Raw genomic sequence first — 72,089 nt, forward strand, 5'->3', positions numbered from 1 at the left:
AAAATGTGGTGGTTGGAAAAAGAGAGGGCTAGCCCCCTCTGCATGTGATGAACACCGTAACCGGAGACCAGTGCTTATTTCTAATCGCGCACTTAATGTGCTAAGTGGAGTTTAACATTAATTAAACCATGATTATTAATTAATTAAGAGTGATTTAGTTGGCAGAAGTTTTGGCAGGTCTGACAAATCCAACATTGCTCCATTTTTGGTGGAGTTAGCTGGAGTTTCTCTAGATTCAGTGGATTTTTCGTAGGGAAAACTGAAGAGACCGTAACTTGTTCAAAATTCGACCAATTTTGGCTCATAAAGATTCATCCCTAGATGATTGGATGCTCTGAACACAATGGGACATGTTGCATAGATAGAAAGACACTTCCATATGTGTTTTTTCTACCTTGAAGTTTAAGGAAGCCTAGGGCCACCAGGAGAGGAGGTCAAGCCTAGATGAGCTAAAGTCCAATTGCAGAGCCTAGATAGTCATTTTTTGGGTTTTTGGCTCTTATGAGTTTAATGGAGTAGGTTTCAAAAGCCATTGGAGCATTGCATGTGCATATAATCAAAGAATTGACTAGTAATCCAAAGAGGGCCTAGCCATTGAAGCACATCCAAGGAGATGTAGCCCAGGAGGAGTGAACTCCTTTATCACCTTTGTGTTATGAGATGTTGTGTTTTACTTCTCTGGAATTTACTTGCTGTATATGTGTTTTATACAACTAATTAACCTCATAAATTTCTCATAAAAGACACTTAACATTTGACAGATAACTCCTCACATTTTAGTTAATTTGAGACAATGCTAAACACATTTTTTTAATACTAATGAGGGAGATTTCATAGCATTAACAAGTTTGCTCAAAATTCAGATCATCAACACAGGGTATTTAGGGAGTTTAAGGTTGTGGAGCATGTGTACTCGCGCATCAAACCCAAGAGGAGATCCTTGAGGATTGGACCATGTGACAGGTTGGCGCCTTAATATTGTGGGCCTTTTGATATCCTTGAGAGGATTGGATCAGTGACCAACCGACTTCCACTGCTTCCAATGGTGAAATTCCATGATGTTTTCCATGTTTCTTTGCTTAAAAGATACGTGAAGGATGGTGATCATTTGATTGACTAGTCTGTATTGCAAATAGAACTAGAAGGAGAATCCCAGCTGGAAAATCAATGCATTTTGCAGCGAAAGATGCTCATGCTCCATAATCGAGAAATCAAGCAGGTTAAAGTGCAGTGGAAGCACTTTGGACCTAATGAAGCTACATGGGAGATGGTTGATCAGATGAGGGCTATGTATCCTTCTCTATTTATTGGTTGAGCGGATGTATTCTGATATATGTGTTTGATGTTGTGTTTTGGTCATGTATATATATATATATATATATATATATATATATATCACTATATATATATATATATATATATATATATATATATCTATGGTGTTCATGGTATGCTCTGTTACAAATCTCCAATAAGCGATATGGTGTTCATGGTATGATGGCCATGGTCTCAGCGGTTTGATATGATTTAAATGTTGCATTGAGGTGTGTTATAAAGCTCCATGGGAAACATGTGTTTTTCTGGTTTATAAGTTTCATTGAACACCGAGGATGATGTTCCCCGAAGGGGAAGGTGTTTGTAACAACCCCTAGTTGATTTCCTATGTAAATAAAAATAAGACCAAGGTCATAGGACACTTATTCCAAGGTCAATGTTGGGAGAAACATAATGATGGGTATCACTGGTGATTAATTAATGGCTATGGAAATTCATTTAATAGGGTAAGGTATGGAGGGAAAAACCTCCATCAAGAGGAATAGTTGACCTCATTTAGCTAGCATATGTCCAACTTATTTGAGATCATTTTTTACCTTTTCTACCTTAGAATCTTCTTGGTTTTCGTTTGTGGCTTTGTGTATTCTCTAGAGTTGTGGGTTTGGATAGCTTGACTTGTAGAGCCTCATATTTTGAGAGGTTAGTCAATTTTTAACCCATAGTTTTAGATAAGTTTGGCAGAACATTTGAAACTTCTATTATGGGACCATTTTCACGACCTTACTTTATATTTCCTTTACTAGATTTGCAAGAGTGACCTCAACCATATCCATATGTTCTGTATCTTTTTTAGCTCCCTTTTGAGAAGATTGTTCCTCTTTTATAGTGTTGTTATGTGGCTTCTCATAGCTTGGTATTGGGGCCTTTCTTTTTGTTGGGTTGTGATCTACAGTTGGGTCCACCAAGAAGGTTTTTGAAATAGAGACATCTTCCATTCCTAAATCATCACAAAGAAACAAACTTGTTAGAGGATTTAGGAGCGTCTTTGGGCTGATGAGTTTCCTAGTGCCGTGTGTTCCTTATGCAAGTGGTGACTTCCTCAAAACCTTTTCCATCATTTTTATTTACCTAAGTTGGAGGAGATTCATGCTAGATCAAGGGGAATTTGGAAATAGGTGGTCGTACTCGTGAGATCTGCAACAATGAAATGGGACCATGTTGATAGTATAGGGTTTGTTAATGCAACTTTTCATGATAATAGAGATTTGTGGAGGTCGACAAGTGCTCTAGGATGTTCATATATATGAAAATGAAAGCATATGAGGTGCATCGACACCTCTTGGTTTCTTATGATATTTTTAAAAGAATTACAATTGTGTTCCCTATACCCTCTAAGGCCTCTTCGTTCCAAAATTCCCTGCGGAGAGAGAAGTTTCAAATCCATACTGGAGCATCTAGAAATTCATCATTCTCCAAATTGTAGCACTCCTTCCATAATCATATGAGGAGGCATGCCTTATTGACGAAATAGGGTCCACTTTCAAAAACCCAATTATTTTATTCCATATTTTTGAATATAACCATGGAAAACTTTTTGGCCTTGAGTTTTAGATATTTTTCTCCCTTGGGTTTCCATTTGTTTTGAATCTAGCTTAACCGAGCTCTCTCCATTAGTCATAGTCCTATGAACTTGCAAATCAAGGAGGAATCCTTATATATTGTGTTCAATCCTCTAATATTCAATATCTAACTTTGAGTATAGGGTTTTTCGACAATTCTTTGGGTAGGCATCTACCCTAGTTGTGGTTATAGCAGTAGGCCCCCATGGGAGTTTTGTCTACACCTCCATAACCAATTATTCAACATGTGCTTCTGAGTCTGATGGTGATTGACGAGGTGTGGTTGATGCATTATCATTGGTGGCACTATCTCTTTAGACAACATTTCGATAGAAGGGAGTTGTGACCCATCCAAAAAACTGTCATTTTGACACTCGAGAAAAGGGTGACATGGAAGATTGTGTGAAAGCCCTAAGAGGAACATGAAAATGAAGAGGGAAGGCGTTGAAAAAGAATACCAACATGCATACACACCAATATGCTTTCATTACATGATATATATTCTTTTCATTAGTTTTTCAACAAATATTAATATAAAATTAAATATGTGCAAGTATGTTCATGTGAAATAATGAAGGGTGGGATCTTAAGTATTATTGCAAATTTTGGTAGGAGACTTATTTGCTTATATGTTTTGATAAAATAAAAGTCATGTCATTGAGGTTTTTATTGAAATTTTTGTTTGAATGTTTAAATTAGTGTAATTCTTCAAGAAGAAAAATTTAAAATGTTTTTCAGTTTAGATGTGTTGGTGTTTATTGTATTATTTAATTAGATAAGGATAATGAAACTCATACATAACAAAGAAATTTAGTTTACGAGATTCATACCAAATTTTTTATACAAAATTCAAAATGTTTAATTATTCAACTTAACTTTCACCAAAAAATTGTTATTATTATCATTATTATTATTATTATTACTATTATATATATATATATATATATATATATATATATATATAGTTTAAATGGAAGTTTTATATTCCTTATTTTTATTTAAAATAATACTTTTCATATGAAACATTGTATTTTTATTGATATTAATTTAATCCTTTTGTTATTGGTGACATGTATAATATTTTTTATTCTATTTTCAAAAGCACAAATTTAAATGAGGTTGAGATTTTCTTTTTTCCTTTTTTTAAAATAGAATGAAGTTTGTAACACTTATCAATTCTAAGTAAAAAAAATAAAAAAATCATTTCCATAAAATAAAATAACCCTTATTATGAACCATATAATTTTAGAACCTTTCAATGAACTCATTTTTGCCCTCGAGTTCAATGAAATATCAACATGAGAATTTAATAACACACACTTTGATTTAATTGTGTACTCAATGGAATATGTGTCATAAACTTACGCACTTAACTGGATTCTAATCACATCATTTTGTAAGTCAGCTTATGATTGTAGTACTATTGTGCTAAAAGCAATATTATGTGCACTTAATATCCTTTATGAGTGTTGGGTGGGAACTAACTATCCCGTAGTATAGCCATCATGAGGAGCTTCTCAAGGGTTCTATAGATCAGACAGCTGGAACAATTTTTGTCGTTAATCATGTAGGGTTACAATACTATGGTCACAATTTCTCAGAAGGTGTTAAGGGAAAATTACCAGGATTTCCCTCAAATTATGTTTCTCATTTGAAAGGAGAATCAACCATGAGCACTTTCTAATGAACTCTTCAGGTAAATCATTCTCTGTTTCATTACATGACTCATTCTGGTTTCTTTCGTGAGGTTGGTCACTTCAATATTAAGCGAGGGAAAGTTGGTTGAGTTTTGGTCTAGAACCTACAGGGTTTAGAATTGCGAAAAGCCATTCTATTCAATTCCGCTCATATTTGTGAGAGATTTCGTGTAAGATAAGTTAAAATTTACATTTTGAAGTTGGATTTTTATCTCTCATTTATCTTTGCCTATTACGAGGGTTTCTTATGCTAAGGGTTGCAAATTTAAGGCTGTAGAGGTCTGGTGAGGGTTCAACATCAGACAACTCCCCGGTGATACAAAATTCCCAAGGCATACTCAATTTGTTTCTTTTATTATGATTTTCATATCCAGATGAATTAATTATTGTACCCCATTTATTTACATGTTAACGCACAGGTAATCGATTTTCTTAAAAACTAAATCGATTTTCTTCAGACATTTTTTGTTTGCATGCGTTTTGACGTCGTGATGCCTTGACTTAAGGTAATACAAGTACTTATGCATCTGAGCTTCTCTTTGATGGAGTAGGAAATTTCATATGTATATTTATGTAATTTTCTCTTTTAAAGACGTTGGCTTCCTTTAGCAGAGTTGTTTCGGTGACTCGGCCATGCATTTGTATTTTTGTTCTTGGTTATTGCCCAACACATTTCGGGCATCCCTAGTTATCATTATATCTAATTTGTTCTTAATTTTCAGGGAAGGGTTTGATATGTTCTTCCGCTTAATGTATTTGAGAACAGTTGGAATTAATTTAGATTTCAGTCTTTCTATGTGTTGCATTCAAGTTTTATTTTCATGGGTGTATCGAAATATTTTCTCTGTGTATCTGGTTAGTCATAGATTCTAGATATTTTAGTTAATTTTATGTGTGGCTCCAGAAAGGTATTCACAATTCTATATTTAAGAATTTTTCTTTTTTCTTGACCAAAAATTTAAAATACCAAAGTTGGTTTAGTTGACGGGATTAACTCAGGATTGTACTCAGGTGGCCAGTTGTTTCTGGCCTAGCCAGGGAACTAACCTAAAGCAAAATTCCATAGTTTTGTCTTCTTCAGTCTTAGTAGAATACACACAACTATTTACAACCACCCATTTTCCCAAGAAAAATAGGGTCTGACCCTTATAGAATGTTTAACTTATTAGAAGGGAACAAACCCACCCATTAAATCCTAACCCTATGAATAAATTCTTGTGCTGAGTTTAGTTTATTCACAAATGTCCCAAATATCACATTCTGTAGTTACTCAATTGTGAAATACATTCATATTCACTTATATTATTTTATTAAGGTTACTATTTAGTATACATGCTAGAGCCCAACTCTCTTAATTCAACTGCATACACAGGATTTAATAATGAACACACATAGAACTAAAACATCCTTACAGATACAGTGTGTTAAATACTTATCTGAAGTATTGGGTTATCTAAGAAATCATGAGGTAACCTTGCCACCCAATGTGTGAGAAAGGTAATTACATCCTTTTCTCTCCCTCGGGCATCTTTGGAGCAAAACAATTCCATTCCATTAGTACCCCAATAGGGTCAATTCTTAAGCACTAGAAACCCTTAGGCTCGAATTGGACTTGCTTCCACTGGCCCTTGGTCCAATTCAGGAATACCTCGTGGCAATGTCCTGCCTTCACCCCACACCGTCCTATGTAGGCATTCAATCTAATTATTATTTTCCTTTCCTATTGTTGCCTCCGGCTCCATTCTGATTTCCTTCCTAGGCTTCCCCCTTTGAGATAATCGATTTTTTGTCAAATGAAAATAAGGTAACTTATTTTGTAACTGTCTTGTAAAAGTTGTTGTTGTTGTTTTTTTTTTTTTTTTTTTTAATTAATTTATTTATTTTATCTTAAGGTTCCCTCTGTGAATTCCAAGATTACCTTCATTATTATTTTCATATAAGTATATGTTTTAGAAATAAGCATAAGCATAATCTAGTTATCAAAAATTCACATTAGGCTTCCACTTAGCCTTTACATCTTTTGTTTTGAGAAATAAAAAAAATTAAATTCAAGTAACTCAGAGATTCAAACTCTCTAGAGGGATGTTACGTCTTCCCCCCAGAGCATAACATCATCCCCAGTGTTATCTTGTCACTTGAATAAATCAGGATAATCTTCCTACATAATATGCTCATCGTCCCAAGTAGCCTCTTCAAGGCTAAAGTGCCTCCACTACACTTTAACATGGGTGATGGCTCGCCTCCGTAACATTGTTTCACTCTGCTCGAGAATAAGCTGAGGCTCTACCAAACACTCTCCACCCGGCTCAACCTGTCACATAAAAAATCATCATAGTTAGCTCATATTAATCATCTTATCATTACTACTTATACATCACTGATTTTCCTTTCTTTTAAACGTTACATGGATATCTTTCCAATGAATAAGATGTCTAGGATCATATACATATTTCTTCAGTAATGAAAAATGAAATACATTATGAACTATTATGTGACTAGGAAATGCTAAATGATATGCCATTGGTCCAATTCTCTCTATTACTTGAAAAGGGCCACAAAATCTAGGGGCAAGTCTTTCACTTCTACCCCATCTTAAGGTACTTTTCTCTAGCTTAATTCATACATATACATGATCCCTGATGCTAAAATCTAAATAAGTTCTTTTCTTACCAGCATAAGCCTTCTTCCTATCTTGGGAAGATCTTCAATTTTATCTGAATTTTTTCATTGTTTGCTCCATCTCTGTCAACATATCGAGTCCTAGTATTATTCTAACTTCAGGACTATTCTAGTTAATATGCGTTATTCATTTCCTACCATACAACACCTTGAGTGGGCTCATCTTTAAAAATTCATGATAACTATTATTATATGCAAATTCAACAAGATGTAAATATTCTTCCCACTTGTTAGATTGTTCCATAACATACATTCTTACCATATATTCTAGTACTTGGTTCACACGTTCAGTCTTCCCATCCATTTGAGGATGGTGCGTTGTGCTGAACTGAACCTGAGGTCCCAATCCCGTGAAGATCAACTGAATCTGAGGTCCCAATCCTGTGAAGAGAGTCTTCTAGAAAGTTGAGGTGAATTTTACATCTCTGACAGATATAACTATTTTAGGTACCCAATGTAATTGAAACACTTCTTTCATAAAAATATCAACAATTTGTATTGTTTTATAGGAAGACTATACTGGAATAAAATGAGTTGTTTTACTAAGTTTGTCAACAATCACCATGATTGAATCATTGTGCCTCTTGGATATGGGTAGTCTTGTTATAAAATCGAGTGTGATGAGTTCCCATTTCCATTCATGTATAGGTAGTGGATGGAGAAGGCCGACAGGGTGTTGATGCTCAACTTTGACTTTCTAACAATCTAAACACTTCTTTAAATATTCAACAATGTCTCTTCTCATTCCTAAACAAAATTAATTATTTTTAATAGCTGATTTTTTTTTTTTGGTAACGAGGATGGGTGATGTATGGACTTCTATGAAATTCATCTAGAATCAACTGTCTAAATGAAATATGGTTGGGAACATATATCCTTCCCTTAAAAGTTAACAATTGATCTTCATCAATACCATATTTAGACTTATTTTTAGAGTTGTTCGTTTGATGGGCTTGCTGCCATAGGAATTTATATTTCGGGTCCCTTTGGCCTACCTCTTTAATCTGTTCTAAAAATTTAAATTCCATTTGATTATATAATGAAGTTCATATAGAAAATGCAACCACTCGCTTAGTGAATCTGCAACACAATTTTCTCTTCCCTTTAGATACTTGATGTCAAATTCAAATTCTCTAAGGAATGCATCCCACCTCACTTTACAGACATTTAGATTTGGTTGCCTAAAATAACTCGTTAGACTATTATGATCTATCATCAATAAAATATCTTTCCAAATATGTTGCCAAACGTTCAGTGCGTGAATGAAAATAGTTAATTCCAGATCATATGCATAATACCTCTATTCATGCTCATTCAACCTCCGTGACTCATATGCTATCACTTCCCCCTCTTGCATCAACACTGCTCCTATCCCTTCTTGACATCAATCCGTGCAGACTACAAATTCTTTATTCGGGTCAACAATATTTAATACGGGGGTAGTGGTTAGTAAATGCTTTAGGTGCTCAAAACTTTGCTGACATTCATTTCTCCACTTGAAAACTCTCGATTTATTTAGCAAGGAGGTGATAGGGTACGAAATTCAGGAAAATCCCTCAATAAAATAGTGGTAGTACCCCAGTAGACCCATGAAAGATCGGATGTCTGTGACATTTTTGAGCACAGGTGAGTCCATGATGGTTTGATGTTTTTAGGATCAACAATTATACCTTCAACTGAAATGAATTTCCCTAAGTATCGGATTTGATCCTTATAAAAACCACATTTTCTAAATTTAGCATACAATTAATGTTCTAGTAAAATTTGAAGTGCTATTTGTAGATGTTCCTTATGCTCCTCAACATTTCTGGAATAAACTAGAATGTCATCTATGAATATTAGGGCAAGCTTATCCAGAAATAGGTGAAAGATACCATGCGTTGAACTCATAAATGTTGTTGGTGCATTGGTCAGTCCAAAGGGTAAGACAACAAACTCATAATGTCAGTAACAGTTTCTAAACATTGTCTTACAAATGTCCTCCTCTTTTACTCTAATGTTATGGTAACCAAATCATAAATCAATCTTAGAGAAAGTCGTGGCACCTTTGACTTGATAAAAAGGATTTTCCATTCGAGGCAACATGTACTTGATAGTTAATTTATTAAGTTGCCTGTAATCGATATAGAGTCTCAAAGTGCCATATTTTTTTTCTTACAAACAACATCAGAGCTCCCCAAGGTGACACACTTGGACGAATGTACTCTTTTTCGAGCATCTCCTGTAACTAAATTTTGAGCTCAGTTAATTTAGGTACACTCATACAATATGGAGCCTTTGACACATGGGCTACTCTAGGAATCAACTCAATTCTAAAATTACTTTTCCTCCTCGGGGGCAGTCTTAGATAGACTTGGGGAACACATCAATGAAATCTTGAATTACTAGTATCTTCTCTAAGGTAGTTTTTTTTGTCTTTGGAATTAGAATATCCTACTTGAACAACATATATCATATAGCTTTTGCTAACACATTTCTATAATTGAGAGGTGGTAATGGGACGTACTTTTACCAGCTCTTTAACCCCCTGGATTTCTCGTCTGCAGCATCTTCTACGAGATAGCTAATAGGACGTTAAACATATGTTATGATCTCTGCATCCTGAACTATTGCACAAGCCACTGATTTGGTATGACCACTGTAATGTTAATATTATGTGAGTTGCTCTAAAATGCCCAATATTGAGGGGCTATGATAAAACACAACTTCTAAAAGGTCCTAACAATGTTGTTTTAATTTTTCAATGTGTATATGGAGGTTTAGGCCGGATCAACAAAATCATACATAGTCTCTTGGTTCTATGATTGCATCAATTTTTTCTTGATTAATATGATGGACTTTACATTTTTATAATGCAAGTTTGGGGGGCTAACAATTGGAGTGGTTTTCAGAAATAAAGTTTAGTTCATGAGGTAAGTAGTTCAACGACAACATTTTGATGAATTTGAGCATGTATTGAAGATTTCATTACTCATATGGCAACTCCACTAATGAACAAAGCCTATTTCTTATAAATTTAAGTGTTATTTTCCTAGGGGTGAAATAAGAAGATCATCATCCTATGGAAACTTCTCTAAAGTTTAAACCACTTCTTTAAAAGTTGAAACCACTTCTTCTACAAAGAAATTAATATGCACATGAGTTAAAGTGGCAATGACCTTACCTGAATTAAATGATGTATATAACATTCCACTAACAATGAAACAACCACAAACATTGTAAAAAAAGTGACCAACACCCTTCTGTTGAATATTTTCTTGCCAAAGTCAAGATACCTCCTGTTTGTCTATTTCGTGGGCCATGGTCTACTAATCGCATGCATCATGATAGATCCATAAGTCAAACATACAATGTTGAAAATCTAGTTGTAGGAAACCACCTATATTGAAGAAGAAGCTTATCAACAATAAGTTTGCAATCATTAGATGCAAAGGATGACAACAATAAAACACAAAAAATCAAGATCAGATAGACTGCCAGAAATTGCTCTAAAAATGCCAAGCTCAGGCATCCATCATTAACTCCAAACCACTAGATGAAATGAAAACATACACATAAAGAAAACTTTATGGCATTGGTCACTAATGTCTAAACCGTTGAGGCCATACCCCACACAGTAGCACTTTTAATGAAGTGTAAACATGAACACAAATGTGCTTGCTTCAATGATTTAGGGTTTTTACAAATTGTAATGCCTCACCCTATGCCATTAGTTCGATGGAAAATTGGAGATAGATATGAAAAGAATGTGCATAAATGAATTAAAGCAATATTAAAGGCATGGTGGATGACTCCAACACATCAACCATCATGGAGTGTTAGGGAGGCCCTGTTGCATTACATGCAGAGAGATTGCAGGGTCATGCCAGAAGAGAATTTATACGAGACTGCATACCATCCACAGGTGTAAAACATCTAATAAAAGGTAGGCTTTGGGCACTTTTCGACAAACAACATTACACAAAGTCTAAAAAATAGTCATTTCTTGAATGAATTAATAATAGGTCATCGATTGCCAACCAAGAAGAATCTGCTTGTTTGTAAGTGCTTATGAAAGTCTCTTTCAGAAGAAGGATTATTATTTGTGGAAAATGTTTCTTTCAAGATAATATTGTCATATAATTTCATTTCCAATGCCTACCTTAGAGCAACAACTTCAAAGAAGGAATTAAAGAATCATATATCCCTTCTTTATTTAATTAGATGTTGGAAAAGCTATAATAATTATGTTGGAAAAGATAATAGCCCTCCTTATGAAAGGGATTTTGATACCAACTTACCCACCATCATATTTTGCGACGGTAATTGGAAATTGATTATCTAATTCCTTGAAAACTGGGGTTGATCATTGTTTCTTCCCTCCTAAGTGAATTATTGTTGTTTGACTAGAAAGATGAGGGTCAAATTCCATTGATTCTTATTCCTTTTGGGTTGAATCTTTTGTTCTATTAGAAGATGATCTTAAGGATTGAAGCCATGATGAGCTCCATGTAAGTTAGGGAGAGGAAAAAATAGGGTGCTCAACTCCCACTCACAACCACCTTCAAACCTCTTAAAGTAAAAAATTGCAACTCCTCAACGGTAACATTCCACCCACACTGAATGTAGAACCTATAAGATCCAAAGAAATAGGAGGGCCAATGGCAGAATGGACTTCTTTCTATATAGTAGTGAGGATCTTTAGAGTGCCCAAAATACATGCTTGTCTATTGAATCTATATGTGGCTGGTGAGTAAACTTTCCCATCTCTGCCTCATTCAGGTAGCAAACTACTAACATACAATAGGCCATCCGTCCATACAACTATTCATGCATGACGAATAGAAAAGCCGCTCGAGAAAGGAAAAATAGCTTTGGATGTGGAGAAGCTATGGGTTCAGGAAAAATAACAGTGTTGGGCCCTACTTTGGGGGGGAGAGGGGATACATGTGAGTAGAACCACTTCTTTCCTCACGATTCCATTACCCCCGTTGCTATTGCAAGATGAAACTACCCACCTGTATTGAAATGCTCTTGGACCAACCTAGTTATTGATATGGTCCAACCACTAATAGTATACACACAATATACACACAGCATTGTTTCTTTCAAAGAGCACCACAATTGTTTAACCACAATATTCTTTCTTGCAATGAGCAACACGATTATTTTACTGCAGTATTCTTTCTTGCAATGAGAAACACGATTGTTTTACTGCAGTATTCTTTCTTGCAATCACCAACACAATTGTTTTACTGCAATATTCTTTCTCGCAAACCAGGTTATTAAAACCTGAAAAGGATTATTAAAACATGAATAGGTGCAGTGAAAATATGAGTGTGCACTTAGGGTTCTGCCAATGCCAATACTGTCACCAAAATCAAAATAACTGATATTGCCAATACTATCATCAAAATAAAAATAATAACTGATATCTCAGAACTTCCCTCCCTTTTTAACATATTTCTCTCTGCGAACGAGCCTGCTCCCACGTGAGCCTTTCTAATTGTGGGCACGCCACCAACATCTAGTCAAAATTATTGTGGATGGTCAAACTATATTTGAGTCGCATTCGAAATAAGCGTCATTTGTATACGATATTATGCATCGAGAATTCGCTTACTCATGTGTTAATTGGCGATTGGTGACTTACTCATAGAATAGGTCCTTTGAGGGAAAGAAACTCTCGAAGAATATCCTATACAAACGAAATCTATCTTGATCTCTCCATCCTATTGCTACGAAGATGGATATGAAAGGAATGAGCGATACCATAACTCGATTCATCAATGAATGAAACGACAAAACGAAGTGGATGAGCCTCATACATAATGATATGAGCCATATTCCTCTCCTTATCAGTCGATCCCCCTGTCGGGTCCTTGCACTAGGAAGCGCAAGCCCCTCCGGGACCTTCCGTGATGACACGAAAGTGCCCTCACCATATGAATAGTGAGCCCCCTAACGGGTCCTCCGGGTCCTTCTTCCACTCGAGAAAGAAGTGAGCAAAATCTCTCTCATTTGCGTGCAGACTTGGTCGAAATAACCCAAATGACTGCTAAAATGAGGTTGCTTCCTTGATGCTTATTGGGTGCCCCCTCTCAAATAAGTAACCAAAGAGCAACTAAAGTTTCAATTTACTTATTGGGTGGGGGGGCTTATGGTCGAGCCCCTCTGGTCCTCAAATTAGATTGCGTAATGACGTTTTAATATCTAAATAGAATAGTTGCTCCCAAATTGAAATAGTCTATAAAATTTCATTTTAATTTTTTCAATATATATTTACTTATTTTAACAATAATGTATTTTTTCTGATATATACTTATATTTTTCCCAATCTTGAGAAATAAAAAGAAAATAAAATCCTTGAATTCATTGCCATAAAAAGAAAATAAAAGCTTTGAATTCATTGCAATAATAATAATAACAGTGTAGCCATAGGCATCCATACAATAGAAAAGTCAAATCTAGAGAAAGAATTGGTTTCGACTCTAAAACACATGCACCTTTGTAACATATGGAATTGGTCTCCACTCTAAAACATGTGTGCCTTTGTAACATATCCCACACTGATCATGCCAATCACGCTAATTTAATTTTAGGTATAATTTTTATTAATGCACATTGAGAAAAGTTCATTAATTCGAGGACTATGAGTCATGCTTAATGATATAATGCAATAAAGCACTCGTCATTAATTCGATGGTGCATGACCGAACCCATGCAAATGAAATAAACCACTGGTTAATGTTTATTGTTATGGTGCATTACCGAACCCATGCATTGTTATTTGAATTAATATCGCAGGAGGGTTTTACTCTTAACACTCAATTCAATCCTAATATGCTGGTTAATGTTTATTGTTATGGTGCATTATCGAACCCGTGCACTGTTATTTGAATTAATATTGCACGAGGGTTTTACTCTTACCACCGAATTCAATCTTAATATGCTGCTTAATGTTTATCGTTATGGTGCATTACCGAATCCATGCATTGTTATTTGAATTAATATTGCAGGAGGGTTTTACTCTTACCACTGAATTCAATCCTAATATGCTGGTTAGTGTTTATTGTTATGGTGCATTACCAAACCCATGCATTGTTATTTGAATTAATACTGGAGGAGGGTTTTAATCTTACCACCAAATTCAATCCTAATATGATGGTTAATGTTTATTGTTATGATTTATATATATGTTACCTGGGTCACAATAAATGAATATACTCTTACCACTGAATTCAATCCTAATATGATGCTTAATGTTTATCGTTATCGTGAATTACCGAACCCATGCATTGTTATTTGAATTAATATTGCAGGAGGGTTTTACTCTTACCACTGAATTCAATCCTAATATGCTGGTTAATGTTTATTGTTATGGTGCATTACCAAACCCATGCATTGTTATTTGAATTAATACTGGAGGAGGGTTTTAATCTTACCACCAAATTCAATCCTAATATGATGGTTAATGTTTATTGTTATGATTTATATATATGTTACCTGGGTCACAATAAATGAATGCTAACACCAAGGGCGGTTTACATCAACCAAACCCTCCAAACATCCCAGCTATCATTGATTTCGAGCCCTTGAGAAACCCACCTAGATATTGACGGTGTAGAAGGAATTTCCAGTTCATACGGTGAGGAGGCAAGTGGGTAGTTAGCGTAACCAGCGCCTCACTGTTGCGGCCTCCTCCTCTGATCATTTGCAACACACTGCTAGAAACATGGCTCTCCGGACCTACAACACACTGCCAGAACGATGGCTCTCCAGTGCTGCAACACTTGTGCCAGAACCATGGCTCTCCAGAGCTGCAACACACTACCAGAACCACCATGGCTCTCCAGAGCTGCAACACTTGTGCCAGAACCATGGCTCTCCGGACCTGCAACGCACTTCCAGAACCACCATGGCTCTCCAGAGCTGCAACACTTGTGCCAAAACCATGGCTCTCCGGACCCACAACACATTGCCAGAACCATGCTACAAATAATAAGAATCTAGTCTTCCTCTTTACTCCGGGTTTTCGTGTACTTACGAGGAAGGGTGTAAATGCAGGTGCTATTAGGGTCTCCAATCATTGATTAGCATTATGGTTACAGGGGCGCAGTAGGTTGTTTTGCTACAGTATTTTATCCTCTGGCCAGGCAGCACTACAGGTTGCATCACTAATCATTCAATTTGTAGTTACAACTTTGATCTTTTCCATCTGGACAGTACAGTACTTGTGTCGTTCGCATTTGTTTACTGGATAAATCCTTTGCTAGGCCAGGCTACCAGTGCTGCTAGCGGCTTATTAGTGACCATATCCAAGTATACTCCTCAAGCACAGAAAGGAAACTAATATCTCAGTTAATTCATTAGGGTTTTTAAAATTCCTTATGTTTGAAAACAATGGTAATCAATTTCCTTGGCCTAGTTACAGGCAGTTTTCACATAGCTGTTCACTTCACACTATTGCTGCTCGACTTCTCCGGAATTTGGTACTCACAAAGCTGGAGTTCGTATCCTTCATAGACCCAGGTTCCAACTGCATACTTTTCACAGACCCAGGTTCCAACTGCATAGTGTTCTGTTGTTAGCTATGATTTTGGGTTATGGACGTTGGTTAGGGTTTTAAACCCAGCCTGCACATGACAGGGTAGTTGTATTTATTCTTTGGTGGATTCCTTTTTCTAAATTTAGAACTAAATTTAGGCTAGAATATATCATACCCTAGTACCTTGGCTGGAGACTAACCCTAGTTTCCTCGAGGAGTTACTACCCAATTTGCCTTCTATTCCCCATGAAATCTCAATTTTCCCCCTTATTCATCACATGATCGGCCTTTTCTTTAATATTAAGGTTCCTCAAACAACATTTCTATTTAGTTGATTCTATTTCTATTTACCTGATTCTATTTACCTAATTCATTGTTTACCTAATTCTATTTCTATTTCTATTTACCTAAAGGTTCCTCAAACAACATTTATATTTCTATTTACCTGAAGGTTCCTCAAACAACATTTCTATTTAGTTGATTATATTTCTATTTACCTGATTCTATTTCTATTTCTATTTACCTGATTCACTATTTACCTGATTGTATTTCTATTCTATATACCTGATTCAGTACTCTAAACATAACTTGTCTATATAATAAACAGGAAGACCAACATAATTATAATTAGTAGAAGTAGACATAACAAATCATAGTTTTGGGATCTTCAAAAATAAATAAGTAGAAGTAGACATAATCATAGTTTTTGGATGTTGAGAATTATAACAAATTAAAGGAAATATGTAGACAATATGAACAAACACAAAGTAGTTGAGGTATGAGAAGTAATGTAGTTGAGGTATGAGAAGTAAAGAATTGCGTATGCGGCCATGATATATTTCACAGGTGACCTATCAAAGCGTGAAGAGAAGGATGGTCCAAACAAACCAAATATCTAAATTCATTGCAATACTAATAATGTCAAATCTCTGAATTCATTGCAATAATAATAATGTCAAAACTCTGAATTCATTGTAATAATAATAAGCCATAGCTATACAACATTATCTATATATATGTATGATTAGAAAATTCAAATATGCAGAAAGAACTGGTCTCCACTCTAATTAAAACATCATGTGCACCTTCAATTCAGGGTGAGCTTTTTTGGAGCAGTGCATTATTATTTACAGTTTTACTTCATGAGTCTGGAGAACTTCAAATATGAATAAACATAACGATTTACAGTTATATTATTAATGACGGCCACCTCAGACCAAAGAAAGAATTAAGCACTATTAGCGTGCACAATTGAATTTAACCAACCAATTCCAATTCGGCGCGTTTCATTTTGTTTGAAAAGACTATACAGGAACATTTCATCGCTGAAAAAAGCATTCTAAAGAATGGGGCTGGGGCCGCCGATGGAGCCTGTTGATTCTTTTACTATTGGTGTACATGCACTTAGACTAGCTGTGTTGCTGTACATGCACCTAGATTAGCTCCAGTTAACTTATTGCTTGCATGTGGCACATGTACACATTAACATAAGATAAAGCATACTTAGCTTTAGTTAGCTTTAGTGATTGCATGTACAACTAAGCTTAACTTAGTTGCTTTTATGTATTTATTCTAAAACTAATATTGTAGAATCAGTTTCATTCTTTTCTCAATTCTTGCTCGCTTCCTTCCTTCTCTTGCCAGCTTGTTTATTGTTTTGCAGATCTAGATCTGTGTATCTCAAAAATATTACATGGTATCAGAGCACAGGGATTTGTAATCAGTGCACAAGCAATTTTATTTGCAGGTTCAGAAGATTGAAGCAACAACAAAGAATGGAGTCTAAATTGGAGTTTCCACAATCGGCAATTCTCACTACATATAATTATTTCGAATGGAAGCCAAAGATTCAACTTCATCTCAGAAGTAGAGGCTTATTTCGAATAACCATGGGAACGGAAGTTGAACCAACATCGGCAATGGAGAAAACAAGATATTTCAATCGCATGGACGAGGCCTTCGGCATCCTATGTTTATCTATTTCTCCGAAACTGCTATTTCATGTTGAATCATGTTCAACTCCAAATGAAGTATGGAAAATTTTGGAAGAATTGTTTGGAAAACAGGATGAAATGCAAGGTCACATTCTCGAAAATGAGTTAAACTCATTAGATCCGAGAACCTTTGAGAACATTCAATATTTTTTCACAAGGTATAAATCCTTGTTGGTTCAGCTGAAAGGATGCATGATCGACAAATCCAAGCAAGAAAGGCAGTTGATTCTTTCCATTTTATCAAAACTTGGTCCAGAGTATGCAGTGTTCGTCTCTACATTCCACACAGTCAGATCTGCAACTGGTGCAGATTGGAAGATGCCCTCACTCGATTATTTTATTCAGTCCTTGATGCATGAGCAAGATAATCTCATCAAAATGGGCACACTTAAAAATTCCAAAGCGCATGCACTTACTGTACATGAAAAAGGAAAGGTAAATACCAACACCCTTGATGGATCATCTGGCCCAAAGGAAAGGAAAGGAACGAAAGGGCAATCAATGTGCAATTATTTCCACCGTGGTTTTCATCCTGAATCTGCATGCATGAAGAATACTATAGATCTTATGGCGCAGACACTCCAGCAACACAGTCTTGGAGCCCTCATTCCTGAGAATGCTAAGAAGAAGTCTGGAGAAAAAGCACCAGATCCAAGAGGTAACGGGCATGCTTTGATTGCTCTTCATTCTGCACCACAAGAATGGATCATCGATTCAGGAGCTTCACATCATATGGCTTCTTCAAAGGAATCCTTTTCTTCTCTACATGCATGCTCAGGTCCTCCCATTCTCATGGGGGATAATTCTGCAGTTGCAGTAACTCGACAAGGAAGAGTGCAATTCGAAGATGGAAGTTTTGAAAATGTCTTGCATATTCCAAGGCTTTCTGTGAATCTTCTCTCAGTGTATCAGATGACACACACAGGCAGCGGAAGGAAAGTGGAATTTACCCCAGATTCCGTGAGCATTTATAACATGCAAACCAATTTGAAGATTGCATCTGGCAAGGTAAATGATCAATCTCGTCTGTATACATTTTCTGATTTTGTTCCTCAATCAGATTCCTGTGATGGAAATCGAGGTCAACAAGCAGTGAAGGGTTCTCTAGTTGTACCCTTCCCCCCAAATTTTTGTGGGGAAAAATGCCTATGCAGGACGATCCTATCCACCTAAGGTGTGACAGTGCCTTAGCAACAAATAGAGACAGCTATTCTAGTATTCTTCCTTTATGAATTAAGAATGAAGAGAGATAGATGGACTAACCGGTGTCTTCCGTTTGTCCCTCGATCCAGACTCTCTTCTCTTGGAGGATTCCCAGCTACTTGCCTTCTCGCTCGCCCAGCTTCAAGAGGTTTTTGCAAGATCACAAGAAGAGAACACTACACAAGACATGGATTCATATTCATAACTAGTTCAAGATTAGAAATAAACTAAACATACTAATGCAATCATACATCAAGAATACATCAGCATATAGGAGAAACCAAGATAGCTTTATTGATGAATAATAAGGTTCAGGAAGAGATACAACCCAGAGGGCTCCAATCCAGCATCTCCTTCCCAGCAAATGGAATTCCTATCTTCACCCCCTTCAAAGCATTAAGCACCCAATAGTTCCAGTCTCAAACCAACATCAATTCTTTGCAATAACCAAATTCCAGCCTCTAGATCTCATGGAGGAGAGATCCATATATAGATGTTTGGAGAGAGGATGAGTCAGCTTGAGATCTGACTAGTGTCCTCTCCGTCTGTCAGTTCTTGATTCCACTTTGAGGTTCTTGCTTCCACTTGGAGATTTGGAACCTCTTACTCATCACCAGTCGAATTCCCTGAGGCAAGTGTCATTTTGGAAGCTTCCTGGGTTTTGACACCTTGAGAAATGAGCTTGCCACATGTCCATTCTCGTTCAGCGCAGGTAGCCAGTGTTCCATTTGACATTCAACACAGGTAACCAGTGTTGGCTTTGAAATTCAGCGCAAACAGCTAGTGTAGCCACTGAAATGATCCTGAATTGACTTGTTTTTGAGTAGTTTCTGGTGGAGAACTTCTGTGAATTGCTGTGGTTTGTTAGCCTTGTTCCCCTAGGGGTAGGAACAACATGTTTAGGGACTTTGGATCCCTTATATTATGGACATTTCATGCTCAATGCTGTAAGGCACAAAAATGTCTATAACAGTTGCCCCCTAACTTATGAGGCTGTTTATCAGGTGAAATGCTTTATCAGGGGGATCCGAAGTTCATCCAATGTTGGGAGGAGACCTGTAATACAATACAATACAATACATTATTTTTCATACTGCTTTCATGATCTAGCTGAGGCGGGTATTCCCATGCTCAGCTTTATAAATTCATTTTTCTGTACATAGAACAAACAATCGTCTCATGGTAGACCGATAATTTTGATGAAATTATCATCCTTTGAGTAGGATGATTATCTGCTGCAATGATGTACATGTCAATGTCTTTATCTTTCCTGAATATTTATCGCAGCCCGGATGGATGAAACTAGATCTGGGGTCTTCAAACTCGTTCGAACTTCACTCTAAGTACAAGTCGATCCATGTGAGAAATGTTCTGGAGTCGAACATGGAAAGACATCACTTGATTACCGGTCAATGATGTAAACCGTTAACAAGCGCGAGAGGAATCACCGATAATGATAATGACCCTCAAGGTACTCCAATACAATTCACGTGGTGTGAATAGAGGACTTGGCGTCGAACACCACGCAAAATCTTTCAGTCGAAGGCCATTGATGTATACCTGTCGCCGGAAGTGAGAAACTTGCCATTGAGGCATGCAAGCTTCAAAGTACTGAAGGGGTTGTTCCTAGATAAACTTCTTGGATAATGAGCCGATGTCGAGAAGAAGCGATCCGTCAAAGGAGGGCCTTAATGAATCCCACATCAGTGACATGGAACGGAGCTAATGATTTTAATGGAGGTGAAAACGATCTGTGACATATGATTCAGGGTGGCGGTCATGAAAGGATGAAGGATAATGTATGGCAGTGGATGGGACACAGTTGACTTTTCTGAACGACTTCTCTTGAACATATGGCAACACTGATGCGATGGATTGGTAGCATTACCCCAAATATGGATGGTATGGCGAGACCATGGATGTGACCGATGAATGAAACAACCCAACCCAATTGTGGTACGGAGGAAAAGTGTGATGTTCAAGAGCGACTTGCTACCATCAAAGTTTTCTTTAGTTTCTCCCAATTTTTCCCCAGTCATTGCTGACCAGTACCTCTTTATTTTTGTCAAGCTTGAGGAGGATAACATATGCTTGTTCTATAACCTGCCCTTCGGGCAAGCCCATCGCTATGTTTTAACGAGCCTAGCGATAGTGAAACTCGTTCTCGTCTAAAGACAAGTTTGTCGCTATTTAATGATTTTAACGAGTCTAACGACAAGGATAACTCGGTCCTTTTCATTTTTAGAGAGTCTGAAAAGGTACATAAAGTTAACTCCAAAAGTCCTTTTTCGTCACCTAATCCCTTAAGTCCGATTAAGTATAAAACAATACAGAAGGGATGAGTTTTCGATAGTTTTAACGAGCTGAATAAAACAAGCGCTCGATCTTTTTGTGCAATAAACCCTTAGGTCCAAAAAGATTAAAATCTAGAGGAGGGATAGCTCTTCCTGTCCCTTTAATGAGCTGGAAGGCCAAGGACTCGACAATCTTTTCATATTTTACGAGTCAGTTGAAAAGAGCTTAAAGAAAACTCGTCTTTTGAGGAACGAGTGATAAACAGGGTTAGCAGCTAATTCCAGGTACGGGTTGGAATTTTCCAATCACGACAGTGTCACAAGGATGGCTAGGTGAAATCACTCTTCGCAGCTATTCCTCAAAATGGGTAAACAATCATATGGAGGTGAATGATCGGCCAATGGAAAAGTGGAGGTGACGGTGCAAACACGACCAAGGCTTTAATGGCTGATGATATTACATTCACAGTGGTTATTTACCAGGATAGTTTATTTTTTAACGAGCTTAAACCAGGGTGGAAACATTTTCTCAATATTATGTTTATTTTTTAACGAGCATGAACTATGTGCTAAAACTGCTCGGATCTTGCGTTTATTTTTTAATGAGCATGAACTTTGTGCTAAAATTGCTCGATTAACCCAGTCATATGATAAGAGTGTCTCATCAAGATTCTATTTTTTATGGAGCTTCATCTCACTAAGCTTTGCTCCGCATCCTTTCGTTATGCAAGTTCGGAAACGACTAATCCTACGAGTTTAAAGGGTTAGAGGTCCTAAAAATTTAAAAAATAAATAGCTGCCCCTTGCTTGCACTCCAAAAGGTTTGCATGCCCCCAGGCATAAAACAGAGTTTCAAGGTTACCTCTACTTCTCTTCTGTCAAAACATTTGTTTTAATGAGAGAGGCTTACCTCTTTCAGGTTACCCAAAGATTGTCTCGTTAATCTTTCAAACAAAACACTTCCTTGGCAATATCTACCGAAATAGACAAAGGTGAGCGACGATGCCCGCCAACTCACATAACTTTGAAAAAAGAATCTTATTCTATAACAACCCCTCTTCCACTCACGGAAGGGGTACGGACTAGTCATATTCTCCCGCGAAAACCTACCCTATACCCAAAGTTTTCCTGCCGAAGCAGACTAGGACGCATGCCCCCTGGGTTCCAGTCATATCCTCCCAGATTACTCGCGCTCATCAGGAGGACGGACCATGGGTTGAGACACTTCTTGCGTGAATAGACCATTTAGGGATGGTATATGACTATTTGCGATGCGTGATCCGGGAAACGAAAGTTGGTCCACGAGCTTGACCACTCTTCCTTCATGCGGAAAACACATTACTCTAAAGAGTGAGGAGACGATGGCTCCCATGCAATATATATAGTCTCGTCCAAGGAGTAGGTTATAATCCAAGGGTCCTTGAACGACCATCATGTTCATTTGAACAGTCTTCCCTTTCAATGTAATGGGCACATTGGGGAGGATCCCTAAAGGTCGACTGGTTCCTTTATCAAAGCCTGATAGATTTCTCATTTCAGGCAAAAGCGCTGGCGAACCAAGCGCTTTCCAAGCAATAGAGGAAAGGATACTCACAGATGCCCCCTCATCAATGATAGTGCCAGCCAGTACCATTCTGTATATTTGAACGATAATTCTGAATGGTATGCTTGCTGGCAACCGGGGTCTGCCTAGTTGGTTCCAGTCGATCGAGACAACTAGGTTGCTTGGTGGTGGGACCGAATAGACGGCCGGATATGACTCTGACGAAGTTCCTTCCTGCGATAAAGGAATGGGCAAATTGCCCCCTTGTTCGTCGGAGTCTGTGTTGATGAAGAGAATTTGGACGGTGTCGTCTTTATTCTCCTCTGTGATGGTATCATTCGAAGATAGAGCCTCTGAAGGCAAAACCGGCTCAACTGTCGCCTCAACCTTTTGACTTTCGTCAGGCATGGATCCAGACGGTTCATCTTCAATGATAGGTGCTTTGGCTAACCACCTGGGCGGGCCAGCCGGGTTCTCAACTAGTGAGGGACTTGGCAGGAGTTTTTGATATCCAGGAGGAAGTTGCGCTCATAAAATCGGGCGATCTTCCAAAACTCTTTTAGCCTCATCTAAGAAGGGACAACGGTGGATGGCATGGTCGCCTTCACATAGCTTGCAGGGAAATCTAGCTTTCCCTCTCTATCCTGGGACTTCACTTTCACTAGTCGACGGTGAGCAGTCAACATGGCTATCAGAGGTTGACGCTACCGAATTGTGCAAACGGGGAGACCAGTCCCTTAGTATCCGAGGGATGCAGGGACAATCTCTGTGGAAGTGGTCTCCCTTGCATATGACACATGGCGATTTAGGCCTTGTCAGTGCTGTGTGTGGATTTTTGTTAGACGACACTTGTTTGCCCCCAGTCGCTTTTGGCTCCTTCTTCTTCTTCTTCTCTTTCTTCTTCTTTTCCTTCTTCTCCTTAGGAACTTGGTTTTTTGCTTTACCAGTTCCGTCAAGCGAAGAGGAAGGAGGAGAGGAAGAGTTAGATGAAGTAGAAGGCTGGTTGGTAACTCTGGTCTGGTCTAACTGTTGACTCGACTGTTCAAGAATGGTGGTGTTCTGAACGACATTGGTTGAAAAGAGCCAGACCGGTAGGCCAATTGTCAGTCTTGGAAGCAAAAATGTGGCCATATGGGGCGCACCAACATCTCCCCAAGAGGAGAAGGGACTAGGATTTCCACCAAGGGGAATTCCTTGGTTGGTGTGCTCCATTTTTCAACCTAAATATCAACGCAGGAATAAGAGTGATTGTTCCGTTTAAAATAAATTTTAACGACGCTTTAGACACAACTTGCTTTTTCAATTTTAAAGAGTCGAGAAAAAGCTAAAGATGACTCTAGTCTCCTTCGATGTTTTAACGAGCCTGAAGTGACAAATGCTCGGATGGACTTTTTCTGTTATAGAGTCTGAAAAAGGCCAAAAGAAACTGCTCTGGAGTTCTAGGCAGAGGGTGTGCCAAACTTTTCGTAAAACCACAGAATACTTTTTAGGGTACGGGCGGTCGATATTCCTGAATGCTGTGTTCAGTGCATTGCGATCAGTAGGGCTGCCGACATGGCTTCCTAAGGATAAAGGTTTTATGCCTATAGGGGTCTCCCAATATATACGCGACGGTACATGGGAGCACAATCCATACTGGCGCGATCGTCCCTCAGGAGGAATCACCCACCATCAATGAGATCGACAGTCACCAGGCTTTACGACGCCGGAACACGTCTCTAGCCTAGACCTCTATGTTGTGCGTTATGTTGCAAAGCATTGTTAAGTTCATTCAATTTATTTTAGGTTGATCTTTTTAAAGTTTGCCTTTCAAGGTTCACCACGAGATGTATGATACAAATTCCTAAATGCAGTCTAAAGATGATAAGCAAGCTTTTTATCTTTTCAACTTTGAAAATCCTAGCTACTAAGGGAAAAGAAAGACACCATCTTTTCTCAAAGAGCAATCAGCACACTCTAATGCACTTTTCCTAAATCAAACATGCAAACTATCAAAATTCAAATGCACAATGCAGGTGTTTGTTTTCCGCTTTCTTAGTATTGATGCCTACAAAGAAAGCTTTTTGTACAACTTTTAATTTGCTTTTAAATGACAAATGCAAACAAGTTTACTTTTCCGAAATCAGAGAGGGTAAAAGAGATTACAACACTTAACGATTTTCGAAATGAATACTTGTTTCCACACTTAAAAGAGACAAACTCAAACCAATAAGAAAAAGCAAATGTATAATCAACTGCAAACAGCCAATGAACTCTCTCTTAAGATCACAATCAACAGATCTGAATCAAAGGCTACAGGATGACTATTTCACTCATGTAAAGGAAAACTGTAAATGACGCCACAAACACTAAAAAAAATTCACAGTCTTTTTGTACAAAAGGAGGCAGAATCTAAGCCGAGAAAAGGAGTTATCAGACTGGTACCTATGCTGGTTACAGGCTGCAAAAATCAGAGATCAAAACAAGGCAAAACAGAGCAGAGAACCCCAGCTACACAAGGGAAAACTGGTTCAGCGCAACCTCAACACAGGGGTTTTGACATTCAGCGCAGGTAGCCTTCACGGGACCTGCGTTGAAATGCAAAATCCCTTCACTGGGTCTGCGCTAAAGGAGAAACTCTCGTTTCTCACTGGTTCTGGGTCACAGATTGCTATTTAATCTGCTGTTTCAGGCCAAATAAAAGCAACAAGCAAGGTACAATCAAAGGGATGCTTTGAGGGAGTACTAAGATCTATCACAAAGGATCATCAAATCATTTGTGAGTCCATTGTTCAGATCATAGACAAGTCCAGTGATTGGATCAAAGCAGCAATTGTCTACTTTGCATCCGGGAAAAGTAGATGCAGTTCGATTGTTGCTGTCAAGTCTATGAAACAAACAATGATAGAAACACAAATAAAATGACTAAACAAATCTCCCCAGCGGAGTCGCCAATTTGTTGTGGGGAAAAATGCCTATGCAGGACGATCCTATCCACCTAAGGTGTGACAGTGCCTTAGCAACAAACAGAGACAGCTATTCTAGTATTCTTCCTTTATGAATTAAGAATGAAGAGAGATAGATGGACTAACCGGTGTCTTCCGTTTGTCCCTCGATCCGGTCTCTCTTCTCTTGGAGGATTCCCAGCTACTTGCCTTCTCGCTCGCCCAGCTTCAAGAGGTTTCTGCAAGATCACAAGAAGAGAACACTACACAAGACATGGATTCATATTCATAACTAGTTCAGGATTAGAAATAAACTAAACATACTAATGCAATCATACATCAAGAATACATTAGCATATAGGAGAAACCAAGATAGCTTTATTGATGAATAACAAGGTTCAGGAAGAGATACAACCCAGAGGGCTCCAATCCAGCATCTCCTTCCCAGCAAATGGAATTCCTATCTTCACCCCCTTCAAAGCATTAAGCACCGAATAGTTCCAGTATCAAACCAACAACAATTCTTTGCAATAACCAAATTCCAGCCTCTAGATCTCATGGAGGAGAGATCCATATATAGATGTTTGGAGAGACGATGAGTCAGCTTGAGATCTGACTAGTGTCCTCTCCCTCTGTCAATTCTTGATTCCACTTGGAGGTTCTTGCTTCCATTTGGAGATTTGGAACCTCTTACTCATCACCAGTCGAATTCCCTGAGGCAAGTGTCATTTTGGAAGCTTCCTGGGTTTTGACACCTTGAGAAATGAGCTTGCCACATGTCCATTCTCGTTCAGCGTAGGTAGCCAGTGTTCCATTTGACATTCAACGCAGGTAGCCATTGTTGGCTTTGACATTCAGCGCAAACAGCTAGTGTAGCCACTGAAATGATCCTGAATTGACTTGTTTTTTAGCAGTTTCTGGTGGATAACTTCTGTGAATTGCTGTGGTTTGTTAGCCTTGTTCCTCTAGGGGTAGGAACAACATGTTTAGGGACTTTGGATCCCTTAGATTATGGACATTTCATGCTCAATGCTGTAAGGCACAAAAATGTCTATAACACAAATCCAATGAGGGTGAATGCCAAGGCTGCTCCATCTCTCAAGCCTTCCCATGATTGGAAAATATTTGGCCAAGAACTCAGAAAATCTACTGAAGCTGCCGGTACTCTACCATGGCTCCCTGCAGCTACAGGAGATTCTTCTGTACCTTGGGACGCAGAAAGGGCTTTATAAGAGTCGCAACTGTCTCTTCACATGGTCACGCCGCATCTTAATTTTCTCGGGCAATAGTTGCACCCACAAGTGGCGGCCTCTGGCCAAATTAAGTAGAAGAACGACTTCTATGAAGGATCTACCGATTCCATTAATCATGCGAAAAGCCACCCACCATGCATATCGATCAAATTTCTCTGCAAGACATTCAACAGCCAGGCTTACCGATGAGGAACAATTCACTACCTCGCGGGCATGGCCTCACTGAATCCCCTCATATGAGTGGTTTGTCAAAAGAGGTTCAGGATAAAGATGTCAAACAAGAGATCTCACGAGCAGACTCTTCAGACTGCACCGATCAAATGGAGGATGACGATGACCAAAAAGTTGCAGGCCGATCTGGCAGAAGACATCTCTCCAAGAACTTGGTAGCTGAATGCAAACGGAGGAAAAAGCTCAACGAAAGGCTTTATTCTTTACGCGCATTGGTTTCCAAGATCACCAAGATGGATAGGGCCTTGTATGCATCAAATTTTATACCCGTATTCACCTGGTCAAAGATGTCGTTAGATTTCAAGTCTTTGGTGAAGGGGTTTACTTCGCGTTCACGAGAGCCACCAGAACGAGCGTTGGAGGTAGTATTACCCCACCTGCGTCCTCCCGATGCACCCCATGAGGGTTTTTCGCCCCAGACCGGCTTCTCATCCTAGCCTAGAGACTTTTCAGATTTTTCACTCAGGGTGAAGGACACGACTGCCTAGCAGTTGTCTTTTCTCTACTTTTGCATTATATTTTGAGGGGGGGTTTTCTTCCCACTGGGTTTTCCCTCTTTCCTCCTTTTTTTATGCATTGTATATGGGTACCTAAAATGGCCGTGTTGCCGGGACTCATTCATTTTGCATCACACTCACCTAAGTTATGCTTAAGGGGGGGTGTTGGTGTACATTCACTTAGACTAGCTGTGTTGGTGTACATGCACCTAGATTAGCTCCAGTTAACTTATTGCTTGCATGTGGCACATGTACACATTAACATAAGATAAAGCATACTTAGCTTTAGTTAGCTTTAGTAATTGCATGTACAACTAAGCTTAACTTAGTTTCTTTTATGTATTTATTCTAAAACTAATATTGTAGAATCAATTTCATTCTTTTCTCAATTCTTGCTCGCTTCCTTCCTTCTCTTGCAAGCTTGTTTATTGTTTTGCAGATCTAGATCTGTGTATCTCAAAAATCTTACATTTACTATGGAGGCGCCGCCGATGGAGTCTGTTGAGTCTTTTACCATGGCTATGGAGGCGCCGCCGATGGAGTATGTTGATTCTTTTACTATGGAGGCTCCCTCGGGACAAGCCAATTCTCCAATATAGCATGGTCGGTTCTTCGTGATCTTTTGTAGACCAACAATAATGTCACGACCTCCAGTACTATGAGTAGTACTAGAGCGAGTGACGCACTAATGACTACCGTCCGGAATTTGAATGCATTCTTGGGGCAGGATTTTATTGCACTATTGCAGAGTCCAGAATTAAAGAAAGCCGCGGGACCAGATTTCTTGACGTCTGCGTCATTGGCTCTTCCAGAGAAGTTAGAAATATTCAGAAATTGCAACTTGTGGGCGACATCAATTGTGAATGGCCTAGAGAGATTATTACAGGAAAGATCGAGATAGAGTAAGGAACTAATTCGAGCTAGAGAATCAATAGTTCCATTCAAATTACAGTGGGATAGATCCAAGTATTTAAGCCTGCTTGAACTCTTATTTCTTGACAGCACTAGTGGTGAAGTAATTGAAAGCAAATTATTTCCAGCAGAGAAATCTTGGTGATGCTCTCCAAAGTGAGGAGTTGAGCAAGTACCTTGTTACCCATAATCTTGTTGTGGGATAGGTCGACAACCTTAAGTTTTCGAAAGCTTGCAAGATTCAGCGTGTTGTTGAATGTACGGAATCTATTATAAGACACATTCACCTTGTGTAACGCTGAGAATCTTGGAAAGACGTTGAAGTTGAGGGTTCCTCCCAATGCGTTGCTCGCCAAATTTAGGGATGTGAGCGTTTTCATCTTCCATAGGTCCTATTGTGTGAGAGGTCGAGCGTTTTAAGATGGGGTAATTTAGAGAGCACCCGCCAGTTCACCACTCTTGATAGCTTCCGCGAATTTAATTTAATTTCTCGGATACTACTGTCACACCTCCTCGCACTCCAGCAAACGGTTGAGACATTCAATCCTGACACACTCTGAAAAGCCATTTGGATGATGTCAATGTCCGAATCTTTCGCCGAGACATTGAATTCAGAGTCGGAATCGTTGGCCAAAGCGCGTCCAGGAAGATTAGACAAGAGAATCATCAGTAACAGCCAAAGTGCAAACCTTGCAATTTCCATTGAATATTGGAAAAATTTAAATACAGTCGTTCTTTAGCTTTCGGATGTAAAGGTTGTTCTGCAAACATTATCAACATGATGAACGTTATTTATTTATTTATTTGTGTGCAATTAAAGAAAGATGCTGACAAAAAATAATGGTGCCTACGCCTACCTCACTATTCTTTCTCACAAACAAGGAGACGATTGTTTCACCGCAGTATTATTCTTTCTCGCAAACAGTATTATTAAAACAAGCACAGGAACAGTAGTATTCTTCTCACAAATAGTAACGAAAATTTGAGTCCGCTTAGGGTTATGCCAATGCCAATACTGTCATCAAAATCAAAATAACTGATATTGCTAATACTGTCATCAAATAGTAACTGATCTCTCCTAACTTCCCTCCCTTTTTTAACATATTTCATCTTCGGCCAACTAGTCATTCCAATTGTGGGCCCGCCACCAACTTCTAGTCTAACTTATTGTGATGGTCAAACTAACTTATTTTACTCACGTTTAATATCTATAAAATTTCATTGTAATTTTTTCATGGTATATTTACTTATTTTGACAATAATGTAATTTTTCTTTATTTTTCTTATGTTTAATATCTATGAAATTTTATTGTAATTTTTTCACTGTATATTTACTTATTTTAACAATAATGTAATTTTTCTTGATATATAATTTTTTTTTCACTATATATTTACTTATTTTAACAATATTGTAATTTTTCGTATATATATTTTTTATTTTTTTATATACAATTCATACCAATATAATCAATAACTATACAAATTTACATAATTTTTTATTGAAATATATATATATATATATATATATATATATATATATATATATATATATATATATAGATATATATGATGGCTTATTCTCAAAATCAATCTGCCTCTTCTCACAATTTGCTTAGAGTGTTTCAATTTCTCCGATAGCATGTCCATGTTTTTAATAATATATATATATATATATATATATATATATATATATATATATATATATATAATTATAATTTTAATTTTAATGTTAGTGGAATGAAAGTTTCTTTTTAATAGTGCGAGAAACTTTTTAGTTTTTGTATTTCAATTCCTCTAATAGCATATTCCTAAAACAGAGTTAGCATTTGTATATATTCTTAATACAGGATTAGTTTGTACTTTCTCTTCTCAAGTTTTAGATAGAAACTTATGAATTCATTCAACTAAGATGGATTAGATTATATATAGTATAAATATTTAGTAAAAAAGACTTAAGTAGGATTAAAACAATGATAAGTATTCACACCATATAGCGATCTTGAAAGATGGATTATTTTAAATTAATTTTAAATTATATATTTGATTTTTTATTAACAAATAATTTATTTAATACTTAATTCACAATTTGACTTGGTTTGATATGTTTTGTTTTGCTTTTTAGCTTTATTTAATTTCACTTTTTTAAGTATATTAATTTAACTATATTAATCTATTTGTTAAATGTTTAAGATTCATTTTTATTTTTAGGTTGATAGGAATTTATTATTTTTGAAATAAGATGGAAGAGAGTGATATATTTAATAGTTGATTTTATTTTGGATGGTGGAGATATATATAATAGTTGTGCTTTTTTTTAATCTTTGCAATCCAATAATTTGTTAATTATGAGATTAGAGATGTTGATATAATTTTTGGGGGAGAGATTCCAGATGAATGGTGATTCTTATCAATGTTCACCATATGTTACCAATTATGCTTAGTATGGGAGAGATGTTGTCATGTGCAAGGCAGCATTAGATCAAAAAATAAAAATTATAAAAAATAAATCTGGATCTACTAAGAAAAATAATAAAAATAATAAATCTCTAACAATGATTCCTCTTGAGTTGAGGGTTGCTAAGATGACTTTCCTATATTTAAGAAAAATAATAAATCTATGACAATGCTTCCCCTTGACTTGAGGGTTGTTATGAGAAGCCTCAACTAGAATGTTATTGCATAGTTTAGTACCATTGAGGGTTTGTTGGAAGAAATTAAATCCAATATTAGAGTGAGGTAAAGGTGTTCCTTGTCCCTTAAAATTTTTGCCATATACATTGATAAGCTAGAAAAGTGTTTGGAAGATGCAAGTCGTATTGGGCTCATGCTTATAAACAAGCCTGAGAATAAACTCCATGAACAAAATTTCATTGCATCGATGTTGAATTCATTCATTTATACAAAAGTAAGGTAGGTACAAGTCAACTTTGTCTCAGTAACTTATTAACAAAAAAGTAAAACTATCAGTTAACTAATATGGTACAAAATAATCTCGAATGATTAGTTAACATTCCTCCCTTAATTAATTTCAAGGGACATTTGACATGCCAATTAACATTATGAATCTTCAAACTTTCCACGTCCTAGTGCTTTGGTAAAAATATCTTCAATCTTCTCTAAAGTAGGAAAATGTGTAAGATGAATGGCTTTGGCCTCTACATAATGTCGAATCAAGTGATATTTTGTGTTGACATGTCTACTTTGATCACGAAATTTAGGATTCTTGGCTAATTCAATTGCAAAAGAGTTGTCAATGAATAAACAAGACGAAGTCTTTTCTTTCTTCTGCAAATATTCAACTATTTTGTGAATCTAAATTATTTCTTTTGTAGCTTGAGTTGATGCAACATACTTGACTTAAGTGGTAGAATTAACAGGAACATATTGCTTTCATGATCTGCAAGTGATAGTTGTTGATTCAAGGTTCATCAAATAACCAAAAGTCGAGAGCCCATGCTCCTTATCTCCATCAAAATCTGAATTTGAATAACCAATGTAATTGTAGTCTGAAACATTAGAATATTTGATGTCATATGACTGAGTGCTTTCTAAATATTTGAGCACTCATTTTACTTGTTGCGATCCAATGGCCTTCAAGGGTCGTAATGTTGAGTTGGTAGTGATCATTTATGCATCGAATATGTGTAAGCACTATCTTTTTGGAACGAGGTTTGTCCTTATGAGTGATTACAATGCACTTAGGTACTTATTTTATCAACCTAATCTAAATTCTAGTGAAGCTAGATGGTTAGTTACTCTCAGTGAGTTCGACTTTATGGTTAGGTACATTAAGGGAAAAGATAACAGGATTGCAAATGCTTTTGGCAGAAGAGAACATGTGAATTACATTGCAAAAGTGTGTTCTTATGGGACAAACTTGTAGGAGCGGATCTTGCAACTAGTACATTAGGATGACAAGTACCAACAGCTTAAGCATATGTTACAGCAACATGATACACGTAATAGGGATGAGAAGTATCATCTCAAATGGCTTGGTAAAATTAAGAAACAAGATTTATGTGTTGGATGATGGCGAGATTAAGAATCTTATCTTGAGGGAATTTCATATTAAGCTATATTCAAGTCACCCGAGATATCAAAATACATTGACAACAATTTAGAAATTCTATCATTGGCCAAACTTGAAGAAATAGGTGGTTGAGTTGGCTGCAAGATGTTTGGATTTCCAGCAGGTAAAAGTAGACTGTAAGAATCCAGGTGATTTATTGCAGCCAATTATGATTCCATAATTGAAATGGGAGGTCACTTCCATGGATTTCATTACAGGTTTTCTGAGGACATTAAAGCAACATACTTCCATCATGGTTATGATTGACAAGTTAAGTAAGGTAGCTCACTTCATTTCAATTAAGTCTATGAATTCAGCAAGTGAGGTAGCTCATAGTTTCATGAGGGAGATAATGAGATTTCATGGTGTTCCTAAGAAGATTTTATTTTATAGAGATGCCAATTTCACTTCCAGGTTTCAGAAGGAGTTGTTTCTAGGCTTGGGGATAGAGTTAGCCTTTATAAAAAATTATCATTCATAGATAGATGGATAGACATAGAGGGTTTATAGGATCCTTGAGGACATGTTTAGGATGTATGTTATGCATCAACATAAGAAGTGGGAAGAGTATATTCCACTAGTATAGTTTGCTTATAACAATGGATATCAAGAGTCCTTGAGGATGAGTCCGTTTGAGAAAATTTATGCATAGAGTTGTAATACTCCTATCAGTTGGAGTGATTAAGTGAATAAGGTACAGATTAGACCGGACATGTTGGAAAAAATGGAATAAGAAATGCAAGTTATCAAGAAGAATATAAATGGAACACAGGATAAGTAGAAGATTTATGTAGATCAACTAATCGAAATCGGGATTAGGGGAAATTTTTTCTCAAAAATAAAATTGCTCAAAATCACTCAAAACTTGAATGACCAAATCTCAACGTTATGATCCCAACATATCTTGTTTGACTCAAAACAGAGCTCAGATGAGAAAGATAGAGACTTTTGTCCGCTTTCACAAATAGAGAAAATTTTGGGTTCAGGGATGATTGGAATGTTGACTAGGCATCTGTACAACCCAGTCAGCAAAAGAAATATTCGAAGGAATATTTCCAATATATTCCCAGAGAGTTGTCATCCTGTCTGGGCATTAGGAAATAGATTTATAGACCTTTAAACTGGTTGCATCTAGCCATCACAATGTCCTGTGCATATGCTAATGTGATCAATATTCTCCATCTTCACATCTTCCTCAAACTATGAGTAATTGGTGGTCTAAAGCCTTGTAGTTTTGGGGTGCTCACCCATGTCTAGGGTTAAGCATAGTAGAAGTGGTTATTTGGCTTGAATATGAACCATTTCTTTCCATTCATCCACCATTTTCCAACATTTTTGTTCAGTCTGTAATATTCCTGAGAATCTCTGATATACAACCTAGGAGAGTTTCTTGGAGTGATAACAAGTAAAATACACACAACTATTTACAACCACCCATCTTTCTAAGAACAATAGTGTTTGGCCCTTATAGCATGTTTAAATTATTAGAAGGGAACAAACCCACCCATTAAATCCTAACCTTATGAATAAATTCTTGTGCTGAGTTTAGTTTATTCAAAAATGTCCCAAATATCACATTTTGTAGTTACTCAATTGTAAAATACATTCACATTAACTTATATTATTTTATTAAGGTTACTATTTAGTATACATGCTAGAACCCAACTCTCTTACTTCAACTACATGCACAGGATTTAATAATGAACACACATAGAACTAAAACATCCATACAGATACAGTGTGTTAAATACTTATCTAAAGTATTAGGTTATCTAAGAATCCATGAGGTAACCACGCCATCCAATCCGTGAGAAAGGTAATTACATCCTTTTCTCTCCCCCAATAATCTATGAACCAGAACAATTTCATTATGTCAATACCCCAACAGGGTCAATTCTTAGGCACTAGAAACCCTTAGGCTCGAATTGGAATTGCTTCCACTGGCCCTTGGTCCAATTCAGGAATACCTCGTGTCAATGTCCTGCCTTCACCCCACACTGTCCTATGTAGGCATTCCATCTAGTTATTATTTTCCTTTCCTCCTATTGCCTCTAGCTCCATTTTGATTTCCTTCCTAGGCTTCCCCCTTTTAGATAATCCATTTTATGTCAAATAAAAATAAGGTAACTTATTTTGTAAATGTCTTGTAAAAGTTTTTTTTTTTTTTTTCAAGGTTCCCTCTGTGAATTCCAAGATTACCTTCACTATTCTTTGCATATAAGTATATGTTTTAGAAATAAGCATAAGCATAATTTAGCTATCCAAAATTCACATTAGCCTTCCACTTAGCCTTTAAATCTTTTGTTTTGAGAAATAAGAAAATTAAATTCAAGTAACTCACAGATTCAAAATCTCTAGAGGGATGTTACATCTTCCCCTCGGAGCATAACATCATCCCTAGTGTTATCTTGTCACTTGAATAAATCAGGATAATATTCTTGCATAAAATGCTCATCCTCCCAAGTAGCCTCTTCAAGGCTAAAGTTCTTCCACTACACTTGAACCTGGGTGATGGCTCGCCTCTGTAACATTGTTTCTCTCTGCTCGAGAATAAGCTGAGGCTATACCAGACACAGTCCATCGACTCAACCTGTCACATAAACAATCGTCATAGTTAGCTCATATTAATCATCTTATCATTACTACTTATACATCACTGATTTTCGTTTCTTTTAAACGTTACGTGGATATCTTTCCAATGAATAAGATGTCTAGGATCATATACATATTTCTTCAGTAATGAAACATGAAATACATTATGAACTCTTATGTGACCAGGAAAAGGGCCACAAAATCGACGAGCAAGTCTTGCATTGCTACCCCATCTTAAGGTACTTTTATTTAGCTTAATTTGTACATATATATAATCCCTGACTCTAAAAAATAAATAAGTTCTTTCCATACCAGCATAAGCCTTCTACCTATCTTGGGAAGATCTTCAATTTTATCGAAATTTTTTCATTGTTTGCTCCATCTCTATTAACATATCTAGTCCTAGTATTACTATAGCTTCATGACTATTCTAGTTAATATGTGTCTTCTATTTCCTCCCATACAACACCTCGAATGGGCTCATCTTTAACAATTCATGATAACTATTATTGTATGCAAATTCAACGAGATGTAAATATTCTTCCCACTTGTTAGATTTTTTCATAACATACATTAGTACCATATATTCTAGTACTCGGTTCACAGGTTCAGCCTTCCCATCCATTTGAGGATGGTGCATTGTGTTGAATTGAACCTGAGGTCACAATCCCATGAAGAGAGTCTTCTAAAATGTTGAGGTGAATTTTACATCTCTGACAGATATAAGTATTTTAGGTACCCAATGTAATTGAAACACTTCTTTCATAAAAATATCAACAATTTGTGTTGTTTTAGAGGTAGATTGTACTGGAACAAAATGAGTTGTTTTACTAAATTTGTCAACAATCACCATGATTGAATCATTATGCCTCCTGGATATGGGTAGTCTTGTTATAAAATCGAGCATGATGAGCTCCCATTTCCATTCATGTATAGGTAGTGGATGGAGAAGGCCGACAGGGTATTGATGCTCAACTTTGACTTTCTAACACTCTAAACACTTCGTTAAATATTCAACAATGTCTCTTATCATTCCAAGACAAAATTAATTCTTTTTAATATATGATTATTTTTTTGGTAACGAGGATGGGTGATGTATGGACTTTTATGAAATTCATCTAGAATCAATTGTCTAAATGAAATATGGTTGGGAACATATATCCTTCCCTTAAAATTTAACAATTGATCTTCATCAATACCATATTTAGACTTCTTTCCAAAGTTGTTAGTCTGATGGGCTTTCTGCCATAGGAATTTATATTCTGGGTCCCTTTGGCCTACCTCTCTAATCTGTTCTAAACATTTAAATTCCATTTGATTATATAATGAAGTTCATATAGACAATGCAACCACCCGCTTAGTGCATCTACAACACAATTTTCTTTTCCCTTTAGATGCTTGACGTCAAATTCAAATTCTCTAAGGAATGCATCCCACCTCACTTTACAAACATTCAGATTGGGCTGCCTAAAATAACTTGTTAGACTATTATGATCTGTCATCAATAAAAATATCTTTCCTAATAAGTAATGTCACCAAACGTTCAGTGCATGAATTACAATAATTAATTCCAAATCATATGCATAATACCTCTATTAATGCTCATTCAACTTCCGTGACTCATATGCTATCACTTCCCCTCTTGCATCAACACTTCTCCTATCCCTTCTTGACATCGGTCCGTGCAGACGACACATTCTTTATTTGGGTCAACAATTTTTAATATGGGGGTAGTGGTTAGTAAATGCTTTAGGTGCTCAAAACTTTGCCGAAATTCATTTTTCCACTTGAAAACTCTAGATTTTTTTAGCAAGGAAGTGATAGGGTAGGAAATTAAGGAAAATCCCTCAATAAAACAGTGGTAGTACCCCACCAGACCAATGAAGGATCAGATGTTTGTGACATTTTTTGGCACAGGTGAGTCCATGATGGTTTTCATGTTTTTAGGATCAACAATTATACCTTCAACTGAAATGACATGCGCTAAGTATTGGATTTGATCCTTATAAAAACAACATTTTCTAAATTTAGCATACAATTAATGTTCTAGTAAACTTGAAGTACTATTTTTAGATGTTCCTTATGCTCCTCAACGTTTCTGGAATAAACAGAATGTCATCTATGAATATTAGGGCAAGTTTATCTAGAAATAGGTGAAAAATACCCTGCATTGAACTCATACATGTTGTTGGTGCATTGGTCAATCCAAAGGATAAGACCACAAACTCATAATGTCTGTAACAGGTTCTAAACATTGTCTTACAAATGTCCTCCTCTTTTACCCTATTCTTATGGTAACCAAATCACAAATCAATCTTAGAGAAAGTCATGGTGCCTTTGACTTGATAAAAAAGATCGTACATTCGGGGCAACATGTACTTATTCTTGATAGTTAGTTTATTAAGTTGCCTATAATCGATATAGAGTCTCAAAGTGCCATATTTTTTTCTTACAAACAACATTGGATCTCCCCAAGGTGACACACTTGGATGAATGTACTCTTTTTCGAGCATCTCTTGTAACTGAATTTTGAGCTCGGTTAATTCAGGTACGCTCATACAATATGGAATCAACTCAACTCTAAAATCACTTTCCCTCTTCGGGGGCAGTCTTGGGATAGACTTGGGAAACACATCAACAAAATCTTGAATTACTTGTATCTTCTCTAAGGTAGTTATTTTCGTCTTTGGAATTAGAATATCCTACTTGAACAACATATATCATATAGCCTTTGCTAGCACATTTCTGTAATTGAGAGGCGGTAATGGGACGTAGTTTTATCGGCCTTTTAACCCCCTGTATTTCTCACCTGGAGAATCCTCAACGAGATAGTTAATATGATGTTAAACATATCTTATGATCACTGCATCTAGAACTATTGTACAAATCACTCATTTGGTATGACCACTGTAATGTTAATAGGATGTTAGTTGCTCTAATATGCCCAATATTGAGGGGCTATGATAAAACACAACTTCTAAAAGGTCCTAACACTGTTGTTTTAATTTTTCAATGTGTATATGGAGGTTTAGGTTAGATCAAGAAAATCATACATAGTCTCTTGGTTCTATGGTTGCATCAATTTTTTCTTAATTAACATGATGGACTTTACATTTTTATAATGCAAGTTTGGCAGGCTAACAATTGGAGTGGCTTTCAAAAATAAAGTTTAGCTCATGAGGTAAGTAGTTCAAGGACAACATTTTGATGAATTTTAGCATGTATTGAAGATTTCATTACTCATAGGGCAACTCCACTAATGAATAAAGACTATTTCTTATAAATTAAAGTGTTATCTTCCTAGGGGTGACATAAGAGGGTCATCATCCTATGGAAACTTCTCTAAAGTTTAAATCACTTCTTCAAAAATTTAAACCACTTCTTCTATTAAGAAATAAATATGAACATGAGTTAAAGTGGGAATGACCTTACCTGAATTAAATGGTGTATATAACATTCCACTAACAGTGAAACAACCACAAACATTGTCAAAAATGTGACCAACACCCTTCTGTTGAATATTTTCTTGCCAAAGTCAGGATATTCCTCCTGTCTGTCTATTTCATGGGCCATGGTCTACTAATCGCATGCATCATGATAGATCCATAAGTCAAAGATACAATGTTGAAAGTCTAGTTGTAGGAAAACACCTATATTAAAGAAGAAGCTTATCAAAAATAAGTTTGCAATCATTATATGCAAAGGATGACAGCAATAAAACACCAAAAATCAAGATCAAATAGACTTCCAGAAATTGCTCTAAAAATGCCAAGCTCAGGCATCCATCATCAAGTCCAAACCATTAGATGAAATACAAACATACACCTAAAGAAAAATTTATGACATTGGCCACTAATGTCTAAACCGTTGAGGCCATACCCCACATAGTAGCACCCTTAATGAAGTGTAGACATGAACACAAATGTGCTTGCTTCAAGGATTTAAGGTTTTTAGAAATTTTGTTGCCTCGCCCTATGCCATCCATTTGATGGAAAATTGGAGGTAGATATGAAAATAATGTGTGTAAATGAATTAAAGCAATATTAAAGGCATGGTGGATGACTCCAACACATCAACCATCATGGAGTGTCGGGGAGGCCCTATTGCATTACATGCAGAGAGATTGCAGGGTCATGCTAGAAGAGAATTTATAACAGACTGCATACCATCCACAGGTGTAAAACGTCCAATAAAAGGTAGGCTTTGGGCACTTTACAACAAACGCCATTACACAAAGTCTAAAAAATAGTCATTTCTTGAATGAATTAATAACAGGATATAGATTGCCAACCAAGAAGAATATGATTGTTTGTAAGTGCTTATGAAAGTCTCTTTTAGAAGGAGGATTATTAGTTGTGGCAAATGTTTCTTTCAAGATAATAATGTCATATAATTTCATTTCCCATTCTTACCTTAGAGCAACAATTTCAAAGAAGGAATTAAAGAATCATATGTCCCTTCTTTATTTAATTAGATGTTGGAAATGCTATAATAATTATGTTGGGAAAGCTAATTGCCCTCCTTATGAAAGGGATTTTGATACCCACCATCCTATTTTTCAATGGTCATCGGAAATTGATTATCTAATTCCTTGAAAACTGGGGTTGATTATTGTTTCTTCCCTCCTATGTGAATTATTGTTGTTTGACTAGAAAGATGAGGGTCAAATTCCATTGATTCTTATTCCTTTTGGGCGAATCTTCTGATTCATGAGAAGATGATCTTATGGATTGAAGCCATGATGAATGCCATGTAACTTAGGGAGAGGAATAAATAGGGTGCACAACTCCCACCCACAACCACCTTCAAACCTCTTAAAGTAAACAGTTGTGGCTCCTCAATGGTAACATTCCTGACAGCTTTTGTGACTTTAATTTAATTTCTTGGATACTACTATCACACCTCCTCGCGCTCCCGCAAACGTCCGAGACATTCAATCCTGACACACTCTGAAAATCCATTTGGATGATGTCAATGTCTGAATCTTTCGCTGAGACACTGAATTCAGAGTCCATTTTTATTATTTGGATGTTGAAATCATTGGCCGAAGCACATCCAGGAAGATTAGACAAGAGAATCATCAGTAACAGCCAAAGTGAAAACCTTGCAATTTCCATTGAATATTGCAAAACTTTAAATACAGCCGTTCCTTAGCTTTCGGATGTAAAGGCTGTTCTGCAAACAGGATCAACATGATCAAGATTATTTATTTATATATTTATTTGTGTGCAATTAAAGAAAGATGCTCACAAAAAATAATGGTGCCTACGCCTACCTCACTATTCTTTCTCACAAATAGGAACACAATTGTTTCATCGCAGTAGTATTCTTTCTCGCAAACAGGATTATTAAAACAGGCACAGGAACAATAGTATTCTTCTCGCAAACAGGATTGTATATACATGGAAGTTTATTAAAACAGGAACGAAAATTTGAGTTCGCTCTTAGGGTTCTGCCAATTCTAATACTGTCATCAAAATCAAAATAACTGATATTGCCAATACTGTCATCAAATAATAACTGATATCTCCTAACTTCCCTCCCTTTTTAACATATTTCAGCTTCAACCACCTAGCCGTTCCATTGTGGGCCCGCCACCAATGTTTAACATATTTCAGCCCCAGCCAACTAGCCATTCCAACTGTGGGCCCGCCACCAACGTCTAGTAAAACTTATTGTAGATGGTCAAACTAACTTTTTTACTAACATTTAATATCTATAAAATTTTATTGTAATTTTTTCACTGTATATTTACTTATTTTAACAATAATGTAATTTTTCTTGATATACAATTTTTTTTCACTATATATTTACTTATTTTAACAATATTGTAATTTTTCTTATATACATTTTTTATTTTTTTAGATACAATTCATGCCAATATAATCAATAACTATACAAATTTACATACTTAATTTTTAATTGAAATAAATATATATAAATTGACAAACTTAAATATATATATATATATATATATATATATATATATATATATATATACGGCTTATTCTCTAAATCAATCTGTCTCTTCTCACAATTTGCTTGGAGTGTTTCAATTTCTCCAATAGCATGTTCCTGTTTTTATTATTAATATATATATATATATATATATATATATATATATATAAATGTTAAGTGGAATGAAAGTTTCTTTTTTTATAGTGTGAGAAACTTTTTAGTTTTTGTATTTCAATTCCTCCAATAGCATATTCCTAAAACAGAGTTAGCATTTGTAAATCTTCTTAATACAGGATTAGTTTGTACTTTCTCTTCTCAAGTTTTAAATAGAATCTTATGAATTCATTCAACTAAGATGGATTACATTATATATAGTATAAATATTTAGAAGAAAGGACTTCAATAGGATTGAAACAATGATAAGTATTCACATCATATAGCCATCTTGAAAGATGGATTATTTTAAATTAATTTTAAATTATATATTTGATTTTTTATTAACAAATAATTTATTTAATACTTAATTCACAATTTGTTTTGGTTTGATTTGTTTTGTTTTGTTTTTGTTTTGCTTTTTAGCTGTATTTAATTTCACTTTTTTAACTATATTAATTTAACTATATTAATCTATTTGTTAAATGTTTAAGATTCATTTTTATTTTTAGGTTGATAAGCATTTATTATTTTTGAAATAAGATGGAAAAGACTCATATATTTAATAGTTGATTTAATTTTAGATGGTGGAGATCTATATATATATATATATATATATATAATAGTTGTGTCTTCTTTTAATCTTTGTAATCCAATAATTTGTTAATTATGAGATTAGAGATGTTGATATAATTTTCAGGGGAGAGATTCCCGGTGAATGGTGATTCTTATAAATGTTCACCATATGTTACTATTTATGCTTAGTATGGGAGAGATGTTGTCATGTGCAAGGAAGCATTATATCAAAAAATAAAAATTATAAAAAATAAATTTGGATCTGTTAAGAAAAACAATAAAAATAATAAATCTATAACAATGATTCCTCTTGAGTTGAGGGTTGCTAAGATGACCTTCCTATATTTAAGAAAAATAATAAATCTATGACAATGCTTCCCCTTGACTTGAGGGTTGTTATGCCAAGCCTCAACTAGAATGTTATTGCATAGTTTAATACCATTGAGGGTTTGTTGGAAGAAATTAAATCCAATATGAGAGTGAGGTAAAGGTGTTCCTTGTCCCTCAATTTTTTTTCCATATACATTGATAAGCTAGAAAAGTGTTCGGAAGATGCAAGTCGTATTGGGCTCATGCTTGTAAACAAGCTTGAGAATAAACTCCATGAACAAAAATTGATTGCATCGATGTTGAATTCATTCATTTATACAAAAGTAAGGTAGGTACGAGTCAACTTTGTCTCAGTAACTTATTAACGGAAAAGTAAAACTATCAATTAACTAATATGGTACAAAATAATCTCGAATGATTAGTTAACAGTCCTCCCTTAATTAATTTCAAGGTAAATTTGACATGCCAACTAACATTATGAATTTTCAAACTTTCCACGTCCTAGTGCTTTGGTAAAAATATCTTCGATCTTCTCTAAAGTAGGAAAATGTGTAAGATGAATGGCTTTTGCCTCTACATAATGTCGAATCAAGTGATATTTGGTGTTGACATGTCTGCTTTGATCATGAAATTTAGGATTCTTGGCTAATTGAATTGCAAAAGAGTTGTCAATGAATAGACGAGACAAATTCTTTTGTTTCTTCTGCAAATATTCAACTATTTTGCGAATCTAAATTATTTCTTTTGTGGCTTGAGTTGCTGCAACATACTTGACTTAAGTGGTAGAATTAACAGGAACATATTGCTTTCATGATCTGCAAGTGATAGTTGTTGATTCAAGGTTCATCAAATAACCAAAATTCGAGAGCCCATGCTTCTTATCTCCATCAAAATCAGAATTTGAATAACCAATGTAATTGTAGTCTGAATCTTTGGAATATTTGATGCCGTATGACTAAGTGCTTTCTAAATATTTCAGCACTCATTTTTCTTGTTGTGATCCAATGGCCTTCAAGGGTCATAATGTTGAGTTGTAGCGATCATTTATGCATTAAATATGTGTAAGCACTATCTTTTTGGAAGGAGGTTTGTCCTTATGAGTGATTACAATGGACTGAGGTACTTATTTTATCAACCTAATCTAAATTCAATTGAAGCTAGATGGTTAGTTACTCTCAGTGAGTTTTACTTTGAGATTAGGTACATTAAGGGAAAAGATAACAAGATTGCAAATGCTTTTAGCAGAAGAGCACAGGTGAATTACATTGCAAAAGTAGTTCTTATGGGACAAACTTGTAGGAGCGGATCTTGCAAATAGTACATTAGGATGACAAGTACCAACAACTTAAGCATATGTTACAACAACATGATACAGGTAATAGGGATAAGAAGTATCATCTCATTGCTTGGTAAAATTAAGAAACAAGATTTATGTGTCAGATGATGGCGAGATTAAGAATCTTATCTTGAGGGAATTTCATATTAAGCTGTATTCAAGTCACCCGAGATATCAAAATACATTGACAACAATTTAGAAATTCTATCATTGGACAAACTTGAAGAAATAGGTGGTTGAGTTTGCTGTGAGATGTTTGGATTTCCAGTAGGTAAAAGTAAAGTGTAAGAATCCAGGTGATTTATTGCAGCCAATTATGATTCCATAATCGAAATGGGAGGTCACTTCCATGGATTTCATTACAGGTTTTCTGAGGACATTAAAGCAACATAATTCCATCATGGTTATGATTGACAAGTTAAGTAAGGTAACTCACTTCATTTCAATTAAGTCTATGAATTCAGCAAGTGAGGTAGCTCATATTTTCATGAGGGAGATAATGAGATTTCATGGTGTTCGGAAGGAGTTGTTTCTAGGCTTGGGGATAGAGTTAGCCTTTATAACAAATTATCATTCATAGATAGATGGATAGACATAGAGGGTTTATAGGATTCTTGAGGAAATTTTGAGGATGTATGTTATGCATCAACATAAGAAGTGGGAAGAGTATATTCCACTAGTATAGTTTGCTTATCGCAATGGATATCAAGAGTCCTTGAGGATGAGTCCATTTGAGACAATTTATGGATAGAGTTGCAATACTCCTATCAGTTGGAGTGATTAAGTGAACAAGGTATGGATTAGACTAGACATGTTGGAAAAAATGGAACAAGAAATGCAAGTTATCAAGAAGAATCTAAATGCAGCACATGATAAGTAGTAGAGTTATGTAGACCAACTAATCAAAATCGAGATTAGGGGAAAAAATTTGCTCAAAAATCAAAGTGCTCAGAATCGCTCAAAACTTGAATGCCCACATCTCAGCGATGTGATCCCAACGTAGCTTGTTTCACTCAAAACAAAGCTCGTATGAGAAAGATAGAGACTTTTGTCTGCTTTCACAAACAAAGAAAATTTTGTGTAGGGCTGATTGGAATGTTGTCTCGACATCTGTACAGCCCAGCCAGCAAAAGTAATATTCCAAGGAATATTCTCATAGGTGGCTCTCTCAAGTTGTGACAAACATTAGCATGTAGTTGGTCAAAAGAATTTGTGAGGACCAATGAGAGGCTGACATGTGACAAGGCTAGGGGCCGCCATGTGCCTTCTTGAATGTCATGTAAAAATATTTGGAAGGTCGGCAGAATTGAACCGCGACCTCACCCACACAAGCACCATGCTTTACCGCTATACCAAAACTGTGTTTCTTAACCAAATATGGGTGCGATTTTCATTTAAGGATTTAAAATGTAGTAGTTGGGTAAAGAGTGGGCCAACCCCTACCGCATGTGACCAACACTGTAATTGGAGGTCGATGCTTATTGCTAACCATGCGCTTAATGTGATAAGTGGAGTTTAACGGCAATTAAACCATCATTATCACTTAATTAAGTGTGGATTTAGTTGGCGGCAATTTTGGTAGGTCTGACAAATCTGACATTGCTCCATTATTGTTGGGTTTAACTGGAGTCTCTAAAGATTTGGTGGCGTTTTCCTAGGGAGAATTGAAGAGCCACAACTTCTTCAAAATTCGACCAATTTTTGCTAAAAAAGAGTCATTCCTAGATGATTTGGATTCTCTAAAAGCAATGGAATAGGTTACGGAGGCACAAGGCACTTATGTACTTGATTTTTCTACGTTGAAATTTAAGAAAACCTAGGGCCACCAAGGGAGGAGTTCAAGACTAGATCAACTGAAGTCCAATTGTAGAGCTTGGGTAGTCATTTTTTGGGTATTTCGGTCTTTTGAATCCAATGGAGAAGGTTGCAAAGCCATTGGAGCACTGAAGGTGCATGTAATTAGAGAATTGACCAATAATCCAAAGAAGGCCTAGCCATTGGAGCAGGTACAAGGAGATGTAGCCCAAGAGGGGTGAAATCCTTTATCATCTTTGTGTTATGAGTTGCTATGTTTTACTTATCTACAATTTACTTGTTATGTATGTTTTTTAAACAACTAATTAACCTCATAAATTTCTCATAGAAGACACTCAACACTTGACATATAATTCCTCACATTTTTTGTTAATTTGAGATGATACTAAACACATTTTTTTTTAATAGTGATGAGGGATCTTGCATAGAATTAACAAGTTATCCCAACATTCAAATAAAGTTGGTATCAAAGTATTGTTAGCTCATTTTAACCTTGAGATGGTTTTCCAAGGTTAGTTAGAAAATTAGTTATTGGTTTTGTATTTGTGCAAGGAGAATTTAACTGTGTGCAAATTTATGTTTGTAAGCTGAAGAAGGGAGATGTTCTGAGATGCTTCTTTGGTGAGAAACGTTTTGAATATTTGTGAAGTTTTTTGATGCATTACAAGTGTGATGGAAGCTTCAACAAGTGATGTTTCCAATCCATCTTCCTTAGCAAGACTCTTTGACTTAGAGATGTCGGAAGAGCTTATCATCATGAGAGATATGGTGCAAGAGATGAATGAAGATAGGAAGGGGAACACTATATTTGAAGAGGAGTTGATGGCCGTGAAGGAGGAGAAGCAAGAGCTTCTTGAAAATATGCATGAGATGGAGATTCAACTCCATGATGCCAAGGAAACCCTAACCAAGTAAGTGAATGAAAATGAGGTATGCAATTCAAGTTTATATTCAATTTCCTCTAAAAATGAATGTTGTGGTGCTTTTGACAAACGAATTAGAGGAATAAGGTCCGAATTATTGATGAAGACGGGTTATGAAGGTAAAGGGTTAGGCAAACATGCACAAGGCATAGTTGAGCCAATTTTTGTTGAGGAAAGGCCTGGGTATTTAGGTCTTGTTTATGGACAACATGATGGAGAATGCTCCAAATTCAAGGAGGCACATGAAGGTGTTCCAAGAAAGACTTTAATTACATGTTCATTACCTCAAGCTTGTGAAGTTTGTGTTCACGACGAATGCAAAGTTTTTATACCCACTTTGCAAGAAGATGCTCATAAGCGTGCAACTAGTGGAAATGGAAAACAAGAGGATGTTGAAAGCTCTAAGGTCATTGAAACCATTGTTGGTATTCCGAAAAGAGCCACTACCTTATCAAATTCACCTCTTCAAGAAGGCAACAAAGGTGAATGTGCCAGGTATAAATCTGCCTTTAATCAAGTTTCTTTTGATTATGATAAACATGGTAAATATTCACATAGGATTTGGAGAACATTTACATGTTCCTTTTGTGGGTTGAATAACCATATTGTTTCAAGGTGTTGGAATATGATAGACATACACATGAAACTTTCAAAACAAAAGACACAGAAATCCAAAGGTCCATTGGATGATGGAAACCATGTTGAAAAGATAATGCAATTATTTTTCACTCATTGTTGTAAGCAGGGCCTTCTTGTAGACAAATGTTGGACTTTGCATCCAACAAGTCATCCACGACATATGAAGAAGGTGGAGATAGATTTTGGCAAGAATGGAAAAGGGAATTCCATAATTGATGTGGGTCAGGACGATACACATGATGAATTGCAGCTGAAATAAGCACCATTGAAATGGTTTGGAAAGAGATGGTTAGATTTCTTAACCAATTAAGGCCTTCCATTTATTTTGATAATTGATGAAAATTTTTCCTTATTGATGTATTTCCTTGTTATTTGGATGCATTTTTTTCTCCTAAAAATATGATGCATATTGCATGAGGCAAGATGCTGGAAAAGTAGAGTTATGTTGACTCACTTAGATGCAAAAAATATGGAAATTTGCAACTACAAATTTGCATGCATGTTGCATTCTTGAACTTGCATGTTTACGCAAGGAAGGTGTTCGAAAGTGGAGTTTGTTGACTCACTTTATTGCAACCAATTTGGTCATTTCAGATCTTCAAGTACTCATAAATACCAAAGGGATTCTTGTACTTGTGATTGTACTTGTGAGAGTTGAGAACTATTATGCATGCATGAGAGTTTGTGTGTGTGAAAAATGGAATTTTTAATAGTTTCATTGTCCTTGAACATGCGTGAGTGATTGACTTGTGTTGGTTGATTGCTTTGTTAACATGTATGTTGTCAACTTGAGAATGTTGATCATTTGCACATGCATGAGTGTCGACTTATGTGGTCGATTAATTGTTACATATATTTTATATCAGCTTGGAAGATTTGATTTTGTCTCCAAAGATGAAAGGGAGATGTGACAAATTGTTTCATGAGAAGGTAGAATTCTTCTTGTAAATCATTAACTTGTTGTACATGTTTTTTCTTGACTTGAAATTCAGTTGTTTGAAGAAGCATTTTTTGTTGACGTGTGTTTAGTTGATGGTTTATACACCAAGATGTAAGAGTACGTGGGGATGTCCACATGATGTAGCATTTGTTTCTTTGAAAAAACAAAAGGAAGAGTTCATCAAGTTATATTCTTGCATGAATTTTTTTCAAGGTTAATGGTGTTCCTTGTGACAAGATGTCGCAGGATTTTGGAAGGTTCGTGCTTGAGCAAGAGGCCCATGATTAGACTTCATTCTCAAATAATGACATGAGTAGCATGTCAATACTAAAGGATGATGGAATCAAGAAGCGAAAGTGCACAAAAATGCCAACAAAAATTGCACCCATTCCAGACCATTTGATGTGTTGACGCCAAGAAGTGAAAGAGATGGTGGATGCGTTCTTCCAGATGTGGAATTTGGAACCCTGGAGGTAAAAGAATGGTCATTTATTTTCTTGTTGTTAGTGATATTGTAACTCATTGTTGTATTTCACTCAAATGGGATTAACTTGGAAAAGTTGTTTCCAAAGAGAAGCTTGCATCGAATGCATGTGTTGCAAAGGAGGAACATGATTCTTAGTGGGAAGGCCATCAGTCAGCTTTCCAAGCACCAAGAGATCACTTTGGTACAGTAGGGTGTTTAATCAGCAAGAAGCCAATAAGTGTTGGATTGGGTCAGCAGCAAAAGGGGAACATTGGTTGAAGTGCCAAGCCATTTGCAAGGCAAGGCATGTCAGTGAACGAAAGTGGTTGTCATGGAGATTTTTCCAAGTAGAATCAGTTGATAAACTTGGGAAGGAGAAGAGTATTACTCCCATAAGATAACCAACTTTTTTGGGTTCAAACTCTTGTCAGTGGGAAGGAGTGATTAGAACCTGGATTAGGGGCAAATTTTTTTCTAAAAAATAAAAGTGCTTAGAATCACTCAAATCTTGAATTACCACGTCTTTCTCATGATATGATATCAACAAAACTCATTTCGCTAAAAAAAAACTCGTATGAGAAGGGTAGAGACTTATGTCTACTTTCACAAACAGGGAGAATTTTGGGCACAGGGCTGACTGGGATGCTGACTACGCATCTATACGGCCCAGTCAACAAAAAGAATATCCCAAGGAATATTTCTTAGAATATTCATGGAATATTCCCATAGGTTGTCCAATTAGGTTGTGAGAAATGTTGACATGTAATTGATCAAATGAATTTGGGAGGAGCAATGAGAGGCTGACACGTGGAAATCCCAGAGGCCGCCATGTGCATTCTCAAAGGTCATGTAAACTTATTTGAAAGGTTGGCAGAGTCAAACCCGCGACCTCACCCACACAAGCACCATTATTTACCGCTATACTACCACCATGTTTCTTAACCAATTATGGGAAAACTGTTCATTTAAAGAGTTAAAATGTGGTGGTTGGGGAAAGAGAGGGCTAGCCCCCTCTGCATGTGACCAACACCGTAACCAGAGATCGGTGCTTATTGCTAATTGTGCACTTAATGTGCTAAGTGGAGTTTAACATTAATTAAACCATGATTATCAATTAATTAAGCGTGATTTAGTTGGCAGAAGTTTTGGTAGTGCTGACAAATCCGGCATTGCTCCATTTTTGGTGGATTTAGCTGGAGTTTCTCCAAATTCGGTGGAGTTTTCCTAGGGAAAACTCAAGAGACCATAACCTGTTCAAAATTCAACCAATTTTGGCTCATATAGATTCATCCCTAGATGATTTTGATGCTCTGAACATAATGGAACATGTTTCATAAGTAGAAAGACACTTTCGTATGTGTTTTTTCTACGTTGAAGTTTAAGGAAGCCTAGGGCCACCAAGAGAGGAGGTCAAGCCTAGATGAGCTGAAGTCTAATTGCAGAGCCTAGATAGTCATTTTTTGGGTTTCTGGGTCTTTTGAATCTAATGGAGTAGGTTCCAAGCCATTGGAGCATTTCATGTGCATATAATCAAAGAATTTACCATTAATCCAAAGAGGGCCTAGCCATTGAAGCACATCCAAGGAGATGTAGCCCAGGAGGGGTCAACTCCTTTATCACCTTTGTGTTATGAGTTGTTTTGTTTTACTTCTCTAGAATTTACTTGTTGTATATGTGTTTTATACAACTAATTAACCTCATAAATTGATCACAAAAGACACTCAACATTTGACACATAACTCCTCACATTTTGGTTAATTTAAGACAATACTAAACACATGTTTTTAATACTAATGAGGGAGCTTTCATAGCATTAACAAGTTTGCCCAAAATTCAAATCATCAACACAGGGTACTTAAGGAGTTTCAGGTTGTGGAGCATGTGTACTCGCGCATCAAACCCAAGAGGAGATCCTTGAGGATTGGACAATGTGACAGGTTGGCACCTTAATATTGTGGGCATTTTGATATCCTTTAGAGGATTGGATCAGTGACTGATCGAGTTTCACTGCCTCCAATGGTGAAATTCCAAGATGTTTTCCATGATTCTTTGCTTAAAGGATACGTGAAGGATGGTGATCATTTGATTGACTAGTCTGTATCGCAAATAGAACTAGAAGGAGAATTCCAGCTGGAAAATCAATGCATTTTGCAGTGAAAGATGATCATTCTCCATAATCGAGCAATCAAGCAGGTTAAAGTGCAGTGGAAGCACTTTGGACCTAATGAAGCTACATGGGAGATGGTTGATCAGATGCAGGCTATGTATCCTTCTCTATTTACTGGTTGAGCGGATGTATTATGATATATGTGTTTGATGTTGTGTTTTGGTCATGTGTATATATATATATATATATATATATATATATATATATATATATATATATATATATATATGGTGTTCATGGTATGATGGTCATGGTCTCGTCAGTTTGATATGATTTAAATGTTGAATTGAGTTGTGTTATAAAGCTCCATGGGAAACATGTGTTTTGCTGGTTTATAAGTGTCATTGAACACCGAGGATGATGTTCCCCCAAGGGGAAGGTGTTTGTAACAACCCCTAGTTGATTTCCTATGTAAATAAAAATAAGACCAAGGTCATAGGACACTTATTCCAAGCTGAATGTTGGGAGAAACATAATGATGGGTATCACTGGTGATTAATTAATGGCTATGGAAATTCATTTAATAGGGTAAGGTATGGAGGGAAAAACATCCATCAAGAGGAATAGTTGACCTCATTTAGCTAGCATATGTCCAACTTATTTAAGATTCTTTTTTACATTTTCTGCCTTTGAATCTTCTTGGTTTTCATTTGTGGCTTTGTGTATTCTCTAGAGTTGTGGGTTTGGATAGCTTGACTTGAAGAGCCTCATATTTTGAGAGGTTAGTCAATTTTGATGCCATATTTCTAGATAATTTTGGCAGAACATTTGAAACTTCTATTATGGGACCATTTTCAGGACATTACTTTGTATTTCCTTTACTATATTTGCAAGAGTGACCTCAACCACACCCATATCTTCTATATCTTTTTTAGCTCCCTTTTGAGAAGATTGTTCCTCTTTTATAGTGTTATTATGTGGCTTCTCATAGCTTGGTATTGGGGCCTTTCTTTTTGTTGGGTTGTGATCTACAGTTGGGTCACCAAGAAGGTTTCTGAAATATAGACATCTTCCATTCCTAAATCATCACAAAGAAACAAACTTGTTAGAGGATTTAGGAGCATCTTTGGGCTGTGAGTTTCCTAGTGTCGTGTGTTCCTTATGCAAGTGGTGACTTCCTCAAAGCCTTTTCTATCATTTTTATTTACATAAGTTGGAGGAGATTCATGCTAGATCAAGGGGAATTTGCAAATAGGTGGTCGTACTCGTGACATATTGAACAATGAAATCAGACCGTGTTCATAGTCTAGGGTTTGTTAATGCAACTTTTCATGATAATAGAGATTTGTGGAGGTCAACAAGCACTCCAGGATGTTCATATATATCAAAATTAAATCATATGAGGTGCATCGACACCTCTTGGTTTCCTATGATATTTTTACAAGAATTACAATTGTGTTCCCTATACCCTCTAAGGCCTCTTCATTCCAAAATTCCTTGTGGAGAGAGAAGTTTCAAATCGATACTGGAGCATCTAGAAATTCATCATTCTCCAAATTGTAGCACTCCTTCCATAATCATATGAGGAGGCATGCCTTATTGACAAAATAGGGTCCACTTTCAAAAACTCAATTATGTTATTCCATATTTTTGAATATAACCATGGAAAACTCTTTGGCCTTGAGTTTTAGATCTTTTTGGCCCTTGGGTTTCCATTTGTTTTGAATCTAGCTTACCCGAGCTCTCTCCATTAGTCATAGTCCTATGAACTTGCAAATCAAGGAGGAATCCTTAATATATTGTGTTCAATCCTTTAACATTCAATATCTAACTTCGAGTTTAGGGTTTTTTGACAATTCTTTGGGTAGGCATCTACCTTGGTTATGGTTATACTAGCAGGCCCCCATGGGAGTTTTGTCTCCACCTCCATGACCAATTATTCAACATGTGCTTCTGAGTCTGATGGTGATTGACGAGGTTTGGTTGATGCATTATTGTTGGTGGCACTATCTCTTGAGACAACATCTCAATAGAAGGGAGTTGCGACCCATCCAAACAGCTATGTCATTTTGACACTCAAGAAAAGGGTGACATGGAAGATTGTGTGAAATCCCTAAGAGGAACATGAAAGAAGAGGGAAGGCGTTGAAAGAGAATACCAACATGCATACACGCCAATATGCTTTCATTACATGGTATATATTCTTTTGATTACTTTTTCAACAAATATTAATATAAAATTAAATATGTGCAAGTATGTTCATGTGAAATAATGAAGGGTGGGATTTTAAGTATTATTGCAAATTTTGGTAGGAAAGAAAAATAAGGAGACTTATTTTCTTATATGTTTTGATAAAATAAAAGTCATGTCATTGAGGTTTTTATTGAAATTGTTGTTTGAATGTTTAAATTAGTGTAATTCTTCACGAAGAAAAATTAAAAATGTTTTTCAGTTTATATGTGTTGGTGTTTATTGCATTATTTAATTAGATAAGGATAGTGAAACCGATACATAAAAAAGAAATTTAGTTTACGAGATTCATACCAAATTTTTTATACAAAATTCAAAATGTTTAATTATTCAACTTAACTTTCACCAAAAAATTATTATTATTATTATTATTATTATTATATATATATATATATATATATATATATATATATATATATATATATATATAGTTTAAATGGAAGTTTTATATTCCTTATTTTTTATTTAAAATAATACTTTTGATATGAAACATTGTATTTTTATTGATATTAATTTAATCCTTTTGTTATTGGTGACATGTATAATATTTTTTATTCTATTTTCAAAAGCACAAATTTAAATGATGTTGAGATTTTCTTTCTTCTTTTTTCTTAAATAGAATGAAGTTTGTAACACTTATCAGTTCAAAATAAAAAAATCATTGCCATAAAATAAAATAACCCTTATTATGAACCATATAATTTTAGAACCTTTCAATGAATTCATTTTTGGCCTCGAGTTCAATAAAATATCAACATGAAAATTTAATAACAATTACTTTGTTTTCATTTTGTACTCAATGGAATATGTGTCATAAACTTACACGGTTAATTGGATTCTAATCACATCATTTTGTAAGCTAGGTTATGATTGTGGTACTACTGTGCTAAAAGCAATATTATGTGCACTTAATATCCTTTACGGGTGTTGGGTGGGCACTAACTATCCCGTGTTATAGTCATCATGAGGAGCTTCTCAAGGGTTCTATAGATCAGACACCTGGAACAATGTTTAGCGTAAATCAGGTAGGGTTACCATCCTATGGTCACAATTTCACAAAAGGTGATAAGGGAAAATTACAAGGATTTCCCTGAGATTATGTTGCTCATTTGAAAGGAAAATGAACCATGAGCACTCTACAACGAACTCTTCAGGTAAATCATTCTCTGTTTCATTACATGACTCATTCTGGTTTCTTTTGTGAGGTTGGCCACTTCAATATTAAGCGAGGGAAAGTTGGTGGAGTTTTGGTCTAGAACCCAGAGGGTTTAGAATTGCGAGAACCCATTCTATTCAATTCCACACATATTTGTGAGAGATTTCGTGTAAGATAAGTTAAAATTTACATTTCGAAGTTGGATTTTTATCTCTCGTCTATCTTTTACAATTACGAGGGTTTCTTACGCTAAGGGTCGCAAATTTAAGGTTGTATAGGTCTGGTGAGGGTTCAACATCAGACAACTCCCCAGTGATGCAAAATGCCCAAGGCATACTCAATTTATTTCTTTTATTATGATTTTCGTATCCAAATGAATTAATTATTGTACCCACTTTATTTACAAGTTAACACTTAGGTAATACTTCTGAAAAACTAAATCGGTTTTCTTCAGACATTTTCTATTTGCGAGGGTTTTGACGTCGTGATGCCTTGACTTAAGGTTTCCTTCTGCTACAAGTACTTATGCATCTGAGCTTCTCTTTGATGGAGTAGGAAACCTGTTTATTGTTCCGTATGTATCTCAATTAGGTTGTGGCAGAAATTTCATATGTATATTTATGTAATTTTCTCTTTTAAAGACGTTGGCTTCCTTTAGCAAAGTTGTTTTGGTGACTCGACCATGCGTCCGTATTTTTGTTCTTGGTTATTGCCCAACACATTTGGGACATCCCTAGTTATCGTTATATGTAATTTGTTCTTAATTTTCAGAGAAGGGTTTGATATGTTCTTCCGCTTAATGTATTTGAGATCAGTTGGAATTAATTCAGATTTCAGTCTTTCTTTGTGTTGGATTCAAGTTTTATTTTCATGGGTGTATGGAAATATTTGCTCTGTGTATCTGGTTAGTCATAGATTCTAGATATTTTAGTTAATTTTATGTGTGAATCTAGAAGGGTATTCGCAATTCTATATTTAAGAATTTTTCTTTTGTCTTGACCAAAAATTTAAAATACCAAAGTTTTTTTAGTTGATGGGATTCACTTAGGATTGTACTCAGGTGGCCAGTTGTTTCTGGCCTAGCCAGGGAACTAACCTAAAGCGAAATTCCATAGTTTTGTCTTCTTCAATCTTAGTATGATACACACAACTATTTACAACCACCCATTTTCCCAAGAACAATAGGGTCTAACCCTTGTAGCATGTTTAACTTATTAGAAGGGAACAAATCCACCCATTAAATCCTAACCCTATGAATAAATTCTTGTACTGAGTTTAGTTTATTCACAAATGTCCCAAATATCACATTTTGTAGTTACTCAATTGTGAAATACATTCACATTCACTTATATTATTTTATTAAGGGTAATATTTAGTATACATGCTAGAGCCCAACTCTCTTAATTCAATTGCATACATACGATTTAATAATGAACACACATAGAACTAAAACATCCTTACAGATACAGTGTGTTAAATACTTATATGAAGTATTGGGTTATCTAAGAATCCATGAGGTAACCATGCCACCCAATCCGTGAGAAAGGTAATTGCATCCTTTTCTCTCGCCCGAGCATATTTGAACCAAAACAATTTCATTCCATCAATAACCCAACAGCATCAATTCTTAGGCACTAGAAACCCTTAGGCTCGACCTAGAATTGCTTCCACTGGCCCTTGGTCCAATTCAGGAATACCTCGTGGCAATGTCCTCCCTTCACCCCACACCGTCCTATGTAGGCATTCAATCTAATTATTATTTTCCTTTCCTCTTGTTGCCTTCGGTTTCATTCTAATTTCCTTCCTAGGCTTCCCCGTTTGAGATAATCGATTTTTTGTCAAATGAAAATAAGGTAACTTATTTTGTAACTGTCTTGTAAAAGTTCTTTTTTTTTTAAGGTTCCCTCTGTGAATTCCAAGATTACCTTCACTATTATTTGGATATAAGTATATGTTTTAGAAATAAGCATAAGCATAATTTAGTTATCAAAAATTCACATTAGGCTTCCACTTAGCCTTTAAATCTTTTGTTTTGAGAAATAAAAAAATTAAATTCAAGTAACTCATAGATTCAAACTCTCTAGAGGGATGTTACATCTCCCCCCCAGAGCATAACATCATCCCCAGTGTTATCTTGTCACTTCAATAAATCAGGATAATCTTCCTGCATAAAATGCTCATCCTCCCAAGTAACCTCTTCAAGGCTAAAGTGCTTCCACTACGCTTTAACCTGTGTGATGGCTCGCCTTCGTAACATTGTTTCTCTTTGCTCAAGAATAAGTTGAAGCTCTACCAAACACTCTCCATCCGGCTCGACCTATCACATAAACAATCATCATAGTTAGCTCATATTGATCATCTTATCATTACTACTTACACATCACTGATTTTCCTTTCTTTTAAACGTTACATGGATATCTTTCTAATGAATAAGATGTCTAGGATCATATACATATTTCTTCAGTAATGAAACATAAAATACATTATGAACTCTTATGTGACTAGGAAATGCTAAATGATATGCTATTGGTACAATTCTCTCTATTACTTGAAAAGGGCCACAAAATTGAGGGGCAAGTCTTTCACTGCTACCCCATCTTAAGGTACTTTACCTTAGCTTAATTCGTACATATACATGATCCCTAACGCTAAAATCTAAATAAGTTCTTTTCTTACCAGCATAAGTCTTCTTCCTATCCTGGGAAAATCTTCAATTTTATCGGAATATTTTCATTGTTTGCTCCATCTCCGTCAACATATGCAGTCCTAGTATTATTCTACCTTCAGGACTATTCTAGTTAATATGCGTTTTCCATTTCCTCCCATACAACACCTCGAATGGGCTCATCTTTAAAAATTCATGGTAACTATTATTATATGAAAATTCAACGAGATGTAAATATTCTTCCACTTGTTAGATTGTTGCATAACATACATTCTTACCATATATTCTAGTACTTAGTTCACATGTTTAGTCTTCCCATCCATTTGAGGATGGTGCGTTGTGCTGAACTGAACCTCAGGTCCCAATCCCGTGAATCTGAACTGAACCTGAGGTCCCAATCCTGTGAAGAGAGTCTTCTAGAATGTTGAGGTGAATTTTACATCTCTGACAGATATAACTATTTTAGGTACCCAATGTAATTGAAACACTTCCTTCATAAAAATATCAACAATTTGTGTTGTTTTATAGGTAGATCGTATTGGAACAAAATGAGTTGTTTTACTAAGTTTGTCAACAATCACCATGATTGAATCATTGTGCCTCTTGGATATGGGTAGTCTTTTTATAAAATTGAGCATGATGAGTTCCCATTTCCATTCATGTATAGGTAGTGGATGGAGAAGGCCGATGGCATGTTGATGCTCAACTTTTACTTTCTAACACTCTAAACACTTCGTTAAATATTCAACAATGTCTGTTCTCATTCCTAGACAAAATTAATTCTTTTTATAGCTGATCATTATTTTTTTGGTAACAAGGATGGGTGATGTATGGACTTCTATGAAATTCATCTAGAATCAACAGTCTAAATGAAATATGGTTGGGAACATATATCCTTCCCTTAAAAAAGTTAACAACTGATCTTCATCAATACCATATTTAGAATTATTTTCATAGTTGTTAGTCTGATGGGCTTGCTGCCATAGGAATTCATATTTCAGGTCCCTTTGGCCTACCTCTTTAATCTGTTCTAAAAATTTAAATTCCATTTGATTATATAATTAAGTTCATATAGACAATTCAACCACCCGCTTAGTGCCTATGCAACACAATTTTCTCTTCCCTTTAGATGCTTGATGTCAAATTCAAATTCTCTAAGGAGTGTATCCCACCTCACTTTACAAACATTCAGATTGGGTTGCCTAAAATAACTTGTTATACTATTATGATCTATCGTCAATAAAATATCTTTCCTAATAAATAATGTCACGAAACATTTAGTGAATGAATTACAATAGTAAATTCCAAATATGCATAATACCTCTATTCATGCTCATTCAACTTCCGTGACTCATATGCTATCACTTCCCCCTCTTGCATCAACACTGCTCCTATCCCTTCTTGACATCAGTCCATGCAGACTACAAATTCTTTATTTGAGTCAACAATTTTTAATACGGGGGTAGTGGTTAGTAAATTCTTTAGGTGCTCAAAACTTTGCCGACATTCATTTTTCTACTTGAAAACTCTCGACTTCATTAGCAAGGAAGTGATAGGGTAGGAAATTCAGGAAAATCCCTCAATAAAACAGTGGTAGTACCCCACCAGACCCATGAAGGATCATATGTCTATGACATTTTTGGGCACAGGTGAGTCCATGATGGTTTTGATGTTTTTAGGATCAACAATTATACCTTCAACTGAAATGACATTCCCTAAGTATTAGATTTGATCCTTATAAAAACCAAATTTTCTAAATTTAGCATACAATTAATGTTCTACTAAAACTTGAAGTGCTATTTGTAGATGTTCCTTAAGCTCCTCAACATTTCTGGAATAAACTAGAATGTCATCTATGAATATTAGGGCAAGCCTATCCAGAAATAGGTCAAAGATACCATGCGATGAACTCATAAATGTTGTTGGTGTGTTGGTCAGTGCAAAGGGTAAGACCACAAACTCATGATGTCCGTAACAGGTTCTAGACATTGTCTTACAAATTTCCTCCTCTTTTACCCTAATCTTATGGTAACCAAATCGTAAATCAATCTTATAGAAAGTCATGGCACCTTTGACTTGATAAAAAGGATCGTCCATTCGGGGAAACATGTACTTATTCTTGATAGTTAATTTATTAAGTTGCCTGTAATCGATATAGAGTCTCAAAGTGCCATATTTTTTTCTTACAAAAAGCATCAGATCTCCCCAAGGTGACACACTTGGACGAATGTACTCTTTTTCGAGCATCTCCTATAAAAGAATTTTGAGCTTGGTTAATTCAGGTATGCTCATACAATATGGAGCCTTTGACACATGGGCTACTCCAGGAATCAACTCAATTCTAAAATCACTTTCCCTCCCCGGGGGCAGTCTTGGGATAGACTTGGGAAACACATCAACAAAATCTTGAATTACTAGTATCTTCTCTAAGGTATTTTTTTTCATCTTTGGAATTAGAATATCCTACTTGAACAACATATATCATTAAGCCTTTGCTAACACATTTCTATAATTGAGAGGCAGTAATGGGACGTAGTTTTACCAGCTTTTTAACCCCCTAGATTTCTCGTCTACAGCATCTTCTGCGAGGTAGCTAATAGGACGTTAAACATATGTTATGATCTCTTCATCTAAAACTATTGCACAAACCACTAATTTAGTATGAACACTGATTTGGTATGACCACTGTAATGTTAATAGGATGTTAGTTGCTCTAAATTTCCCAATATTGAGGGGCTATGATAAAACACAACTTATAAAAGGTCCTAACAATGTTGTTTTAATTTTTCAATGTGTATATGGAGGTTTAGGCCGGATAAACAAAATCATACATAGTCTCTTGGTTCTATGATTGCATAAATTTTTTCTTGATTAATATGATGGACTTTACATTTTTATAATGCAAGTTTGGGGGCTAACAACTGGATTGGTTGTCAGAAATAAAGTTTAGTTCATGAGGTATGTAGATCAAGGACAACATTTTGATGAATTTGAGCATGTATTGAAGATTTCATTACTCATATGGCAACTTCACTAATGAGCAAAGCCTATTTCTTATAAATTGAAGTGTTATCTTCCTAGGGGTGACATAAGAAGGTCATCATCCTGTGGAAACTTCTCTAAAGTTTAAACCACTTCTTTAAAAGTTGAAACCACTTCTTCTACGAAGAAATGAATATGCACATGAGTTAAAGTGGCAATGACCTTACCTGAATTAAATGGTGTATATAACATTCCACTAACAATGAAACAACCACAAACATTGTCAAAAAAGTGACCAACACTCTTATGTTGAATATTTTCTTGCCAAATTCAAGATATTCCTCCTGTCTGTCTATTTCATGGGCCATGGTCTACTAATCGCATGCATCATGATAGATCCATAAGTCAAACATACAATGTTGAAAGTCTAGTTGTAGGAAAACAACTATATTGAAGAAGAAGCTTATCAACAATAAATTTGCAATCATTAGATGCAAAGGATGACAACAATAAAACACCAAAAATCAAGATCAAATAGACTGCCAGAAATTGCTCTAAAAATGCCAAGCTCAGGCATCCATCATTAAGTCCAAACCACTAGATGAAATGCAAACATACACATAAAGAAAAATTTACGGCATTGGTCACTAATGTCTAAACCCTTGAGGCCATACCGCACACAGTAGCACCCTTAATGAAGTGTAGACATGAACACAAATTTTCTTGATTCAATGATTTAGGGTTTTTACAAATTTTGATGCCTCACCCTATGCCATCAGTTTGATGGAAAATTGGAGATAGATATGAAAAGAATGTGCGTAAATGAATTAAAGCAATATTAAAGGCATGGTGGATGACTCCAACACATCAACCATCATGGAGTGTCATGGAGGCCTTGTTGCATTACATGCAGAGAGATTGCAGGGTCTTGCTAGAAGAGAATTTATACCAGACTGCATACCACCCACAGGTGTAAAACATCCAATAAAGGCAGGATTTGGGCACTTTTCAACAAACACCATTACACAAAGTCTAAAAAATAGTCATCTCTTAAATGAATTAATAATAGGTCATCGATTTCCAACCAAGAAGAATCTGCTTGTTTGTATGTGCTTATGAAAGTCTCTTTTAGAAGGAGGATTATTAGTTGTGGCAAATGTTTCTTTCAAGATAATATTTTCATATAATTTCATTTCCAACACCTACCTTAGAGCAACAACTTCAAAGAAGGAATTAAAGAATCATATATCCCTTCCTTATTTAATTAGATGTCGGAAATGTTATAATAATTATGTTGGAAAAGCTAATAGCCCTCCTTATGAAAGGGCTTGAAAACTGGGGTTGATCATTGTTTCTTCCCTCCTATGTGAATTACTGTTGTTTGACTAGAAAGATGAGGGTCAAATTCCATTGATTCTTATTCCTTTTGGGTTGAATCTTTTGATTTTTTAGAATATGATCTTACGGATTGAAGCCATGATGAGCGCCATGTAAGTTAGGGAGAGGAAAAAATAGGTGGCTCAACTCCCACACATAACCACCTTCAGACCTATTAAAGTAAACAATTGTGGCTCCTCAACGGTAACATTCCACCAACACTGAATGTAGAACCTATGAGATCCAAAGAAATAGGAGGGTCAATGGCAGAATGGACTTCTTTCTATAGAGTAGTGAGGATCTATAGAGTGCCCAAAAATACATGCTTGTCTATTGAATCTATATGTGGCTGGTGAGTAAACTTTCCCATCTCTGCCTCGTTCACTTAGCAAACTACTAGCGTATAGTAGGCCATTTGTCCATACAACAATTCATGCATGGATGAAGAGAGAAGATGCTCAAGAAAGGAAAAATAGCTTTGGATGTGGAGAAGCTATGGGTTCAAGAAAAATAACAGTGTTGGTCCCTCGTTTGGGGGGGAGAGGGGATACATGTGAGTAGAACCACACTTCTTTCCTCACGATTCCATTACCCTTGTTGCTATTGCAAGATGAAACTTCCCACCTGTATTGAAATGCTCCTGGACCAACCTAGTTATTGATATGGTCCAACCACTAATAATATACACACAATATACACGTAGTAATGTTTCTCGCAAAGAGCACCACAATTGTTTTACCACAATATTCTTTCTTGCAATGAGCAACACGATTATTTTACTACAGTATTCTTTCTTGCGATGAGAAACACGATTATTTTACCATAATATTCTTTCTTGCAATCAGCAACACGATTGTTTTACCGCAATATTCTTTCTCGCAAACCAGGATATTAAAACAAGCAAAGGATTATAAAAACAGGAATAGGTGCGGTGAAAATATGAGTGTGCGCTTAGGGTTCTGCCAATTCCAATACTGTCACCAAAATCAAAATAACTGATATTGTCAATATTGTCATCAAAATCAAAATAATAATTGATATCTGGGAACTTCCCTCCCTTTTTAACATATTTTTGTCTGCGAGCGAGCCTGCTCCAACGTGAGCCTTTCCAATTGTGGGCACGCCACCAACGTCTAGTCAAACTTATTGTGGATGGTCAAACTAACTTATTTTAATAATACATTTAATAAGGTATACATTTAATATCTAAATAGGATAGTTTCTCCCAACGTCTATATATTTAATATCTAAATAGGCTAGTTGCTCCCAACGTCTATACATTTAATATCTAAATAAGATAGTTGCTCCCAAATTGAAATAGTCTATAAAATTTCATTTTAATTTTTTCACTATATATTTACTTATTTTAACAATAATGTAATTTTCTGATATATACATATATTTTTACCATTCTTGAGAAATAAAAAAATAAATAAAATCCTTTTATTCATTGCAATAAAAAGAAACTAAAAGCTTTGAATTCATTGCAATAATAATAATGTTAGTGTAGCCATAGGCATCCATACAATAGAAAAATAAAATCTAGAGAAAGAATTGGTTTCGACTCTAAAACACGTGCACCTTTGTAACATATGGAATTGGTCTCCACTCTAAAACATGTGCACCTTTGTAGCATATCCCACACTGATCATGCCAATCATGCTAATTTAATTTTAGGTATAATTTTTATTAATGCACATTGAGCAAGGTTCGTTAATTCGAGGACTATGGGTCATCGTTAATGATATAATGCAATAAAGCACTCGTCATTAATTCGATGGTGCATTACCGAACCCATGCAAAAGATAAAATGTGAACATAATTGAAAAGAAAGAGATGTATCTCTCAGGTGTGGCCTGCACCTGGAGACTACACTCACAAAAAAGAGAGATCACTCTCGTACACTCTATTATTCATCAATGAAAGATTACATCATTAAATACATTACTAGGAATTAGGAAGTTTCACCCAAACCCCTAAACTTTAGGAACTAATCCTAAACTAGGGAGAACGTTACAAAAATGTAACCATTTTCTCCATCAATACAAAATAATATTAATTATTTTTAACTCCCCCCCTTAATGGAGAAAGGGTTCTCCTGGACTCCTAGCATCTTTCTAAACAATTCAAATTTCACTCGTGCAAGAGGCTCTGTAAAAATATCAGCCATATTGTCACAAGTTTTAGAATATTCAATAGCAATTTCTTTTGACTGTATTTTCTCTCTAACAAAATGGAACTGAGTGTCTATATGTTTGGTGTTTTTGTGAAACACTGGATTGTATGCTAATTTAATGGTGCTCTGGTTGTCACTTTTGATGGAAGTGAGATTCTTCTTTTCTTTTCCTGCATCTTTGAGAAGCCTTCTCAACCAAATCGCTTCACACGTTGCTGCACACAATGCTTGATACTCAGCTTCACATGAAGACAAGGCTAGAGTACTCTGCTTCTTGCTACTCCAAGCTATGACCCCGGAACCTATGTTGAATGCGTAACCTGTGATGGACCTCCAATAATCCAGGTTACCTGCCCAGTATGAGTCTGAAAAACCTGCTAGAGTAACATCAGATACATCAGTGTATAAAATACCATAATTAACAGTACCACAAAGATACCTCAACACGCTCTTTGCTGCTACCCAGTGACTTTCAAGCAGTTTCGACATGAATTGGCTTAACACACTAACAGAGTATGCCAAGTCAGGTCTGGTTGTTGTAAGATATATCAAGCTGCCAACCAGTTGTCTGTACATTGTGGCATCAACCTCTTTAGCTCCATCATCACTACTCAATTTCAGATTCTGTTGCAAAGGTGTCGCTGTTGATCTACACTGATCCATACCAAACTTTTCCAACAGATTTCTGGCATACTTCCCTTGGGTAAGAAAAGTTTGCCCAGTATCTCTGCATACTTCTAATCCCAGACAATAGTGAAGGCTTCCGAGATCTTTCATCTCAAAAACTTGTGCCATAAGCCTTTTGATTCCTCTGATTAAATCATCTGCATTTCCTGTTATAATCATGTCATCCACATACAAAGAAATCAAAATAATATGCCCCTAATTATTGTACTTGGTATACAAATTTGGGTCATTTAAACTTCTATGGAAACCATGCTCTATAAAGAAAGAATCAACCTTCTCGTACCAAGACCTGGGTGCTTGCTTTAAACCATATAAAGCCTTTTTCAATCTGCAAACAAGATGTTCCTGCCCCTGCTTTACAAATCCTTCTGGTTGTACTAAGTAAATTTCCTCTTTTAAATCACAATTTAAAAATGCAAATTTAACATCAAGCTGGTGTAATTCCCAATTACATTTAGTAGCTAAAGCAATAAGCATTCTGATTGTAATTAACTTTGCTACAGGTGCAAAGTATCATCAAAATCTATACCTTCCTGCTGTGAATATCCTTTTGCAACCAGCCTAGCTTTTAACTTCTCTATACTTCCGTCTGCATTCATTTTTGGTTTAAACAACCATTTACATCCTATGGGTGTTTTATTCTTAGGCAGCTCAACTAGATCCCAAGTATCATTTCTAAGAATTGATTCCATCTCTTCATTCATTGCAGCTCTCCATTCCTTAAATTGACTAGCTTCTTTGTAATTAGAGTGTTCTACAATGTTCAAAACCTTTGACATCAAAGCATAGTTTCTCAATTTTAATGGTAATTGAGTCTTCCTACCTGATCTCCTTGGTAGGGGACTTACCTCAAATTTGTTTTCTTCTGCTATAACTGGGATTACATTATCACCTTGTTCTTCTTCTTTCTCCTGCTCTCTTTCATCCTCGCTGCTTTCCTCCAACAACAACAGAATGTGCCAATCATCACCAACGTCATCCTCGCTGCTTTCCTCCAACAACAACAGAATGTGCCAATCATCACCAACGTCATCTTTCCCTTCCTGTACATGTTCATGAAACATTACATCCCTACTTGCAAATGTCTTACGTGACTCAAGATTGAATAATTTATATGCTTTAAATTATGTGCCATAACCAACAAAGATGCATTTAATTGCTTTAGGGTCTAATTTCTTCCTATTAGATTTGGGTATATGGGCAAATGCTTTTGACCCAAATGCTCTTATATGGTTTACTACTGGTTCAAATCTATATAGAGCTTCAAAAGGGGTTTTGAAGCCAAGATACCTGGTAGGACTTATGTTCTTCAAATATACAACAGTGTTGATAGCCTTTGCCCAAAAACTATTAGACAGACCCTTACCTTGTAGCATACTCCTTGCGCACTCCACCAAGGTTCTGTTTTTGCACTCTGCAACTCCATTCTGCTGTGGTGTATGTGGCATTGTATACTGCTGAACAATCCCGTGAGATTTGCAGAATTTCATGAATTCCTTTAGCTTGTATTCTCCCCCTTGATCAGATCGGAGAATTTTTATACTCTTACCAAACTGTTTTTCTACCAAGTTTTTAAATTCTATAAAGCACTGGAAAGTCTGACTTTTCTTGTTCAAAAAATAAACCCATGAATATCTAGTGCAGTCATCAGTAAATAACAGAAAATAATATGCTCCTCCTAGCGACCTTGTCTGCATAGGTCCGCATACATCAGTGTGCACTAGTTCTAAAATGTCTGTTTCCTTCCTCCTATCATGCACAGGAAACTGTTCTCTATGCATTTTTCCTAAGGCACAACCATCACAATTTAACTGAATATTATGAAATATAGGGAGTCCCTCGACCATACCTTTCTTCTGCAATAACATGAGGTCCTGCAAATTCAAATGACCGAACCTCTGATGGCAGAGTTGTTCGGTTGTCGATCCTCCTGCAACCATGGCTTTCTTTGGTATGCTTTTTTCATCCAGTCTGTATAGGATTCCAACTCGCATGCTTGTTGCAACTATTTCATTCCTGCAATCCTTTATCACACAATGAGTCTTGAAGAACTCGACTTGCATACCTTGATCAGCCATCATGGATACAGATATCAGATTTTTCTTAATTCCAGGTACATATAAGAAATTTGTAAGGTGACTAATTTTTCCATTTGGTAACTTAACTGAAATCACCCCATGACCTTTAATCTCGTATCCACTATCATCTCCTAGATATATTTTTGATCCATTTATACTTTCTTCAAGATTATCAAAAAATTCCTTTTTACCTGTCATGTGAGAGGATGCTCCGGAATTGACATACCAAATGTCGTCCTCATTAGATGCTGAAAGGGCACAATCGACTGTGAATAGTCAAAATTCATGACTGAAGTCTTGTTCTTCAACAAGGTATCCTCTGTGCTTTGCATTTGCCTACCTCCTCTTTGCATCATTAGCATGCTTCTTATAACATTCACTCTGTATATGACCCTTCTTTCCACAATAATAACATTTCTTTTCAGAATGATTTGCAAGCATAACTTTATGAGAATGTGAATTCTTATGTGATGTTCCTCCTTTCTGCCTTGATTGCTGCTGTGACTGCTTTCCTTTGAATGATCGTCATTTCGCCATTAGCGCAAGATCATCACTCTAGGGGTTCAAGTTCTGCCGCTGCTCCTCCTCTTGCTGTAATATCCCATTGAGATCATCAAATGTGGGCGCTTTCTCCCTTGCCGACACTCCAGTGATGAACATTTGAAAATCATCTCGCATCCCGTTCATTGTGATTGCGACAAGATCTTCATCAGACACCGCCACTCTGCCCCCAATTTGTCTTTCACATCTTTAATTCGCGCAACAAATACAATATAAGTCTCCCTTTCGTCCATCCTCATTGAGAATAGCTTGCTTTTAAGTGCCAAGACTCGGCTTGTATCCTGGGTCTCATACAGACTTTTGATTTTCGTCCAGATGTCCGCGGACGTTTTACAGTCTCTGATGTGCGCAATAACATTGTCCTTCATAGACATCTTCAACAAGACTTTGGCCTTGTTCTCTCGTTTTTACCAATCTTGCTCCTGTGGCCCTCCGTTCAGCTTCTGCTCATCGCCTATAACTACGGACCAAGCATTCGCAGCCTCGAGCAAGGTTTGGATCTTAAACTTCCAATTCGTGAAGTTAGATCCATTAAGTTTACCAGACTTGTTAAGGTAAGATTCCATCGTATTACTCATTCTGAATCTACCCAACAAAAAAAAAAATACCTGTCAGATCGATCTGTCACCTCTGCCACCGATCTACAGTGTCTGGCAATCCTGCTCCAATGAGAAAATTCGGCGTTTCCAATACAGCCGAAGAATTGATTTGATCAAAATTGATCTGATCTACCTCTCCCGGATAGATCTGCAACTTCGTCGATCTACACCCCTTGCAAACCGCGAAACGAAGTTGAGGCTTCCTGCAGATCCCCTTTAAGGAAGATTGGCTTTTGGCTCTTACCCGAGAGAAAAATCCCCTTTGTACCAGCGCTCTCCCAAGCGAAAAATCCACGGCAATAAAAAATCCCGCCAATCGGATGTTTTGGCGCTTTGGCGCGATTAATCCCAAAAAATCCACGCCAATTCCCCTCCTGGCGCCTCTGTTAGTGCAAAAAGCATGCCAATATCCTTTCTCCTAAGAAAAAAAAATATCCGAGTCCGAGCCAGGTGTTCTGCAGTCCACCTGCTCAATTGAGCACAGAGCTCTTGTGTACACGCGGCCACACAAGAACTTCAAGCCACACAGGCAATTCTACCACACAGGTACAAATGCACTCCAGCTCTCCGGACCTACAACACATTGCCAGAACCACCTTGGCTCTCTAGAGCTGCAAGACTTGAGCCAGAAACATGGCTCTCCGTACCTGTAACACACTGCCAAAACCACCACCGCTCTCAAGATCTGCAACACTTGTGCCAAATCCATGGCACTCTAGACCTGCAACAAACTGCCATAACCACCATGGCTCTCGAGAGCTGCAACACTTGTGCGAGAACCATAGCTCTTCGGACCTACAACACACTTCCAGAACTACCATGGCTCTCCAGAGCTGTAACACTTGTGCCAGAACCATGGCTCTCTGGACCTGCAACACACTGCCAGAACCACCATGGCTCTCCAGAGCCGCAACACTTGTGCCAGAACCATGGCTCTCTGGACATGCAACACACTTCCAGAACCAGCATGGCTCTCTAGAGCTGCTCACTTGTGCCAGAACCATGGCTCTCTGACCTGCAACACACTGCCAGAACCACCATGGCTCTCCAGAGCTGCAACACTTGTGCCAGAACCATGGCTCTCCGAGCCTGCAACACATTGCCAGAACGATGCTACAAATAATAAGAATCTAGTCTTACTGTTTACTCAGGGTTTTCATGTACTTAGGAGGAAGGGTGTAAATGTCGATGCTATTAGGGTCTCCAATCACTTATTAGCATTATGGTTACAAGGGTGCAGTAGTACTATTTTGCTATAGTATTTTATCCTCAGGCCAGGAAGCACTACAGGTTGCATCACTAATCATTCAATTTGTAGTTACAACTTTGATCTTTTCCATATCAATAGTACAATACTTGTGTTGTTCATATTTGTTTACGAGATAAATCCTTTGCTAGGCCAGGCTACCAGTGCGGCTAGCGGCTTATTAGTGACCATATCCAAGTATACTCCTTAAGCACAGAAAGGAAACTGATATCTCAGTTAATTCGTTAGGGTTTTTAAAATTCCTTATGTTTGAAAACAATGGTAATCAATTTTCTTGGCTTAGTTACACGTGGGTTTCACATAGCTGTCCACTTCATGCTATTGCTGCTTGACTTCTCCGAAATTTGGTACTCACCAAGCTGGAGTTCGTAGCCTTCATAGACCCAGGTTCCAACTGCATATTTTTCTATTGTTAGCTACGATTTTTGGTTATGGATGTTGGTTAGTGGTTTAAACCCAGCCTGCACATGACAGGGTAGTTGTATTTATTCTTTGGTGGATGCTTTTTTCTAAATTTAGAACTAAATTTAGGCTAGAATATATCATGCCCTAGTACCTTGGTTGGAGGCTAACCCTAGTTTCCTCTAGGAGTTACTACCCAATTTGCCTTATATTCCCCATGAACTCTCAATTTTCCCCCTTATTCATCACATGATCAACCTTTCCTTTAATATTAAGGTTAATCAAACAACATTTCTATTTAGTTGATTCTATTTCTATTTACCTGATTCACTATTTACCTGATTCAGTACTCTAAACATAACTTGTTTATATAGTAAACAGGAAGACCAGCATAATTATACTTAGTAGAAATCGACATAACAAATCATCGTCTTGGGATCTTCAAAAATAAATAAGTAGAAGTAGATATAATCATAGTTTTTGGATGTTGAGAAATATAACGAACTAAAAGAAATATGTAGACAATATGAACAAAAACAAAGTAGTTGAAGTATGAGAAGTAAAGAATTGCGTATGCAACCATGATAGATTTCATGGGTGGCCTATCAAAGCGTGAAGAGAAGGATGGTCCAAACAAACCAAAGCTCTGAATTTATTGCAATAATAATAAGCCATAGGTATACAACATTATATATATATATATATATATATATATATATATATATATATATGATTAGAAAATTCAAATATGCAGAAAGAACTGGTCTCCACTCTAATTAAAACATCATGTGCACCTTCAATTCAGGGTGAGCTTTTTCGGAGCAGTGCATTATTATTTACAGTTTTACTTCATGAGTCCGGAGAACTTCAAATATGAATAAACATAATGATTTACAGTTACATTATAAATGGCGGCCACCTCAGACCAAAGAAAGAATTAAGCACTACTAGTGTGCACAATTGAATTTAATCAACCAATTCCAATTCGGCCCATTTCATTTTGTTTGAAAAGACTATACAGGCACATTTCATCACTGAAAAAAGCATTCTAAAGAATGGGGCTGGGGCCGCCGATGGAGCCTGTTGATTCTTTTACTATGAAGGCGCCGCCGATGGAGTCTGTTGATTCTTTTACTATGGATATGGAGGCGCTGCCGATGGATTATGTTGATTCTTTTACTATGGAGGCTCCCGCGGGACAAGCCAATTCTCCAATATAGCATGGCCGGCTCTTCGTGATCTTTTGTAGACCAACAATAATGTCACGACCGCCAGTACTATGAGTAGTACTAGAGCGAGTGACACACTAATGACTACCGTTCGGAATTTGAATGCATTCTTGGGGCAGGATTTTATTGCACTATTGCAGAGTCCAGAATTAAAGAAAGTCACAGGATCAAATTTCTTGACGTCCGCATCATTGGTTCCCCCGAGAAGTTATTGTAAGAAATATTCAGAAATTGCAACTTGTGGCCGGCATCAATTGTGAATGACCTAGAGAGATTATTACAGGAAATATTGAGATAGAGTAAGGAACTAATTCGAGCTAGAGAATCAATAGTTCCATTCAAATTACAGTGGGACAGATCCAAGTATTTAAGCCTGCTTGAATTCTTCTTTCTTGACAGCACTAGTGGTGAAGTAATTGAAAGCAAATTATTTCCAGCCAGAGAAATCTTGGTGACGCTCTCCAAAGTGAGCAGTTGAGCAAGTACCTTGTTACCTTAAGCTTTCAAAAACTTTCAAGATTCAGCGTGTTGTCGAATGTACGGAATCTGTTATAAGACACATTCACCGTGTGTAACGCTGAAAATCTTGGAAAGACGTTGAAGTTGAGGGTTCCTCCCAATGCGTTGCTCGCCAAATTTAGGTCTGTGAGCGTTGTCATCTTCCATAGGTCGTCTCCTAAACGCCCCGAGAGAGAATTGTGTGAGAGGTCGAGCGTTTTAAGATGGGGTAATTTAGAGAGCACCCGCCAGTTCACCACTCCTGACAGCTTCCGCGAATTTAATTTAATTTCTCGGATACTACTGCCACACCTCCTCGCGCTCCCGCAAACGTCTGAGACATTCAATCCTGACACACTCTGAAAAGCCATTTGGATGATGTCAATGTCCGAATATTTCGCCAAGACATTGAATTCAGAGTCCATTTTTAAAATTTGGATGTCGGAATCGTTGGCCAAGGTACGTTCAAGAAGATTAAAGACAAGAGAATCATTAGTAACAGCCAAAGTGCAAACCTTGCAATTTCCATTGAATATTGCAAAACTTTAAATACAGCCGTTCCTTAGCTTTCGGATGTAAAGGCTGTTCTGCAAACAGGATCAACATGATCAGGATTATTTATTTATTTGTGTGCAATTAAAGAAAGATGCTGACAAAAAATAATGGTGCCTACACCTACCTCACTATTCTTTCTCACAAACAGTAACACGTTTTTTTCACCGCAATAGTATTCTTTCTCGCAAACAGGATTATTGAAACAGCCACATGAACAGTAGTATTCTTCTCGCAAACAGGATTGTACAGGCACAGGAGGTTTATCAAAACAGGAACGAAAATTTGAGTCTGTGCTTAGGGTTTTGCCAATGCCAATACTGTCATCTCCTAACTTCCCTCCCTTTTTAAAATATTTCAGCTTCAGCCAGCTAGCCGTTCCAATTGTGGGCCCGCCACCAACATTTAACATATTTCAGCCCAGCTAGCTAGCCGTTCCAATTGTGGGCCCGCCACCAACGTTTAACATATTTCAGCCTAGCTAGCTAGCCTTTCCAATTGTGGGCCCGCCACCAACGTCTAGTCAAACTTATTGTGGATGGTCAAACTAACCTATTTTACTAACGTTTAATATCTATAAAATTTCATTGTAATTATTTTTTCACCGTATATTTACTTATTTTAACAAAAATGTAATTTTTTTTTTTTTTATTTTGCTAAAGTTTAATAGTTATAAAATTTCATTGTAATTTTTTCACGGTATATTTACTTGTTTCAATTTCTCCAATAACATATTTCTGTTTTTATAAATCAAATATATATATATATATATATATATATATATATATATATATATATATATCAGTTTCTTTTTAATAGTGTGAGAAACTTTTTAGTTTTTGTATTTCAATTCCTCCAATAGCATATTCCTAAAACACAGTTAGCATTTGCATATCTTCTTAATATAGGATTAGTTTGTACTTTCTCTTCTCAAGTTTTTGATAGAAACTTATGAATTCCTTCAACTAAGATGCATTAGATTATATATAGTATAAATATTTAGTAGAAAAGACTTCAGTAGGATTGAAAAAAGATGGATTATTTTAAATTAATTTTAA

This window comes from Pinus tabuliformis, chromosome 7 (assembly GCF_031772625.1).
Source record: "Pinus tabuliformis cultivar Carrire ecotype Pingquan chromosome 7, CPIR1, whole genome shotgun sequence".
NCBI lineage: Eukaryota > Viridiplantae > Streptophyta > Pinopsida > Pinales > Pinaceae > Pinus > Pinus tabuliformis.